Below are 72,089 nucleotides of genomic sequence, written 5' to 3'. Positions count from 1 at the left end.
TTTCCAAGATTTTATTAAACAGTCTGGTTAACAACCCCACTGCCAACTCTCCAAAGCACTTCCATGCCTCCACTGGTATATCATCTGGGCCAACCGCCTTTCCACTTTTCATCCTCTTCAGAGCTGTCCTCACTTCATCCTTACTGATCCACCCCACTTCCTGGTTCACTATCTCCACCTCTTCCAACCTTCTCTCTCTCATTTTCTTCATTCATCAGCTCCTCAAAGTACTCCATCCACCTTCTCAACACACTCTCCTCGCTCGTCAGCACATTCCCATTTGTGTCCTTTATCACCCGAACCTGCAGCACATCCTTCCCAGCTCAGTCCCTCTGTCTTGCCAATCGGTATAAATCCTTTTCCCCTTCCTTTGTGTCCAACTTCTCATACAGCTCGTCATATGCCTTTTTCTGAGCCTTTGCCAACTCTCTCTCTTTGCCTTTCGCCGCCACTCCTTGGACTCCTGCCTACTTTCTTCATCTCTCTGACTGTCCCACTGTCTTTTTCGCCAACCCCTTCTTCCTTATACTTTCCTGTACTTCCTCGTTCCACCACCAAGTCTCCTTGTCTTCCTTCCTCTGTCCAGATGTCACACCAAATACCTTCCAAGCTATCTCCCTCACCACTTCTGCTGTCGTTTCAAAATCATCCCACCCATCTTTACCACCATCCAACACCTGTCTTGCCTCCTCCCTAAATTCCACGCAACAGTCTTCCTCCTTCAGCTTCCACCATCTGGTCCTTGGTTCAGCCCTCACTCTCTTCCTCAACCTCACCTCCAGAATCATCCTACAGACCACCAATCGATGCTGTCGAGCTACACTCTCCCCTGCCACCACCTTACAGTCTCTAATCTTTCAGGTTGCATCTCCTGCTTCAGATGTAATCCACCTGTGTGCACTTTCCTCCACTCTTGTATGTCACCCTGTGTTCCTCCTTCTTCTTGAAATACGTATTTACCACTGCCATTTCCATTCTTTTTGCAAACTCTACCACCATTTGCCCTTCCACATTTCTCTTTTTGAGACCGTACATACCCATCACCTCATCATCCTCTTTATTCCCTTCCCCAACATGCCCATTGAAATCTGCTCCAATCACCACTCTTTCATCCTTGGATACACTCTCCATCACTTCATCTAACTCACTCCAGAAATCTTCTTTATACTCAATCTCACACCCCATATGTGGGGCATATGCACTGATGACATTCATCATGACCCCTTCAATTTCCAACTTCACACTCATCACTCGGTCCGACACTCTCCTCACCTCCAATACCCTCTTGACATAATCTTCCTTCAGGATTACCCCGACACCATTTCTCCTCCCATCCACACCATGGTAGAACAGTTTGAAACCACCTCCAATCCTCCTAGCCTTGCTCCCCATCCACTTGGTCTCTTGTACACACAGTATGTCCACCTTTCTTCTCTCCATCATATCAGCCAACTCTCGTCCTTTGCCAGTCATCGTCCCAACATTCAGAGTTCCAACTCTCACCTCCACACTTCTACTCTTCCCCCTCTCCCACTGCCTCCAGACTCACCTTCTCCGTCTCCTTCTCCTCCTTCGCCAAGCAGTAGCACAATTTCCACTGGTACCCTGCTGACCACCGGTACCGGTGGCAGTCGTTGGTAACCCGGGCCTCGACCGATCCGGTATGGAAATTCGTTTTGTTGTCCGCATAATGATTTGGCATCGGTTTTTGCGCCGGATGCCCTTCCTGACGCAACCCTGGTCGCCTCTTCCGACACACATGGATATGGTACACCTATTCCAACCGGGGTATATATATATATATATATATATATATATATATATATATATATATATATATATATATATATATATATATATATATATATATATATATATATATATATATATATTTATATGTCTGTCTATCTATCTATCTATCTTTCTATCTATCTATATATATATATATATATATATATATATATATATATATATATATATATATATATATATATATATATATATGTTGGGATTCGTACCTTTTTCTATTAGCCTTGCTTGTCCCCAAGTCATTACTGTATATGTTTTTGCAGGCTTGGTGTTAATCAAACTATACTCTTGGCTGGCTGCTTGGGAAAAAGAACATTGGAACAGTGTATGCAGAAATATGATTGTGATTAACCTTGAGTAATCCAGAGGAGCGCTGTGAGAGCAGAGCTCGGGAGTGACCCGTTACTTCCTCTTATCTCCACTTTTGTTTCACCATTCTTGTCGTTGAATGAGCCAACTGCTTGTAGCTGGTTAGGTTGAAAGGACAATTGTGAGATAAACATTTGTCCAAAGATAAAACCGAGTATATAAGGAGGTAATAAAACCGTCTGACAGTGGCGGCACCCTCCGGGCATCCTCAGTTACTTTATTGATGTTCCTGGTGTTTGCTGCGCTCCATGTGCACGTACCTTGGTGGACAATAAACAGCTTTCTCTCAAGTACATCGATGTCTTCATACCTTGGTGAAGAGTGATTGAAGTTATGACATGTATATATATATATATATATATATATATATATATATATATATATATATATATATATATATATATATATATATATATATATATATATATATATATATATATATATATATATATAATTCCAGCAGTGTGTGTGTGTGACCGCTGTTTCTCGACAACCACTGGTCCGATCTAATTGAAACTTGCCATACATAATGCTGGGGCCCTGAGGATGTGCCTTTTCAAGGTTTGATATTAATCGGACAAGTGCTTCCCAAGTTATGGCCATTTATTTACGAAACCAATGACAAGACACGTTGTTGCTTGGGCGTGGCCGATGGGGAAGGGGAGCTCAGCCGCGTTCCCCATTACAGGTTACAACGTACGGGCTTCCGGAGAGTGATGACTTCGTGTATTCTAATAATTTATCGATTTCTTATGCGCATTTATAGATAAACACAATGCCGCAAGTTATGATCGTTTTCATATGAGACGGTGCATAAATTTCGGTACCATCTGAGTGCTGGTATGCTCCGAACCAGGAAGTAATTTTTTTCTCTCTTCTCTTCTCTTTTTGTTTTTCCTTGCGATGACGTTGCGAAAAGGTAAAATACGTTGGCGCTAATTGAATAATTGGCCATTAAAACCTAAATTGCGAATCATCGTCACTGTGATATGCGAACTTCCGCACCACGCACGTACGGGCACACGAGAGCGAAGAAACGATCTGTGTGGTTGTTGTTTGTTGCTCGCGTTTGGAATATTTATTTATTATATAAAAAAAAATATTTTTTTACGGGCACGTACTAGTGTATATACATATATATATATATATATATATATATATATATATATATATATATATGTATATATATATATATATATATATATATATATATATATATACATATAAATATACATATGTTGATACAAATAAGAGGGTGTGTGTGTGTGTGTGTGTGTGTGTGTGTGTGTGTGTGTGTGTGTGTGTGTGTGTGTGTGTGTGTGTGTGTGTGTGTTTGTGTGTGTGTGTGTGTGTGTGTGTGTGTGAGTTTGTGTGTCTCCTCCAAAACTCCAAAACCATAAAGCCGAGCAGCCTGAAACTTTGCATGCCTACTAAGAAAACTAAAGGAAGTGCAAGACTAAAATTTGGGTGTTTGGGTTAATTAAAACACCCCTTTTGAAGATAATTAACGGCCTTATTTAATTATAATCATTATCAGGCGCATCCTCGGCCACCTCGCTCTTCGGGGTCTTAAGGCGTATCCTGGATAACCTCGCTGTTGTCTGAAGCCACCATGTTTTTTGGCCTGCTATACCATGCCTTGACTTGGAACGACGATTTCTTTCCGATGAAATTTTTTTCTCACTTTTCTCACTCATACTGAATGCCTGTTCATCATGGCTATGAATCATTGTGCACATCGCTTTTGTAATAACTGTAGTTTTCAAATGAGGTGTTTGGAGCGATTTCATGCATTATGTGATGCGATTTTTCACGATCTACTCTCACGGGCTAATTAAAGTATATCATCGAAATATTATTTTGGTTTTGAGGATCGGATATCGTCCGGTCTAAATAAGTGTTGAAATGTGATAATTTAAAGAAATAATGAGTCTTATAATGAAGCCGATATACCTATTTACTTTAAGCAAGCAAGGTAATGATCCGTCCTCCATACATACACAAGAAAATGTGAAATTTCCAGAGCATTAAACTTATCTTTTTCTACTGTTTTGAGAATTATATCGAGAAAACAAAAATTTAGGTTCGTCACAAAATTAACCACCTTCATTGAGCTAAATGATTAAATGCATTCAGTGCTCATCCTCATGCCCTGTCCCCCAGAAAGAATGCTGATCCATATCGTCTGCCAGAGATGTGTGTGTATACTTTCGGATGTTTCACGAGGTGCACCAGAGGGAATTAAAGCAAATCTAGCAAAAAAGGAACGTTTTAAAATAATGTTGTAACGTTTGCGCAGACCCCTGAACAGATGCACCACGTGATGCGTGCACAGACGAGCAGGCAAAATGGCACATTTTCTGCAATCTTTATTTCACGGGCGATTGAACTTTGAAATGTCTCTAGGGTTGTTCTGCATTAAGCTCCAACTCTTTTGTGGATAGTCATTTTATTTCATTAATTCATTTTGTTTCATTCACAGCTGCGTGTGTGGTGAAGTCTGGCTTTAATGTTGAAGGGATCCTTCATTGTATGCAGCGACAGCCTGGCCAACCCTTCCTTGTCCATCATTCAATTGAAGTGCTTGCATGGGTGCTCAAGCCACTTGCTGAGGGCCCATTGTCGATATACTGCGTTATATCATTCTGAGCGATTTGTTTACTCTCTGCGGACTCTTTTAATGTGCTCCGTCATTCAGAGCGAGTGGTTCGTGCTCCCTCACCCTGAGCGAGTGTTTCATGCTCCCTCACCCTGAGCGAGTGGTTCGTTCTCCATCAACCTGAAGGATTGGTTAGTGCTCCATCACCCTAAGTGAGTGGTTTGTGCTCCATCACCCTGAGCGAGTGGTTCGTGCTCCGTCACCCTAAGCGAGTGGTTCGTGCTCCATCACCCTGAGCGAGTGGTTCGTGCTCCATCACCCTAACAGCGCGTGTGTGTGTGTGTGTGTCTGTGTGTTTGTGTGTTTCATTAAGCATGACATTCTTTCTTCTAAATCCCCTATACTATCTCTCTCTCTGTCTCTGTCTCTGTCTCTGTCTCTGTCTCTCTGTCTCCGGACAGTATTTGCCTCCAGACCTCTCCCGACGGTGTTTGTCTCCTGGTGGTGTTCGTCCCAGTGGTGCTCGGCTCCGGACGCGTCCGGGCGGTGTTCGTTTCCAGAGGCGTCCTGGCGGTGTTCAGCTCCGGACGCTTCTGGTCGGTGTTCGGCTCTGGATGCGTCCGGGTGGTGTTCGGCTCCAGACGCACCCGGGTGGTGTTCACCTCCGAACGCGTTAGGCGGTGTTCGGCTCCGGACGTGTTCGGGTGGTGTTCGGCTCCGGACGTGTCCGGGCGGTATTCGTCTCCAGACGTGTTCGGGTGGTGTTCGTCTCCAGACGTGCCCACGCGATGTTCGGCTCTGGACGTGTTCGGGCAGTGTTCGGCTCTGGACGTGTTCATCTCCGGACGCATTCGGGCGGTGTTCATCTCCTGACACGTCCAGGCGGTGTTCGTTTCTAGACAGGAGTTTGTCTCCTGGCTTTGTTTATTGAATGACCGGTAGAAAATGATTTCAGACATTATTTTGTTTCCATCTTGACTGTTATTCTTTGCAGAATCATTCTTATGAGACTGTATGAATGGTAATTAATGCTCCATCGCATGTCTGCCTTCCCTTCGTCTCACCTCACACTGTCTTCCCTTCCCCCACCCAACCTCGCCCCTCTCCCTCCTATTCCCTCTCACCTCACACAGTCTTCCCTCCCCCCACCCCTACTTGCCCCCCTCCCTCCTATTCCCTCTCACCTCACACTGTCTTCCCTCCCCCACCCTCCTCGCTCGCAATCCCTCCTCTCTCCTTTCCCATCCACCTCTTCACTCTCCTCGCTTTCTCTCCCTCACCCCTCTCTTCCTCTTCCTCCCTCTTTTACTCCCTCCCCCCTTTCGTATTTCTGACAGCGAAGTGACTTGTGGTATTTGCTCGTATCGAATAAATTTCATCGGATGTCTGTCTGTCTGTCTGTCTGTTTGTGTTTTTTGCAAAAAACGATGGGCCCTCAACCACCACATTTGGCACACAGACCAAATCCGATCTGGGGATTGTCTTAAGGGTATTTTCATCCAGAGCCTTAGCCTTTAAAGACTCCTGAAGACTCTTAAGACCCCCTATAATTGTTTTTTACATGCTTCAGAGATTAGATTACATGCTCGAGAAAAGACTTTTTACATGTTTGGGAGATAAGACCCCTTAAGATCCTGAAGGCCCCAAAAGACCCTTAAAGACCCCTAAGTCTTTTGAAAACCCTCAATACCCCAAAGACCCTTTCGAGCTGCAACACCTCAAAGACCCTTTTAAGATCCCAAAGACCCTTAAGACCCAAAATACTCTTTAAGACCTCAAAGACTCTCAATACCTCAAAGACCCAGAAGACCCTAATATAAAACCAAACCGACATCACCCGAACTTGCTTTCTAATAAATATTATTCATTGGATGTCTGTCTGTTTGTTTGTGTTTTTTACAAAAAACCGCTGGGCCGACAACCACCACATTTGGCATACAGGCCAAGGCTGACCCGGGGGTTATCGTAAGTGTATTTTCATCCACAACCTCAAACTTTAAAGACCTCAAAAAAACCAAAAGACAGTTTTTAAAAAAAAATATGCTTGAGAGATTAGAATGCATGCTTGAGAGAAGAGTTTTTACGTGCTTGACCCTGAGATAGAACCCCAGAAAAAACCTGAGAAGATAAGACCCCAAAGACCCAGAAGACTTTTAAGACCATTGAATTCCCCGAACACAATTAAGACACTTTCAAACTTTGAAAACCCCAAAGAACCTTTGGACCCCACAGATGGTTAAGATCCTTAAGACTCTTGAAGACCCTTAAGTCTTTGAAGACCCTGAATAACCCTAAGACCCTTTAGAGACAGAAGACCTCGAAGATCCTTAAGACACCAAAAACCCTTAACATTCCAAATACCTGTAGGACCCTTAAGACCGGAAAGTCCCTGTCGTGTCCATCTTGTTTAACTTGTGTACTCGCCCCATCCCTCTCCCTTCCACAGGTCTCCTCATGTCTCTGTTCCCTCCTGTGTTGTGCGTCCCTCTCCCGCCTCTCTTGGCTCCTGCTCCCTTTGTTGTATGTTCTGTATGTTAGCTCTCATATGAGTCTTGACAGTATATACCAAAAAAATGACTCTGAAGACCTCAAAGGCACTCAAGACCCAAGAGACCCCTTTACCCACTGGTGTTCACTTGAGTCCTCTTTACGGGTGTTCTGGCTCATCTGCCCCCAACACAGTTCCCCCACCCCACCCCCACCCTATCGGTTCTCTTGCCCCCGATCCGCCTACTTCATTCTCAGCCCTGCCGGCTCTCCTGCTTCTCCCACTTCTTAGAACCTCCACCCCCACCCTGGCAATGCCAGGTAACCCTGTTTGTATGTATGTATGTATGTATGTATGTATGTATATATATATATATATATATATATATATATATATATATATATATATATATATATATATATATATGTGTGTGTGTGTGTATACCAGCGTGGATCGACTCGATACACTCACATCAACACACGTCGCTGCAGTGGGACACACCTCGCAACGTTATTAAAAAGCACCTCACCGCCAGGTTATTAAAAACACTTCACTGCCACGTCATGAAAACAAAACACCTCACCGCCGCGTTATTAAAAACACCTCACCGCCACGTTATTTTAAAAAAACCTCACCACCACGTTATTTAAAACACCTCACTGCTATTTTATTAAAAACACCTCACCACCACGTTATTAAAACACCTCACTTCCACGTTATTAAAAACACCTCACCTCCATGTTATTAAAAACACCTCACCTCCACGTTATTAAAAACACCTCACCGCTACATTATTAAAAACACCTCACTCCCACTTTATTAAAAATATCTCACTGCCACGTTATTAAAAACACTAAACCTCCATGTTATTAAAAACACCTCACGTCCACTTTATTAAAAACACCTCACCTCCACGTTATTAAAAACACCTCACCTCCATGTTATTAAAAACACCTCACTTCCACGTTATTAAAAATACCTCACCTCCATGTTGTTAAAAACACCTCACCTCTACGTTATTAAAAACACCTCACCTCTACGTTATTAAAAAAACCTCACCTCTACATTATTAAAAATCCTCACCGCCAATGCATTAAAAACACCTCACATCCACGTTATTAAAAACACCTCACCTCCACGTTATTAAAAACACCTCACCTCTACGTTATTAAAAACACCTCACCGCTACATTATTAAAAACACCTCACCACCAATGCATTAAAAACACCTCACCTCCACGTTATTAAAAGCACCTCACCTCTACCTTATTAAAAACTCCTCACCACCAATGCATTAAAAACACCTCACCTCCACGTTATTAAAAGCACCTCACCTCCACGTTATTAAAAACACCTCACCGCTCATTATTAAAAACACCTCACCTCCACGTTATTAAAAATATCTCACTGCCACATTATTAAAAACACCTCACCTCCACGTTATGAAAATACCTCACTGCTACGTTATTAAAAATACCTCACCGCTACTTTGTTAAAAACACCTCACCTCCACGTTATTAAAAACACCTCACCTCCACGTTATTAAAAACACCTCACCGCTACATTATTAAAAACACCTCAACGCTCATTATTAAAAACTCCTCACTTCCACGTTATTAAAAACACCTCACCTCCACGTTATTAAAAACACATCACCGCTCATTATCAAAAACACCTCACTTCCACGTTATTAAAAATATCTCACTGCCACGTTATTAATAACCCCTCACCGCCATGTTATTAAAACTCCTCACCGCCATGTCATTAAAAACTCCTCACCGCCATGTTATAAAAACTCCTCACCGCAATGTTATTAAAAACTCCTCACCGCCATGTTATTAAAAACTCCTCATCGCCACTGTATTAAAAACACCTCACCACCACTGTATTAAAACACCTCACCAACACGTTATTAAAATACCTCACTGCTACGTTATTAAAAATATCTCACTGCCACGTTATTAAAAACACCTCACCTCCACGTTATTAAAAACACCTCACCACCACTGTATTAAAAACACCTCACCACCACTGTATTAAAAACACCTCACCTCCACTGCATTAAAAACACCTCACCACCACTGTATTAAAAACACCTCACCGCCACTGCATTAAAAACACCTCACCTCCATGTTATTAAAAACACCTCACCTCCACGTTATTAAAAACACCTCACCACCACTGTATTAAAAACACCTCACCTCCACGTTATTAAAAACTCCTCACCACCACTGCATTAAAAACACCTCACCTACACGTTATTAAAAACACCCCACCGCTACATTATTAAAAACACCTCACCTCCACGTGATGAAAAACACCTCACCGCTACATTATTAAAAACACCTCACCGCTACATCATTAAAAACACCTCACCTCCACGTTATTAAAAACACCTCACCGCTACATTATTAAAAACACCTCACCGCTCATTATTAAAAACACCTCACTTCCACGTTATTAAAAACACCTCACCTCCACGTTATTAAAAACACCTCACCGCTCATTATTAAAAACACCTCACTTCCACGTTATTAAAAACACCTCACCTCCACGTTATTAATACCCCCTCACCTCCACGTTATTACAACTCCTCAGCGCCATGTTATTAAAAACTCCTCACCGCCATGTTATAAAAACTCCTCACCGCAATGTTATTAAAAACTCCTCACCGCCATGTTATTAAAAACTCCTCACTGCCACTGTATTAAAAACACCTCACCACCACTGTATTAAAAACACCTCACCACCACTGTATTTAACACACCTCACCGCCACGTTATTAAAAAATCTCACTGTCACGTTATTAAAAAACACCTCACCTCCTCGTTATTAAAAACACCTCACCTCCACGTTATTAAAAACACCTCACTGCTACATTATTAAAAACACCTTACCTCCACGTTATTAAAAACACCTCACCTCCACGTTATTAAAAACACCTCAGGTCAGGTCAGGTATGGGAGCATGTGCCAGAACAGCACGTCGCTGCGTCCACTTTCCGCCGGTACTCCAGGGGCCTCCGTCTGGCCATCCCCCAGGCAGATGCCAGGCCCATCCCCATCTCCTTGAGATGATGGTCAACCTGTTGCAACCATGAGGCACGTGGTCGACCCACTGGCCTCCTCCACTCATGAGACTCCCTCGCTGAGAGAATCTGGTGAGTAGGATCAGAGTTAGGAAAACGAGCCACATGTCCATACAGCCGCAACTGACGCTCACGGACTATGCAGGTAACAAATCTCATCCGAGTCTCTCTCAGCAACCGCTCGTTGGACACAAAATCCGACCAGCGATAGCCAAGGATTCTCCGAAGAGACCTGGTACCAAAGGAATTAAGTCTCCGTCTCAGATCCTTGGTCAGAGTCCAAGTCTCGCACCGATAGAGCAAGACTGGAAGTACCAAGGACCTGAAGACTCGGACTTTCGTCCTCCCGCACAGGTACCGGCAGCGCCACACCCCATGATCCAGTGAATCCATGACTCCCCAGGCCCGACCCAGACGTCTATTGACCTCTGACTCGCAGCCAGCAGAGACATGAATATCACTGCCAAGGTAAGTGAATCTCTCCACGACCTCAACATCCTCACCACAAACAGACACAGACAGGATAGCAGCATCCAAGATTTCACCAAAAGCCTGGATCTTAGTTTTGACCCAAGAAACCCGTAATCCCAACGGCTCCGACTCCTCATTCAGCACCTCGAGGGCCCCCAAGAGGATGTCTAAAGTCTCCGCAAAGATGACTGCATCATCTGCAAAGTCAAGGTCCGAGATCTTGACATTCCCAAATGACGCACCGCAACTTGATCTCTCCAACATCCTCCCTAGAATCCAGTCCATACAAATGCTGAAAAGTGTGGGGGCAAGTACACATCCCTGACGAACTCCAGGAACAACTGGAAATAAGTCAGAGATGGTACCACCACACTTCACAGCACTCTCAGTATCAGAGTAGAGTTCAGACATCAGATCGATCAGTTTTGGTGGCACCCCACGAAGACCAAGAATCCTCCAGAGGACATCCCGATTCACTGAATCGAACGCTTTACAGAGATCAACATAGGCTGCAAGCAGCCCCTGCCGAAACTCTCATCTGCGTTCGGTGAGGACACGAAGTGCAAGGATACGGTCAATCGTTGACCTCTTTGGTGTAAAGCCTGACTGCTCTGGACGCTGGTGCTCAAGCAGATGGTGGCGAACCCTATCGAGAATTATCCGAGCAAAGACCTTGCCCGGCACTGAGAGCAGCGTCACCCCTCGGTAGTTGTTGCAGTCTTGGCGATCACCCTTCCCTTTCCAGAGAGGGACAACAAGGCCCCTCTTCCAGTCAGTTGGGATGATGCCTGTGTTCCAGGCAGAGCACAAAACTGCATGCAACGACACGAGTGCAGCATTTCCACCAGCCTTGAGAAGTTCGGCATGGATGCCACAGATCCCTGGAGCTTTGCCCCGTTTCAACTGGTTCACCGCAGCCCGTGTTTCCACAAGCGTAGGTGGACCACAGTTGATTCGAGGGTCAGCAACAGGGATTGTAACACCCTTGACGTCCAACTCGACAGTTGGGGGATCAGCCTGGTACAACCGCTCAAAGTAACCGGCCCAGCGGGCCTTCACTTCAGACTCCTCTGTCAAGAGCCTACCACTCTCTGCTCGAAATGTAGTGCTCCGAGGGATGGGCTTGGATGAACGTAATGCGCGAATTCCCCTGTAAGCGGGACGAGAATCACCTGTCCACAGGTGATGCTCTACCGCCTCACAGATTCCTCGCACATAGGCCTCCTTGTCCACCCTCAGTGCACGTACAGTTTTACGCCTCAGCTCCCTGAACAGCTCAGCTCTGCCATTCAGCCTGGCCCTGCGACTCTGGTCAATGGTATCCAGTGTCCCTTGAGAGACAAAATTCTTCTTTGCCCTGCGGTGAGCTCCAAGGCATCCACCGGCAACATCAAGGACGGTGGTCTTGAAGGCGCTCCACAACTCTTCAGGACCCCCCAAAGCACCCAGACCCCCCAAGTGTCCACTCAGCCTGTTCGCAAACTCCTCAGCTACTCTCTCATCCCTGAGCTTGGCAACATCCAGCCTCGGCTGGGATGGTACCATTCTCCAGGATTTAAGGTGCAGCTTTAGAGTTGCTACAACAAGCCTGTGGTCAGTATTGAGGAACTGAGCACTCCGGTAGACCCTGCAGTTCTGGATCATCCTCCAACGACTGTCAATGAGGACATGGTCAATCTCCTTTGCCACACCGCCAGCGTTGGAATACCAAGTCCAGCGATGAGCTTGTGGGCGTTAAAACCATGAACCAGCCACCCTAAGTCCATGACTTCTTGCAAAGTCAAGGAACTTAGTGCTATTCTGGTTCATAGTTCCTGACCCATGGGGACCAACACACACCTCATAACCGTCCCTATCAGTTCCAGTCGATGCATTGAAATCCCCCAAGACTAGAAGTGTATCTCGTCTGGGGCACTGATCAACCACAGACTCGAATGTGGCGTAGAATGTGTCATTCACGGTGAGATCACTCGCCTCAGTCGGAGCATAAACAGAGACCAGGGAAATGACACCTAAGGAGTGACGAATCCTTAATCTCATAATACACTCGTTGACCGGTGTTACCTCAATTATCATTGGGGTCAGCTTATTGGACACAGCTACAGCAACTCCTTGGGTATGGTAACCATCAGAGCGACCAGACCAATAGTAGGTGTAACCACCCACCATTATCTCGCCGCAATCCGGTCTCCGAACCTCAGAGAGAGCTGCAATCCCGATGTCCAAACGCTTGAGCTCAGATGATAACAGAGACAGGTGATCATCCTCTCTTAGGGATAGGACATTCCAGGCACCCACCCGAAGGGACCGCCTCAGGTTAACCCAAGGAGACCACCGTCTGGTGGACGACACCTCAGCACCACTCCGACACACTCTCCCGCAATCTGACCCAGGGATGTTACCCCGTGGTTTCCCTCCTATCAAAGATTGGGGGTCCCGAAGGCTTTTCCCCAATCCCGTCATCCGGTGAGCTGCCATGCGAAGGGAAGCTGCACAGGAGGTACTCCCACGGAGTGGGTTTTCAGATTTTTTTGCGTTTTTGCGTTTTGCGGAATGAAGGGTTTTACGGTGGCCGGAGTGCAAATCCTGCCACCAACCTCCTAATAAGAAGTGACCCAACTGCACGAGGACGTCCGCAGACACAGTTGGGCACTAGATATGGATGGCCGTTGGCTCACAAGGAGCTCCCCCGCCCTTTGACAGGTTTTGTTTTTAATCCTGCTGGGTGTCCATATCCAAACACCTCACCGCGACATTATTAAAAACACCTCACCTCCACGTTATTAAAAACACCTCACCTCCACGTTATTAAAAACTCCTCACCACCACTGTATAAAAAACACCTCACCGCCACTGTATTAAAAACACCTCACCTCCATGTTATTAAAAACACCTCACCGCTACATTATTAAAAACACCTTACCTCCACCTTATTAAAAACACCTCACCTCCACGTTATTAAAAACACCTCACCGCTACATTATTAAAAACACCTCACCTCCACGTTATTAAAAACACCTCACCTCCACGTTATTAAAAACACCTCACCGCCACTGTATAAAAAACCTTACCTCCACCTTATTAAAAACACCTCACCTCCACGTTATTAAAAACACCTCACCGCTACATTATTAAAAACACCTCACCTCCACGTTATTAAAAACTCCTCACCACCACTGTATAAAAAAACACCTCACCGCCACTGTATTAAAACACCTCACCTCCATGTTATTAAAAACACCTCACCGCTACATTATTAATAACACCTTACCTCCACGTTATTAAAAACACCTCACCTCCACGTTATTTTAAAAAACCTTACCACCACGTTATTTAAAACACCTCACTGCTATTTTATTAAAAACACCTCACCACCACGTTATTAAAAACACCTCACTTCTACGTTATTAAAAACACCTCACCTCCATGTTATTAAAAACACCTCACCTCCACGTTATTAAAACACTTCACCACTACATTATTAAAAACACCTCACCGCTACATTATTAAAAACACCTCACTCCCACGTTATTAAAAATATCTCACTGCCACGTTATTAAAAACACCTCACCGCTACATTATTAAAAACACCTCACCTCCAGGTTATTAAAAACACCTCACCTCCACGTTATTAAAAACACCTCACCTCCAGGTTATTAAAAACACCTCACCTCCACGTTATTAAAAACACCTCACCTCCACGTTATTAAAAACACCTCACCTCCATGTAATTCAATAAAACTCCTGCTGTGCATTCAATACACTGCCCCACACGTCACCATCGAGACAGGCTTGTTTTAACCAAGGACAGTTTCATGAGTTGCCGTGTTGTCATGATTTACACCAAGCAGAATTCAAACATTTATTATCACAAATTCATTTGTAATATTCTCTGGGGCAACGGATTCCATCATCCCACCAAGAATGGCGGTGGTTAGCAAAACAAAAAAACAGAACACCATTTGGAAAGTTAGTGTTTAGAAGGTGCCTGTCGACAATTTCTTGATAAACTTGTTTTTCTTTGTTTTCAGGTGATGCATGACGCTGCCCATGTTGTTTGATCTGCGGAGACTCACTCAAAGTTGGTGACGTGTCCATGTAACTCGAGGGATACAAGGATGGTTGGCAATCGAGAAAATGACTGGAAACAACTTTACTGATGTAAAACTTCGACGCAAAGACCAGGTTTTTACCTCTTGCTTCCATGAAGGACACTTATGGTCCACAATGAAGAAGTTGTTGTTTACTCTCAACAGTTCTTTAATATAATTGGTTTATACTAAGTTCAACTTCAGAATGCTGAGAGTTTTTGCAGTACATACCCGCTCCATGGCCAGTGGCCACCCTCTCTATTTGACGACGTGTCGTTGAGTAAGTCATTGAAGTTTGATTTGGCCAGTGATGGAATCTCTTGTGCTCTTTGAAGAGAGCAACAACTAAGGTACCCAGTTTGTTTTCGATGTAGGATACCTTCTTCATGCTGTACTGTGGCCATGTCGAGCAACCTGTGCTGAGGTGTATTATTGGTATGTGTAAAAGAAATGCGGCACATCTATTATGATAGTCTTTGATGGTTATGATGGGCCGACGACGACGAAATCAGAAGAGCAGAAGCGTAAGTCAGTGAAGGCATCTTCGGTTGATGTATTTTTTGAAAACAGCATGCATGTAAAAACTTCCCAGGCAAACTTTCTTGGAAATCTGAGAAATATATCCCGTCTCATCCTTGCACTCTCCACTAAACTCAGAAATGCTGGATTAAGGGTGCCGCAGCCAATTAGAGATACAGAATCACCAATGGTTTCCACCGCATTGGACTTGGTGAGGAGTGAACAGCCTGTTGCAGTAGTTGGTACTGACATGGACTTTCTCATCATGCTAGTATCAAGGGCAGGTTCTACTGACAATATATATCTTCTGAATCCTGGCACCAGTAAAACACCCATTAAATTATATAATGTTTGTAAGCTTCAGGAAGCTTTGGGCGAAATGAGAGGCTTCTCTTTCTGCATGCCATTTCAGGGTGCGATATCACATCAGCAATATTCGGGAAAAACAAAAGAAGCATTCAGTGCCCTTTGTAATAAAAGTGAGGTTGCAGAGGAGGTGGGTATTTTTTTAACAGCGGGAATGCATCACATCATAAAGTGGCCAGAGTCAACGAGCTGGGGTCAAAACCAACAACTATGGAGCTCAAAGCAGCATCAAAAAAATTACTTAATTTTATCATCTGCAACTGAACTGCAAGAAAGAGTGCAAAGCTTTGTGTGGCTTCCAAAAGGTTCGCCTGCAATGTGCAGCCAATGTAATGGGATGACATGCTTGAATGCTCAAGAAGTGGAAGCTTAGAAGACGAAAATGATGAATGATGTTGCCATCATTTCATAAGACTGTGACAACTAATATGTGAATTAATAGATGTTGAAGTTTGTCCAATATTCGTGTTGCTCTTTATGTGAATCTTCTCAATGCGTATATAATGTGAATAAACTCTCCACGGAAAATTAAAGGTGATCATCTTGGGAAGCTATCTCCATGTACACAGACTCATGGACATCTCTAAAATGAAATCCTTGCACATGAATTTGAATAACAGAGTGGAAGTAAATCCAATGCTATCCAATGGTCTTCTTGAAACGCTGAAGTTTCCAATCCCCTGGGGACCCCGAGCAGTTGGAGTTGAACCACACACCAGATATTCCATACTCATGCCATACCTAGCTTGTCTGGAAATTTTCAGCTTTATACTAATTGGTTCCGGGTTTTACTATAATTGGGCCTAAAGTTCCTGGCCGAGAGGGGTCTTTCAGTTCGAGAGTAATTACCCCACCACCCAAGGTGGATGGAGGTCATGTTTTCATCCTTGTTTGTGTTTGTTTGTCCGTCTGTCTATGAGCAGGATATCTCAAAAAGTTGTGGACGGATTCGGACGAAACTTGGTGGATGAGTTGGGTCGGTGACCAGGACGAATTGATTCAATTTTGGTGAAGGTCTGGATCCAGATCCGGCCAATAAGTGCGATATAAAACTTAGATCATTCAGCCTGGCAGAGGTATGCATGCTTCCGAGTGCTGTTCCAGTTAATTCATGCAATGGTCTCCCAAAAAGGTAGTGACAGCAGACACCGAGTACGTGATGTTAAACTTTACCCAATCACGTTATGTTGAGCTATTGTACACAAATTCAAGGCTGTGTAAGAGCTGCAGCACAGAACGGATCAGGGCGCAACAGAACAAAAGGAACAACAGAACGAGAAGAGGGAAATACCAACAGCATGGCCGAGGGAGAAAATAAAGGGAGTTGGACAAGGGATGCCAGTAACAATGAGGCATAGTATGGATGGGGATGACCTGAGGTTGTGGTGAACAGGTGTCCTGAAGTCCCGGAGGGAAGAATGGGACTGAACAGGCTGGGGAAGTTGGTTGGTGAGAGAAAACAGAAACAAATGAGTGAAGGTGAACATTGAGTCTGGATTTTGGGAGTTTAATAAGAAGACGGTTACTGTATCGTACCGGCAGACCATATGTACACTCTGCAGAAACCTGAGAAGAACAGAGCCAAGGGAGGGGAGAGGGTGCAAGACCAAAAGGAGGTGGTATATTACAGAGAGGCAACCAACCTGCCTGCGATGCAAAAGTAATAGGCCTAACCGATCGCTTTCGTCACTGGAGATCCCCATGATTTTGAGAGTTTATTTTAATGAAATGTTAATTGTGATATTTAGTAAGCTATGACATTATTTATAGGTTTTTTAAATAATATTCTGTAGTATCGTATTTATATGAATGATAAGATACAGGCAGTTATTGTTATCTCTCTGGAGGAAAAGACAACCATGACAGGCATCACTGCCCCTCCTCTTCCCCTTCCCCTCCCCCTGCCACCCCCTCCACCCCCTTGAAATCTGTAAATTGTGAAAAGGACGTTTTAAGGATCATTCGGGAATCTAAAATCTGATGTTTGTCTGACAATAGGACAAAATAACGTTTCTTTTTCTTTTTAAACTCTGCATTGAACATTTTTTTTTGATAATTCTCAAACACCTGTCTGTTGCAGGTACTTCTTCCTTCACCAATACCTGTCTGACAGGTCTTTCAGTCACGCTCTGAGTAAACACGAAAGCATGTCCAAGAGTGCTCCAACAGATGGGCGTGAAACCTTTTATTTACTTTCACTCATGCCTTTTACTCCTGTAATCCAAGGGTTGTTTAAGGCACACGTTTAGATTCGCTGTAATCTCCACAGGTGGGAACCAAAGAGTCCGTCTTCAGTTTTTTGGTTTGTTTAGTCTTAGTGGACCTGCACCAAGTATTAAAGTTTTATTCCCAAAGCTCAGGAACACGATGTGTTTCTTATCAGAGTGTCTTTACTCCAAAGGACTCCTTTGAGGGTCCTCTCCCCCATTTTACAACAAGGGCTCTTTGAAGGGCTCCCACTCCCCTCCCTTTACTCCAAGGGCTCCTTTAAAGGTTCCCACTCCCCTCTCTTTAATCCAAGGGCTCCTTTAAGGGTTTACCCTCCACTCTCTTTAATCCAAGCGCTCCTTCAAAGGTCCTCACTCCCCTTTAATGTAAGGGCTCCTTTAAGGGTTCACCCTCCCCTTTATTCCAAAGACTCCATCAGGAGTTCACTCTCCCTTGACTTTATTCACACCAATCGTTTTGACTTTATTCACACCAATCGTTTTGACTTTATTGGAACGAATAATTTTAGCTTTAGTCACACTAATCATTCTGACATCATTCACACGAATCGTTTTGACTTTATTCACACCAAACATTTTGACTTTATTCACACCAAACATTTTGACTTTATTCACACTAATCGTTTTGACTTTATTCACACCAATCGTTTTGACTTTATTCACACTAATCATTCTGACTTGATTCACACTAATCGTTTTGACTTGATTCACACTAATCGTTTTGACTTGATTCACACTAATCGTTTTGACTTTATTCACACTAATCGTTTTGACTTTATTCACACGAATCGTTTTGACTTTATTCACACGAATCGTTTTGACTTTATTCACACTAATCGTTTTGACTATATTCACACGAATCTTTTTGACTTTATTCACACTAATCGTTTTGACTATATTCACACTAATCGTTTTGACTATATTCACACTAATCGTTTTGACTTTATTCACACTAAACGTTTTCACTTTATTCACACTAATCGTTTTGACTTGATTTACACTAATCGTTTTGACTTGATTCACACTAATCGTTTTGACTTGATTCACACTAATCGTTTTGACTTGATTCACACTAATCGTTTTGACTTGATTCACACTAATCGTTTTGACTTGATTCACACTAATCGTTTTGACTTGATTCACACTAATCGTTTTGACTTGATTCACACTAATCGTTTTGACTTTATTCACACGAATCGTTTTGACTTTATTCACACGAATCGTTTTGACTTTATTCACTCTAATCGTTTTGACTTTATTCACACTAATCGTTTTGACTTGATTCACACAAATCGTTTTGACTTTATTCACACAAATCGTTTTGACTTTATTCACTCTAATCGTTTTGACTTTATTCACTCTAATCGTTTTGACTTTATTCACACTAATCGTTTTGACTTTATTCACACTAATCGTTTTGACTTTATTCACACTAATCGTTTTGACTTTATTCACACTAATCGTTTTGACTTTATTCACTCTAATCGTTTTGACTTTATTCACTCTAATCGTTTTGACTTTATTCACTCTAATCGTTTTGACTTTATTCACTCTAATCGTTTTGACTTTATTCACACTAATCGTTTTGACTTTATTCACACTAATCGTTTTGACTTTATTCACACTAATCGTTTTGACTTTATTCACACTAATCGTTTTGACTTTATTCACACTAATCGTTTTGACTTTATTCACTCTAATCGTTTTGACTTCATTCACTCGAATCGTTTTGACTTCATTCACTATAATCGTTTTGACTTCATTCACACTAATCGTTTTGACTTTATTCACACTTATCTTTTTGACTTTATTCACACTAATCATTTTGACTTTATTCAGACTAATCATTCTGACTGATGAAAAACTGAAAAAGAAATTTTAAACAACTTACCAATATGAATTACTGTGATTAAATCTGTTTCAATATACCCAATTTAAATGCAGGTTAAAACCAAAGCAAACAACACAGGTGTGTTCAGTTACCAAGCAGCTCGCTCGCGCTTGTCAAGCCAGATCTTCCAAATGAACAGTTTCAAATGGAGTGCTGGCTTGAGTGCTTAAGCCACTTCGCGAGCATTCCACTCTATCCTTAGTAACTGAACACACCCCTGAGTTTCACAGTGAAGCTGAAGTGATTTTTCTCTCACATCTCTATTATAATATCAAGCTTGCACACTAAAAACTCGGCTCGCCATCACACGATTCCTATGAAATAGCTGTGGCACTTAGCGGACATGCTGACAATGTTTGGGAAGTCTTGGCATTCCATAGTACCACTTGCATTTTGCACAATGCGTATTTTTGTCATTCCCCATGTACGGTCTGTCGTCTGCTACCAGCTATGTTGTACTGCTATCCTGTGCAAGTGCACGGGTATCGCTGGTCATATATAATGCACAAAATGCATGCACAAAATTTGTCGACGAGCTCAGCGTACTATGACGTATGCCAGCGTGCTTCAGTGTGCTCTTAATGTATACAAAACTTACCCATAACGTATTCGACGTGTGCCAGCGTATTCGCTAAATTTTTCATACATCAGCATACGCTGTCTAAAACGTCAAGGTGTGACAGCGGCTTAAGTTATCTATAAGTTATCGAAACGTTCTGTGTACGTTACTAATACGTTATGCAGACGTCCAACTCATTATGAATACACTATTATACGCCCAAAACTGAAAAAAACAATAGTTCAGCGTATGCCAGCGTTTTAGATAAATTTTGATACGTTGCCATACGCTGGCTAAATCGTCAAGGTGTGACAGGGACTTAAGCAGCTAAGTTGGCTGATGACGAGGGTTTCAGGACATCCTGGAGGTAATGCACACTTGCTGCTCAGCTGTCTTGCTTGGGTTCGGATGTCATTGCAGCTATAAACTTTAATCTCGGTGGTTCACATGCAGGGTAAGGCATCAGTGTGTGCTCCATCGTCTTTAAATGCTGATCGTCAAAAAAGGAAGCAACATGTACCATTTGGTGTGACAGCCTGGATTCACACCGACCTCCCACACTCACGGCAGAAACTCTGACCATTACTCCACCGAAGTTCTGGAACATTAATTTACTGATTTTTATTTTGTTTTAAGGAATATTTTCACTGAGCAATTGGCTTGTGCCAAGTGCTATCCCATCTTGCTGGTACAGTGCAATGGCTGCTAAAATCAGTCCAAAGGAAAAAGACAATGTTCAGGTGACCTGAACTGTACACCAAAGAACGGTACGTATGCAAGGTGAAATGTGGTTGGCAGGGTGGCTTCGAGGTAATGTACACTCACCTCAAAGCTGTATCGCCTGGGTTGGAATCTCCACCCAGCTAAAAAAATGTCATCCCGGTGTGCTGTCCCTTGAATGGACGTTAAACTCGGCATCCCGTCTCCTGACATTAGTTCATGGACAAGGATCCCACGGTGTCCTTCGTGAAGGGAAGGCAAGCTGTTTCCAGAACATTGGCCAAATTACAAATTCCTGCACTAACCTTAATAAGGTCTGGCCGGTTCATAAAATATTTGAGCCAAACTTCCCCGGCCAACCCTGCAGGAATGTGGGAATCATTGAGGTCGTTAAGAAGAAAAAGAAGTTGTTGGCTGTCGAGGGTGATGTTTGTTCACTTCCAACCAGACGGAAGATGTCCTTGGGCAAATGATAGGAGTGACGGGTAAAAATGCCAAGTGTGTTATAAAACGCAAACATCCATCAGCTCGTACAAATAAACACACAAACTAAACCCGACATCACTCGCCATAAATCATATTGTTATTATAATAAACTTCCATAGGAGCACATGATGGGATTGTTTTTTTACCACAATTCCCATACTTGCATTGCCCTTTCTTTCTTTTTTTCACTCTCACTCTATCTCTCTGTTTCTCTCTCTCTCTCTCTCTCTCTCTCTCTCTCTCTCTCTCTCTCTCTCTCTCTCTCTCTCTCTTTCTCTCTCTCTCTCTCTCTCTCTCTTTCTCTCTCACTCTCTGTTTCTCTATTTATCTATCTCTCTTCCCTCTCCCTCTCCCCTCCCCCCTCTCTCTCTGCCCCTCTGCCTTTCTCTCTCTGCCTCTCTCTGACTCTCTCTCTGTCTCCCTGTCCCTCTCTCTGACCCTCTCTCTGTCTCTGTCCCTCTCTCTCTGCCCCTCTCTCTCTCTCTCTCTGCCTCTCTCCCTCTCTCTCTCTCCCTCTTTCTCTGTCTCTCTCATCACAAGTTCTTGTGCAGTTACGTTTCGTACTTTTTACAGCAATTACACGTCAGGTGTGAAGCAAAGGTGAACTCTCTCTCCATCAATAATGGGAATGGAAAGTACGTGGGGTTGATATTGTCCGTTTACCTTGACCTAATTTTTATAGACATTTATTATCGACCTAACCTAATTTTTAACCCAATTATAGACATTTTAGCATTTTTCACCAAATCTCGACTCAGGTTTGATTGATCAGACTGAAATTGCCCTCTTTAGACAGCCAAGAGCAAGCCACATTTATGCTTAATTTACATCATACCCTCCAGGGTAAAGGTGAAATGGCGATCTGACAAAAAAGCACATTTTTGTTGTCATCACTCAATTTTGCCAATACGGAATCTCAAAGTCCACTTGGCCTTCCAAGATATTTTTACAAGATGTTCTTGCACTGAAGTTGTGCACCTGATATTTGATTCGTGCTCTTGGCCCACTTTTTCGGAATGTGACCTCATTAACAAAAAAGACTTTTTTTGATCATCACTTGAATAATATTCCTCTGATTTTCTTGACGTTGAGGTTTTTTGATAGATCGTACATGGGAACACATCAATTTCAAGTAGATGGGGATTTCTTAATCCACACTCTCTCCCTAAATGTTGAAGGTCAAGTTCATATGGCGGTCCAAAAATAATCTGGCCATTATTGGAGCCGGGGGAGGCTTACCCATGGCAATCACTTTGTGATCGCACATACCTAGTTGTCTTTCCTATGTCAGAAAACGTTCCCTTCATACGCTTCACATCATCTCTGTCAGAGTCCCGAGTGAATCTCCAGTGGGATGACCTGCCCCTGCATGATCCAGAACTTTTCCATGGGAGGATGTCATGCCTTATTTTTCTTTACATCCATCAGTGGTCAGTGCTTCCAAGGTGGGTGAATATTAATCCCAGTGTAAAAGAGGAGTCCACCCAACTTCCTTACTCACAACACTCCACAAGTTCTTGGTTCATGGAGGAGCTCATGGACTTTCATATGGTGTGCAGCACAAGGACATTCGGAGATAACAACATATTTCACACTATTTGCAAGGACATGAGGAAACAATGGACAAAGCATGATGTAGGATTTGAACCATGGGTTTAATGAGTTAAAAAATCACAAGGGGAGGAACATACTATCGGATCTTGAACTACAGACAGAACGGCATGGATGTTCTGAGATCGAGCACCCCCTGCTGCCGCTGCATCATATCAACAGTTATCACTTTGATTGCGTCGGGATTCAAATGTAGTCAAGACCACTGGTTAGGATGCTTTACATTCACTGGTCATGTTGACACCTAAAACAAGACACAACTCACTTGAAAGTAGAATGGCACTTGGTAGAGTCCATACTCCACCAGGCTGAACAGCTTACGTTTTCTATCCCATTGATAGGCCAGATCTGGATCCAGACCCTAAAAAAACTAATTGGCTCGTTCTTGTATACCTACCCAAATCATCCACCAAGTTTTGTCGTAATTCGTCCATAACTTTTTATTGTGGACGGATTATTGCTGGAGAGCCCCAATGCAGTGTTCTGGGGCCGAGTCCCAATTCTGACCTTCATCGATGAGCTCTCTGACTCGGGGAAAATCCTCTTGACTTATTGGCTGATGACTCCACCCTCTGCCGTGACATCCCTCATCCTTCAGACAGGCAGGCTGCTGCCTCTTCCCTCTCATCAGGGAAATGTTTGCTTGTGTGAGTAATTAATGATGTATATACAGTGCCTTCAGAAAGTATTGACACCCCTTGACTTTGTCACATTTTGTTGTTACAGCCTGAATTTAAAATGGATTTAGTGAAATTGTTTTGTCACCAATCTTCACAAAATACCCCATAATGACAAAGTGAAAACATGTTTTTAGATATTTTTTTACAAATAAATAAAAATGAAAAGTTGAAATTTCTTGTGGCCATAAATAATCAACCCCCTTACTACTCCAATTTGAGCTCAGGTGCATCCAATTTCCTTTGATCATCCTTGAGATGTCTCTACAAATTGATTGGAGTCCGTCTGTGGTCAATTCAATTGATTGGACATGATTTAGGAAAAAAAAACACATCTTTCAATCAAAGGTCCCACAGTTGACGGTGCACGTCAGAGCAGAAACCACCATGAAGTCCAAGGAACTGAATGTAGAACTCCGAGATAGAACTGTAAGGAGGCGTAGGTCTGGGGAAGGGTATAAAGCAATTTCTAGAGTGTTGAAAGTTCCCAAGAGCACAATGAACTCCATCATTAGGAAATGGAAAGAATATGGAACTATCCAGATTCTTCCTAGAGCTGGCCGTCCGACCAAACTGAGCAACCGGGCAAGAAGGACCTTGGTCAGGGAGGTGACCAATAACCCAATGACCACTCTGACAGAACTACAATGTTCCTTGGTTGAGATGGGAGAACCTGCCAGAAAGACAACAGTCTCTGCAGCACTTCACAAATCGAGTCTTTATGGCAGAGTGGCCAGACGGAAACCACTCCTGAGAAAAAAGCACATGACAGCACACCTGGAGTTTGCAAAAAGGGACGTGAAACACTCTGAGAGTATGAGGCAAAATATTCTGTGGTCTGATGAGATGAAAATTGAACCCTTTCGGCTGAATGAAAAGTGCTACGTCTGGTGCAAACTGAGCACAGCTCATCACCCATCTAACACCATCCCTCCCGTGAAGCATGGTGGTGGCAGCTTCCTGCTATGGGGATGTTTTTCAGTGGCAGGAACTGGGAGACTTGTAAAGAGAGAGGGAACAATGAATGGAGCCAGATACAGGCAAATCCTTCAGGAGAACCTGCTTCAGAGTGCAAAAGACATTAGAATGCAGCGAAGATTTATGTTCGAACAGGACAATGACCCCAAGCATCCAGTACAGCCAAAGCAACAATGGAATGGCTTCAGAACAAGAACGTGAAAGTCCATGAGTGGCCCAGCCAAAGCCCAGACTTGAATCCCATTGAGAATCTGTGGAAAGACTTGAAGGTTGCTGTTTACCGACACTCCCCATCCAACTTGACACTGCTTGAGCAAATATACAAGGAAGAATGTGAGAAAATCCCCAAATCCAGATGTGCAAAGCAGATACAGACATACCCAAGAAGACTCGAAGCTGTAATCGCTGCCAAAGACGCTTCTACATAGACGCAAAGTATTGACTCAGGGTGTTAAATACTTATGTAAATGAGGTATTTCTGAATATAGTTTTCACTAAATTTGTAAAAATTTCGAAAAACACGTTTTGCACTTTGTCATAATGGGATATTTTGTGTAGATCAGTGACAAAAATTTAAATCAGTCAATTTTAAATTCAGACTGCAACAATGAAATGTGACAAAAGTTGAGGGGTGTGAATATGAAGGCACTGCATGTGATTTAAGGGGGGGTTGCCCCCCTAAAATATGTATTTGCTTTCTTCTCCAAAACTATACATACAATTCCGATGAAACTTGACCACCATCTTCACCACCCATGATGTACTAAAGTTTGTTCACGACATTAAAAAAAATTGGAATCTAGGAGGGTCTATGGGGAGAGGGGTTTGCCCCCCAACATATACATTTGCTCTGTTCTCAGAAACTACACGAAATTCTGATCAAACGACCACCATCTCCACCACCCATGATGTATCAAAGTTTGTTCATGACATTATAAAAAATTGGGGTCATAGGTGTTCTTCAGGGAAGGGGGGGCTGCCCCCCCCAAATATGTATTTGCTTTATTTTCTGATTTTCTGATCCTGAATTTTTTTTTTTTTTAATCTCTGGACTCACTTGAAGGCGTTGGTCGACATGGAGAAACATTTGTGCTGAACTGAGTGCTGAACATTTGTGGGAGTGCATCATCGATGCATATAGCACAATCTCTCCTGATACCATTCGCCTTTTCATATATTTACATGCATATATATATATATATATATATATATATATATATATATATATATATATATATATATATATATATATATGGAAAGACCCACCCACATCTCTCACCTGTGAATGGAGGGAATAGCCAATCAGCTATTACCTCATCGACTACACCCAGGTGGCTATGATTATATAAATGATTGACCCCCCCTCCCACATTCCTTTTTTCTTGACGTTTGCATGTGGTACATGCTTGGGAGCCTCATTGGTATGCATTGCTGTCTACACTATCACTGATGATTCACCAATAAGTGATGAAACCGGTCTGGCAGCTGAGGGGGTGTATGGCATTGGGATTCTCATGTGTGTACTTTGCGCAAACGTCTTTATAGTTGTTAAGGAACTCTGGGAAGGGTAAAAAAAAAGAGCATAGCACTTTCCTTGAGTAAGTCTTCTTGGGTTGCTTTACGCAGCTTATTCGGCTCGAAGAGTGTGGAAGGGGTCAATCATGTATATATATATGTATATATATATATATATATATATATATATATATATATATATATATATATATATATATATATATATATATATATATGACCAAAAGGTCAAGGTCACGAACTTACAAAATGTCAAAAAATTCAAGAAAATTGGCCATCGAGCTCCTCGGGTTTTCAACTGTTTCGAATGAAAGTTGGTATGCAAGTAGTGCGCTTCGAGTACTACAACTTTCATCATTTACGTTTTTCCCGATTCCCGCCAGTTTGCCCGTGGCGTCCCCTCGAAGGTCAAAAAATAAAAAAGGCGAACCGTGTACATTGCTCGTGAACCATCGCCGTCTCCAGACTTGTCATTTATTTATATTGTCATTTGCGGATGCTTTCCAATGGTTCTGTGATTTTTTCCCCCGGTGTATCAGCTTCGATATCCATCGGCACACAAAATTACCATGATTTTGTCGGGTTGCTCACCTGCATTTTTTTTCATTTTTTTTTCATTTATTTGTTTTCATTTCTGGATGTTTTCCACTGGTTCTGTGATTTTTCCCGGTGTATCGGCTTCGATGTCCATGGGCATGTGAAATTGCAGCTTTTTACATCACCCGGAGGGAACCGATCTTGAATATCAGTCGGTGAGTCGGTGGTTCCAATGAGCTTTATATATTTGAGAGACACAGTACAAGTCTGCCTGAGATTACATCAACATGCAGGTCCGAGTTTGGGTACCCAGCGTTGCCCGGTGCTGTTCTCATCCTTTTGGCAGTTTGAAGAAATCCAATTTTGTTTTTTTTCTATTTTGTTAGGGGGGCTGGAAACACTTGCCGACACCCACTGAGGTTTGGGGTTGGGCATCATTTAATATTACCAGCACCTTTCACAAACCTACAAAGGCTTCGGCACTAAAAAAAAACGATTTTGACAAACAAAATATCCAACGTTTTAATGATTATTTTTGAAAAATTTTGTTTTTCCTAAAACCCTCGTCGACACTCACTGATGAACTTCTGAAACTCTGACGAAGATCCTTTGGCCATCTCTGAGAAATGTCACACACACACACACACACACACACACACACACACACACACACACACACACACACACACACACACACACACACACACACACACACACACACACACACACACACACACACACACACACACACACACACACTATTTATCATACTATCTGCTGGTTGCATCATAACTGAAGCTCAACTCTGCTGCTGCTGAATTTATAATTGGGTCAGGGTCTCTGATTGGGCATGCATTTTTAATTGGGTCACGACCTGGCGCACAATGACCCATTCTTTTCCAGGGGGATCTTGAAAGTCCACCACCTCGTCCCACCAGAAGGGAGCGTTCCGGCTGAAACCTCCAACACAATAAATCGCTGGCCCGACGGTGGCAATCGCATGACGTCATTGCTCCGCATTGCATCGGATGCACGGACGGACGCACGTGCACATCGAGTCAGGTGCGTGCGTACACCGGTACATCTAAACGCAGGTACACTCGGACACGTACAGAATGGGTTGGGTTGGTGCAGATACCGTGCGGATCGTAAAATCCACAGTTTGCTTCGTTTGACGTCATGGATCGTCCACCGAGCGACCAATACGCCGGTAAAGTTCTAAAATGGTGATGGTGCAAATTCCAAATGTTACCAACAACGAATCTGACCAAATGAACGTTTTGCGGTGTATTAGCACGCTTTTTCGTCACTCAACAAAATATGATTAAATGCTTTTAATAGAATTAATAAAAAAATAAGACGGGATAATTTCAAAATATTGTCGAGGAAGAAGACATTTTCCATGCACAATTAATAATAATAATAATAATAATAATAATAATAATAATAATAATCACCTCCAAAGACGAAGAGTAAGAAAGACGTTAGGTTGACGAAGACGACGAAGAAGAAGAAGAAGAGGAAGAGGAAGCAGAAGACGTATTGACGTTCTTTGCACAGTGTCCGGTAAAGGAAGAGGAAGAAGAAGTCAATGTAAGACGGCGAAAGTTGGGGTGTGTGTGCGCTCAGGCGCAAGCTCGGTTGGTTCTGTCAATCGTCGAGTGCGGTTCGGCCGAGTTGGTCCATTTGTCCTCACGACCCCACGAAGGCCAAGCTGTGAGGCCTCGAAGCGAGGCCTTGTCTTGTGTTCGCCCTCGTGAGGTAATTGGGACCCGCTTCCGGCACGGTGTCCAGGCCCAGGGAGAGCGAGTTGATCGTCGTCCTCCGTTCTTCGAGCTCGTGCTTCGTTTGACTGTTTTCATCGTTGTGCCGTTTTGAGTTCGAGCACCTGAATCGCAGAGGCTGTTGGTGACGAGGAATCTGCCGGTGGGGATGAGTATGAGCGACGTTGTTTATATATTATATGTTTTATCTGTACTAATATAACGCAGGTTCGTGTAAGAACTGAAGGGAATTATTTAAACGATCATTGTGTACAATTATCGCTGTCTGTCTATAATTCCAGCAATTTGTGTGTGTCTGCGACCGCCGTTTCTCGACAACCGCTGGTCCGATCTGATTGAAACTTGCCAGATATATTGCTGGAGCCCTGAGGATGTGCCTTTTCAAGGTTTGATATTAATCGGACAAGTGCTTCCCAAGTTATGGCCATTTATTTACCAAATCGATGACAGGACACGGTTCTATGACGTCACAATTGACATCACAATTTTTTTTTTTTTTTTTTGCACAAACGGGCACGTACTAGTCTGGTGTTAATTTCGTTCGGCATTTTGAGAAGCTTATTAATATTCAACTATTTCCCGTTCACGCTGTTTATTTATTTATCTAATTAATTGATGATGAAGGTGCTTTTTTTTTTTCATTTTGATTTGAAAAGCGTGATGTGAGAGATGTTATTAATCGATCTAATAAAGGTTTTTTTTTTTAATAAACCCTGAAATATTGTTCTCCTTTTATTAACAGATCTGTCCACCGTAACAAGTACCAAATAATGTGCGCAGTTGAATTCCAAGTTAACAAAGGTTATTGTGTAACTTTCAGATCTCAAATGGTTTGATGGACGGGTTGGGTGTGTGACCACGACAAATCGATTTGATTTTGGTGAAGACCCTGATCCGGCCTATATCTGGAGGATACAAAACGTAAAACTGTTCAGCCTGGCTGGGTTATGCGCTCTCCTAAGTGTCCGTTATCGTTTATAATATTGGTATGGTTACATGGTCTTTGAAGACAGTTGCACCCACGACGGGAAACAGTCAAAAAAGATCCCCGAGTCTGCAGGTTAGTTTTGGGTGCGAATCGGCGTCACAGACACACGTTAGCAGCAGATCTGCCTGTCAAGATTGGCCGAGCAAGCCAGCCAGCGATCCGCTCTGTCATGGCTTGAGTGTGAACCCGGGTTAATTTGGGCATGAATCGGTGTCTCGGACGCAAGTCAGCAGCAGATCTGCCAGTGATCCGCTCTTTCATGGCTTGATCCTGAACCCGGGTTAATTTGGGCACAAATCGGCGTCGCAGACACACGTTAGCAGCAGATCTGCCTGTCAAGATTGGCCGAGCAAGCCAGCCAGCGATCCGCTCTGTCATGGCTTGAGTGTGAACCCGGGTTAATTTGGGCATGAATCGGTGTCTCGGACGCAAGTCAGCAGCAGATCTGCCAGCGATCCGCTCTTTCATGGCTTGATCCTGAACCCGGGTTAATTTGGGCACAAATCGGCGTCGCAGACACACGTTAGCAGCAGATCTGCCTGACAAGATTGGCTGAGCAAGCCAGCCAGCGATCCGCTCTGTCATGGCTTGAGTGTGAACCCGGGTTAATTTGGGCATGAATCGGTGTCTCGGACGCAAGTCAGCAGCAGATCTGCCAGCGATCCGCTCTTTCATGGCTTGATCCTGAACCTGGGTTAATTTGGGCATGAATCGGTGTCTCGGACACACGTCAGCAACAGATCTGCCAGCGATCCGCTCTTTCATGGCTTGATCCTGAACCCGGGTTAATTTGGGCATGAATCGGTGTCTCGGACGCAAGTCAGCAGCAGATCTGCCAGCGATCCGCTCTTTCATGGCTTGATCCTGAACCCGGGTTAATTTGGGCACAAATCGGCGTCGCAGACACACGTTAGCAGCAGATCTGCCTGACAAGATTGGCCGAGCAAGCCAGCCAGCGATCCGCTCTGTCATGGCTTGAGTGTGAACCCGGGTTAATTTGGGCATGAATCGGTGTCTCGGACACACGTCAGCAACAGATCTGCCAGCGATCCGCTCTTTCATGGCTTGATCCTGAACCCGGGTTAATTTGGGCATGAATCGGTGTCTCGGACACAAGTCAGCAGCAGATCTGCCTGACAAGATTGGCCGAGCAAGCCTGCCAGCGATCCGCTCTTTCATGGCTTGAGTGTGAACCCGGGTTAATTTGGGCATGAATCGGTGTCTCAGACACACGTCAGCAGCAGATCTGCCTGACAAGATTGGCCGAGCAAGCCTGCCAGCGATCCGCTCTTTCATGGCCTGAGCGTGAACCCGGGTTAATTTGCCAATTCACTACGTGCTACAAAGGCTGCTCCAGATGAGCACACACAGGTTCTCATCAAACAAGAAAAGGTTTATTAACAGGGAGGAAGAAGAGCAGTCCCGCGAAGCAGCGATCACTCCTGTAACAAATTAATAAATAAATAAACCCAACAAGCTCTCGGGATCTTGAGGGCTGAAACAATTATGGCCTTAGCCACTCACTCAGGAAGATGAGACTGAGAGAAAGGGAAACCTCCGTCCACGATGCTCACGCGAGCGGTGTGGGTCTTTTCGCCGTGTGTGCAGCGGATCTGTCTGGGGTTGTCTCTGCTATGCCGTCTCTGGAGGAGAACCAGCTGCGTGGGGTGGGAGGGGAGTATGAACTTCCCTGTAATCCCCATTTAATATCTCCTTTCCTTAACTCCCCGTGTAATATGTCCTCACCTTTACTCCCCGTGCATTTGGAATCTGTTCAGGTGATGTGGGAAGAATTGTGCGAAATTGTTTTGTGAATGAATGGCGCGCGTGTGGTCACGTGTTCCAGGAGAGACGCGCCGAAATGTGACCCATTGCCATTCTATCGACATGATTCTGATGAACATTGGTTTTTATAAAATTATTTTGCAGCCTAGTAAAGGTATTTGATATTTCCTTTTGTAAAAGGCTTATTGAGACAAATTTCTCAGCTCGTTGCTAGAAAAGTATTTTGTTGTTGATGATCACTGTGAATGGATAATGTCGTTTATAAATGTGTCACCATTACTCTCCGATATTATGGTCACATGGTTTGGCAGCAAAGTTGGAAAAGAGGAAAAACTTTGTACCTCTGCATCTCCGAAACCACTCCATGGAAAAAAAATTGAAACTTGGCACGTGTCAATTACTCCCCATGGGGAGCAAGGGTGATTTAGTTATTCATTTATTTTGATGATGTCATAGGTGGCTTCACAGACCTCAAACACTTTATGCGATCAGTATGAAAAATTTTGAGGGTCATCTCGGGCTAAATTGTATTGGAGAATTTTTTTTTAAATGTCAACAGTCATGTGGTTTGGCAGCCATTATTATTATTATTATTATTATTATTATTATTATTATTATTATTATTATTATATTTTTTAATATACCATAAAAGCCTTCAAAAATATTTGTTTCTCTGAAACTGCTGAACAGATCGAGGGGGATCTTTACAGGTATGATCGCCTCCACATGAGGAATAAAAAGTTCTCTACCGATGACATCATAGGTCACATGGTTTGGCAACTTTGATTTTTTTTTTTTTTTGAAGAATAAACTTTAAAAATGTTCTCCAGAATGGCTTGACAGATCCAGGGGAAACTTCACCCACATGTTACCCAAACCTTGGGGATACTATGGTGTTCACGAATAATTAATAGGTCACACGGTCAGGCAGCCATGTTGGATTCAACGAAAATCTTAAAAAAATTATTTTTCTTGAACTGCTTCATCAATCAACATGAAACTTCACAATTATGATCCAGTAGTTATGGGGAATATAAGTTTTTATTTTTACTTCCTGTGTAATCTCCTGGTCTGGCAGCCAGAATTATTTAATATTTTGAATCTGGGTTCAGGGATTTAAATCAAATTTGGTAGAAGTATGTATAATGATGTAATAATGTGGGTGGAAGCATATCTGGCAATGTCACAATGTCAAAGAGTGCCTTTCTAGTTCTACTCTGAATTGATATCTGGCAGTATAGTTTTATCAGCTCATCGGGTGCCATTCTCTCGGGGTGAGCTGGAATGCTGGCGGCCGTTCCGATCGTGGTTCCAGCAGCAAAGGGGTGCCGTGGTCCTGGCAGATAGAATCGGCACTGATAAGTTTTCGATCGACATCTTCGTAGAACTCTGAGCTTGTCTTGGGATTGGGGTCGTCACCGTCCTTCCCCATTGGATGTCTGCTGCAGAGCGGAGGGTTAGTTCAGCTCTCGCAGTGTGGAACCTGGCTTTGCACTTACGTCTTTTTGTGTTATCTTTCCATTTTACCTCTCCGTTCCGACATTGCAACGTCCTTCCTGATAGGAGGACTCGTGGTCGGTCTGGAGCCGTAACTGTCTCTAGCTATCTGATAACCGGCAAACCTCCCACCCCATCATTTGAGAATTGTGCTTGTGCTTCACCTCTGTCACTCTTTCTCTCCCCTTTCTCTCCTCCTCTCTCTCCTATCCTCCTTTGTCTTTCAGTTTGCTTTAGAGTTTCGATAAATTAATTATTTATTTGCTTTTATTACCACCGCCATTTGCGATGGATGGAGGTTATATTTTCAGCACTGCCTGTGTGCAGGGTATCTCAAAAAGTTGTGGACAGATTCGGATGAAATTTGGTGGGCAGGTTAGGTGTGTGACAAGGACGAATTGATTCGATTTTGGTTAAGATCTGGATCCTGATCCAATATATATTTTTATTTTACAAAAACGATTCTTCACGATTGAGTGATTGCGTTAAAAATGATATACAGGGCGTTCCAAAAAGATGTTGACAACTTTGGTTGTTGATACTGTTATGGGTTTCAGAATCGGATGTGATTAATGCATTCAAACATTTAGGTCCTCAGACAGTTATTTCCCTAAATACATGTCCATGATAGACCCATTCCCATGTCTGGTGGGATTCTAACTTTGATGCGTTGAGAAGGGTATAGAATAGATTCCCTTTCTTATGGGATGGCCTTTTTCTCTTTACGACACATTCATGCACGTGAGATAGCCGTTAGCCCAACGGAGGCCCGTCTACCCCCTTTCCATCAGGAGACATTGGCTTGGAGGTGGATGATTTATTTACTCCTTGGACTTGCAGGACATTTGATTAAGCACACACTGCGGGCTTTTCCTGAGCAGTTATTCTGATGGTCAAATATGGCTGTGGATCATTTACCTCACCCTTATCTTTCATTGACGCTCGACACCCACATCTTTCACTGATGTTGACGTCCACCTTTTCCATCGACTTTTGACACCCCGTTTGGCAGCTCTATAGATGCTGGCTGGCTCTTGTTCGTGTCGGGCTGAACGAGGAAGGGATGATCGTGAGGTTGACGGTTGGTCACGTGCAACGATGCGCCAATAGGCAAGGTGGATTTGGCTGAAGTCTGCTTGAGGCTCCGCCCAGACTGGTCGCTGATAAAAATGACGGGAGGACCGTTTCTCTTGAGTTTTGTGACAGCTGGGTGACGGTTATTTTCAGCTCCAGTCGGTTGGTTACAGCCTTACAGCTCTGACCACTGGTGACAGTTGGTGAGTTGGTTACAGCCTTAGTCTTGATCGCTGGTGAGCTGGTGAGTTGGTTACAGCCTTACAGTCTTGACCGCTGGTGACAGTTGGTGAGCTGCTCCTGACGGTGGGTGGCGGTTGGACCATTCCTGCTGGTTCTGCTCGGTACCTGCTCTTGGCGTCCCTGGTATCTGGGGGTGACGATGTGACGTCGATTGGTGTTCGAGCCTGTTTGCGAGTGGGTGTGCGGGCGAGGCAGGGCGCTGGCAACGGACCAAGGCACGCTCACACATTTTGGGACATTTTATTTGATGTACGACGACTTCTACCTTGGAAAGCTGAGACCGGATTTCTCTCCCCCCTGAATGATCTGTTGGGTACCCTTGTCTCGTATTTAATCGTTAACTATGGCAGAGTGATAAGCATCTGCTCTTTGTTTGTTTTTTCTTTCAATGCCTGTTTAATTCCTTATTTGCTTGAGATTATTTTGATTGATTTGAATTTCCCTATTTTAACCACAAAGAAATAAATTCTTCAGTTCATTTATTTCTTCCTTATTAATAAATTCCTTGTTGACGTTTCAACCTGTCTGGGAGGTATTTCCCAAACAAATTAAACTGTCATAGTCGGCACGCACCAGCAGTAAACGCTCGGCCGCCCGACTTAAGATCTAATCAGGATAAGATTGGTGCATTGCCAAGGGTGCGCTCCCTGTTCAGGAAGCCATGTGACCTCGAGTTAAATGGCAAAATTAGACGGTGGACACTGGAACTCGTGGTTAACTGATTGGCATTCGTGGTTGTAAAGCAACCTACCGTACCATGAAGTTAATTGTGAGCGGTGGCCCCAGGTCCGGCTCTTATGAGGAGAAACGGGGATTGACCTCCTCATGATACACTCGGTGCCAGTGGCCGTAACAATATTGTTGCAGCCACGGGTACCGAGACACCAGCTTGTCACTCAGGCAGATTAATCTCCGGTTGTCCTCGGTATTGCCGGACCTGGGGCCACCACTCACAATTAACGTTGTGGTATGGTGGATTGTTTTAGAACCACGAACACCACCCAGTCAACCATGAGTTCCCGCGTCCACCATCTCATTATTCCGTTTAACTCGAGGTCACGTGGTTACCTGAGCGGGGAGCGCACCCTCTGCAAAACACCAATGTTATCTCGATTAGATTTTAATTAGGGCGGCCGAGCGTTTTAACCGCTGGTGCGTGCCGACTATTTTTGGTCAAATCTGTGGTAATTACCTCCCAGTCTGTCTCTGTTCGAACAATGCTCGACTAATGGAAGAAAAGAACAAACAGGGACAGGTTGGAAATCGACAAATGATTTAGTAAAAATAAAATAAATAAATAAATAAACTTTTTATTGTCTGAGGTAAATAAATGAATTAATTTCAAAGCAAAATCGATCAAAATTCCAGGAAAGAGACAAATAGCAGATGCTTATCGGTGGTTGACTTACAGCTAAACACAGACATGGGTACTCAACAGGTCATTCAGGGCGGTGGGGGGGAGGGGGGGGGAGAATAATCGTGTCGCTCACCAGAAAGTAGTCGTCCATGAAGTGAAAACGTCCTGAAATGTGTGCGTGCATGTCACGTCCGTCGCCAGCACCCAGCCTTGCCGTGCACCCTTTCGCGAACAGCCCCAAACGCCAGTCGACGTCTGGAGGGCACCGAGACCGTCCGTCATGGGTTTAGACCCTGGTGTTGTTGGTGACCGACCCATGCCTCACTTGTTGGGGCGCTGCTCACACCCACACGTGCACCACACGCTCACTTTCTTCTCCTCTTTTGTGCGCTTACACCCGCTTCTTGCTTGCTTCTCAAGCTTACTTCTCGTTCTCTTCTCCCTCCCTGGCTTTCTTTCGCCCCGCTTTCTTTCGCCCCCGCTTTCCTCTCCTCTTGCCTCAGAACGGACCTCTATTCGTTTTGTATCTCCGGGCCGTCTCCGCGGGTGCAGTCCGACCCAATCTACCTACCTTGAGGGGATCTACCCTTCTCAACGCATCACATTTAAGATCCCATTGGACATGGCGATGGGGCTAATCTGAACATGCATTTAAGGAAATAACTGTCTGAAGACCTGGATGTGTGGATGCATTCATCAGACTGGATTCTGAAATCCGTACTACTATAGTGTGTGTCATTGTGTAATTTGGTCAACTTTTCATATAGAATCCTGAATCTTGTAATTTTTCACTTCCTATGTTTACAGTGAACACAAAAACAGCTGTTTCCAATTTTTTTTATTCATAAGCAGTCACAAAAGTCCAAAATTTGCGAAATCGCCATATTTTACCCATTATAGCACATTCAGAGATAAAAAATATCTGTTCAGCTAAATTTAACCCAGTTGGGCATTATTTATGAACCCCCCAAATATGACAGCCAAATGTGCACAAAAAGGACGTTCTGTAGTACTGAGAACATACAATTTGAATGGATGTGCAAATACAAAACACAAAGATGTTTTGGCATATATAATTATTTAGTCATCCAAGTCCTCATTTTCCTCGTCATCGCTTGAATTCTCATCAATTGCGACATTGTTGCATGTGTCCTCAGCTCCTTCACACTTGCAGAGCTCTGTGTAAGCACTTACTTTTTCGTAAAAAGCACTTGCTTCACACTTGCAGAGCTCGATGTGCTTGCAGTATTTGCTGAAAGATGACCGTTGCTGACTGATTCAAATCATGTGTTCGGGCTTCAGTTTTTACTGTGTACATGCCCTTCAATATATCCATAGAATCATGCTATGTTGTTCATGTGGAACTACATCTTCTGCTGAGTTTTCCAGCGTTCCATTGAAAACCCATGGGTCCTTTTTCACCTGCTCAATCGATTTACGTAGGTAGCACCATGGAAGCTTCGAAGATCTTCTTCGTGTTATCATGTGGGTCAGGTCTGTGTACTGCTTCGACAACTGCTGCGTTTTGTTTGGCTTTGGAATGTATCAGCGTAGGCTTATTTGGCAATAGTGCGAACTCAACGAGTTTGACATTCTTCTCGATTTTCTGTCTCAACCATCTCCGTGCTGTTTGGGCATTTGAAAATCTTGACCAATATTCAATATCGTGTTGTTTCATCTTCGATACATAGTCCTTTTCTGCTTCATCGATGGGTATGATTTCACCTTGTTCGATACGCTCCTGTATTTTAGCAAAGAACTCTATTTCGGCTGCTATATCGTGAACAGTTGTTTCACTATCATTGGTATTGCCACCGGTAGGGGTATTTGAGGAGGGTAGACTGTCTGGATCACACTCGAGTTCACGCTTCAGGAGTTGCCACTGTTCAGTTATACACAGCTTGTGATACACAATGTCCTGTGACAGTGCATCATTGTCAGATATGACATTAGCATAGTTCACTTTCCAATCTGGGTTGTTGGAGTGTTGCACTATATCATGTATCAGAGTTCCAATATTTCCTGACCGGCATTTGTGCAAAACATCTTGAACTTTGCCTTGGCAGAAAAAGCACTTACTTTTATTGTAGTTCATGGATTTTGAACAAGTAAAGTGTGCCTTCCTGATACTGACAGTTCTTCAGGTTCTCCATGGTGCGATGAGGTAGCTGGTCTCCCTATGGTTCGTTGAAGAAGACTAACATTGGATGTTGCACAGGCTTGTTTATATCGCTTTTCATCACGTTTTATATGTTCTTTATTGGTGCTTGCCGCGTAGCATGTTCTGTGCCACACAACATGCTTGTCACTTCGATCACCTGCTGTCAAGTCCCGATTTTTTTTTTCACTGAGTGTAATGAACTCGCTGTTCCCAAAACTCGCTCTCAAATGAACCGCTGTCAAGAATTTGTCATACGTTGAATGTTCCTCAGATTGTGGTGGTTCTTTCAATTGCTCTTGTTTGGAGCTCTGGCACTTCATGCATAGTTGATAGTTTATTTCTGTGTGCGCCCTTTTCTCCGGGGGTTCTTTGCTCTGTGCCATGACTTATCTGCAAATAGAGAAAAAACACATAATTGATAATTTTTATGTAAAAGACACTACACGTATATTGTCTAAATATGCAGGATCAGGCAAAGATATCAGAGTGGTCATATTGATGAGTGTTAGGGATTATGATTATGATGAGTGTTAGGGATTATGATTATGATGTCTATTATTGATCTTCTACTGCATACACTGTCTGAAAATACGAAACGAAATTTGTCATCAAAATTTTTATCGATTTTCATCACTCGCTGGCCGCCATCTTTGATTTTTGTCCTTAGCAATGTTTGGAAAGATTGGAAACAGCTGATTTGTAGTCGGGCCCGTCGCTAGGGGGGCATTTGGGTGCAATGCCCCCCCCATGGCGCATCTGGTGCCCCCCCACTTGTACGCCACCCATTTATGCCCTGTTGCACCCTGTGAACAACTTGGTGTTTAAGGATGAGCGCCAACTGTGAACTTGCTGTTTAAGAGTTCACCTGTGTGAACTAAAACCCTTATTCCAGATGTTCAACATGGTGAATAATAAGGCCTTCTTGGATAAACTGTTCTTTAATAATATCCTTCTTTGAATAACAGTCAAGAGATAAGTGTGCGCTTCCCAGCGCATCTCCAAAAGCAATTGGCAAGACAATACAGTCCAAGACCACAAGATAAAAGATAATAACGCCAAGACCTCGTGTCAAATGTCGATGTTGTGGGTTGTTTTTTATATATATATATATATCTATCGTGGATCATTTAGTTTTAAGGAATAGCCAATCAGCGTATTCGATTATGGAGACCTGTTGAGCAGGTTACCTGAATGGTTGTAAGTTAGTTATAAATGTAATAGTCATAATATGATAATATGATTCAGGAAAAGACATAAATTTACATTATTAAAGATGAATTGCACGTGCACCACGTGACCTTCACAACCCGTCAACCCTCCATCTTACAAAAGTAATTTTATAATAAAAATTTAAAATATGTGTGTTTGCAATCGTGCTTACATTTGAAAGTATGCAGATAAAACCTGTTTTTCATGCATGCATCATTTAATAAATAAAACCGTCAACCGTCAAATCTCGCGAGTCGCGAGATTAGTGACGCGAGTCGCGAGGGAAGAATCACAGAGCACGAGCTCGCAGCAGGAGAAAAAGACGTGGATGATGGATATTTGAAAATGGCTCAGAAAAGGAAAAAATGCAAGCGACAAAAATGAAGAAGATGATGAAAGACATGTTGTGGGAGGAGTTGGAGGAGGAGGAGGAAAAGACGATCATGTCGATGAAATACCGACAGAAGCTGGCCAACCTGGCCAAGCCAGCAATGTCAGCCCTGCGGCTGGAGCCCCAGCGCAGGCAGCGGAGTTTCCACGCTCGGCGGCGCCTTCGGGGTCGGGTGTGACTGTCAAGCCGCTTCCCGATGATCTTGGAAGTGAGAGACCGAATCAAGTTGTTCTACAGCGGCACCCTGGCCATCTGTTGCAGAATAAGAGTCGCTCATTTGTGTCCTCGTGGTACAAAACAAATGAATGGCTGGAATACAGTGTGCAGACAGATGCAGCATTCTGCTATCCATGTAGGAAGTTTAACACCGCACATGGCCCAGTGGACTCTACTTTCACAGTGCGAGGCTACCGGAATTGGAAACATGCCGTTGAGAAAGGCAGGGGGTTTCACAAACACGCAACTTCAAAGGAACATTTAACTTGTGTTTTGAGGTGGAAGGAGAATGAGAGGCGCATCGATTGTGGTGAGATTTCCACACTCCTCAATGCTGACCAGCTAAATAGAAACTGGTACTATGTGTCTGCTCTTATAGATGTTGTGGGATTTCTCGCCGAAAATCAGATACCTTTTAGAGGGAGCCTTGATATTTTTAAAGATATGTCAGATGGGCGCAGTGGGCTCTTTCTCTCGCTTTTAAACTACACACTCAAAAAAGACACCGAGCTTGCCAAAATAATCAAGCATATCCCACGAAACGCAAGCTATACCAGTCCGGAAATGCAGAATGAACTGATCTGCACATTGAGTAATGTTGTGACGGATGTCATCGTGGAAGAAGTAGGCACATCGTGGTTTACCATCAAGGTGGATGGGACGAGGGACCCCACTGAATGTGAGAACGTATCAATCATCATTCGCTTTGTATCCGCATCAAATGAAGCAATAGAGCGTCTACTCACAATAGCTACAGCCAACGCTGGAGATGCAAAAACATTGACAGACCTAATAATTGCAGAGCTGATAAAAACAGGACTTGACACATCAAAAATATTAAGTCAGGTGTACGACGGGGCTTCGGTAATGGCTGGGAAGCACGGAGGGGTGCAAAAGTTGTTGCAAGAGATATTGGAAAGAGAAATCCCCGATGTGCACTGCTTAAATCACCAACTCCATCTGGTAGTTATCCACGCACTGGCAGCAGAGAAAGCTGTCACTGATTTTCCTCGAGGTTTGTTGTTGCCTGTACATATTCTTCAGAAAGCCCACTGTTGCTGCACAGTATAAAGGTGAGCGGTTAAAACGACTTCTTGATCAAAGGTGGATGGGACATTTAGCCACCGTGTCTGTGATCATAGGATCTTTTAAGGATATCACATCCTTACTGTCGGAGATTGATGCAGAGCGCGCCTACGGTGCAGAGATGAGGATGGAGGCTATTGGGCTTTTGCGGGAAGTCTCTGGGCCTGCCTTCATGTTCATTGCTATCTTTGTACAAAACCTGCTGATGTTGTTAGATGGCCCAAACAGACTCTTGCAGGCAGAGGACATGGACTTGCTAACGGGGTTGGAACTGGTGGCGAGTGCTACAGAGTGCGTGAAGAAACTCCGCTCTGAGGATGAGTTCACTGATCTGTGGAACAAGGCCAACGATGCTTGCACTTCTACACCTGCACCACCAAAACGGAGACGCACAATGCATAATAACTTGGAACAGTTTGTAGTTTTGGAGACGACAGGACAAAACGATGACAAGACAGAACTGCAGAGGGTTTTTTTACAGCGCAATTGACACTGTGCTTGGCGAGATCGCTCATCGCTTCAGTGAGCGCAACTCGCCTGTTCACTCGCTGCTTTGAATCCCGAAAATTGCACGTTTTTGGATCCCCACTTGCTCCAGCACATCATGACATTAACAAAGTCAACCATCAGTGAAACAGAGTGTGTGGTTGCAAAGCAGTTTATTCGCTCACAGACAGAAAAGCAGCCAAACGAGAGATGGACAACACAAAACTCCTCTCAACATCCCACAAAACGCTGGAAGCCATGCCAAGTGCAGTGACTGCTATGAGACTTGGACTAACATTTGGTGCATCCACTGCCATGTGTGAAAACTCATTCTCAACATTGAGGAATGTCTCCACTGACCACCGACGGTCCATGCACCATGCATGCAAGGCACAACTGGTACAGCTGGCCTTCGAGAGAGACCTCACACGTAAATGCCTGAATGAATGGAAGGAGAAGGTCCTCGGAAGATTCCACACCGAGACGCGTCGTCTGCAGCTCTTCTGACAGCGAGTACAGCAGTATAAAAACTATACGAGGAGTTCAGATTGTGTGTGTGACTGCTGGTGATGCGTGTGTGGTTGTGGTTGTGGTCAGCACCTGCCGTGGTCGGCTGCTTTGTACTTCTGATGTTTAAGTTAAATGTTGTGTTTGGTGCTTTGCATATCCCATATCTAGTGCTTTGTGCATAACCTTACCTCTGTGTAATTGACTGCTTTAAATGCGGACCTTGTGGTATCTTCAGGCTGGTCGTATTTGCTGTTGATAGTTTAACGTGATGATCGCAGGTCATCGCCGACTGTATCTTATTTCAAAGTGCACTGATTCTGGTGCCAACCTCCCCCGTTTAGTCATTGTATCTCTGGTATATTGATTTTCTAATGCCAATTCTTCACAACACCTTGTATAAGTGCACCTGAATTGGTGCCAATTGTCTAATCATTGAATATTTGCATTGTGAATGTGCCAGTTTGTTGCGGCTCTTCTGCATTGGAATAATTTTAGGCCAAAAACATCGGAACATATTAAATCTAGCTGAGATCAATTTGGTTAGTATGCGACGGCAACCTCAGTATAGATGTGTCAATGCTGCATGAATACAATAGTATTCCGGGTTATCAAAAATATTAAATATAATAATTGTGCCCCCCCCCCCATCCAGTTCATATGCCCTCCTTTATACTGAGTCCTGGCTACGGGCCTGTTTGTAGTCCTATGTGATCTTCGGAAGTGAAAAAACACGTTTCCAGATTCTATATGAAAAGTTGACCATTGTATGAATTGCTACATAACAACATACACTACTACCCCTTTCACTTTCCCAGACTCGTCCCGAGTCGTCCAACAGCTGGTGACGTCAGTTTAAAAAAAAATAAAAAATATATATATAGAAATGTATATATCTTCTTTTTCTTCTTTCGGCTGCTCCCTTTTAGGGGTCGCCACAGCGGATCATCCGTATGATCCGCATACTGATTTGGCACATGTTTTATGCCGGATGCCCTTCCTGACGCAACCCTGGTCGCCTCTTATGACACAGGGACAATATATATATATATATATATATATATATATATATATATATATATATATATATATATATATATATATATATATATATATATATATATATAATCAGTATCCGGATGATCCGCTGTGGCAACCCCTAAAAGGGAGCAGCCGAAAGAAGAGATATATATATATATATATATATATATAATATTACAACATTGCAATTAGCACTACCGTGTGACATGCAGGTGAAGTTACCCCCTCCCTAGTACGTTTTAAATCTACCCTTCGGTGTGTGCGACAATTTAAACGAGATATGTCCCACCTGATACATTGGTAACCACCTAACTGACTCACACAGACAACCTTATGCAACACCGAAATTGCCGGAATTTTTGAAAGTACAACACATAACCGGTGGGTTTCAATAATTAATTGACACAACTATATACAATTTCTGACCCAGGACCTGGAGAAATTCAAAAGAAAAATTGTGGAGATGGGGAAGAACACCTGCTGATTCTTGCCACTTTCATGCTCTTCACCAGCATACCTAACAAAATAAACCGGCAGGCCAGTGACCGGCATTCAGGCCATAAACGTTGTGGTCTTCTGAACAAAAATGATCAAGAAGCAGCACCAACAAGAACAGAGCCACTTCTTCCACAGAGCTGCATTTGTGCAGTTCATGGTCACGGGGATACGTGGCAAAGGTGACGCAAAGTGGCATGAGCCTAGTATGTGGCTGGTATGAAGCTGCTATGAACTGGTATGGACCTGGTAGGAAACTGGTATGAGCTGGAATGAGCTGGTATAAAGGGGCAGCCCATAAGTGTGGTGGCATGCTACTAGAGTAAATGCAGTTCAAACAAAAGAAAAACAATCACCATGATAACTGGAACGGTGTCACCTGGCATGAGGCTGCAGCAAGTAGCAGTCCACAGAACAGGTGTGGGTGGAACACAAGTCATAGAGCAAATGGTGAAGTGAGGTGAGTGATGCCTTGATGTAGACAGGTGATCCACCAAGGCGAGCGATGCCTTACTGCAGAACAGGTGATCCAGCAAGGTGAGCGATGCCTTGATGCAGAACAGCCTTAATGGTCCTGGGGCAGTGGCGAGACAAAGCGAAACAGCACGAAAAGAAAAAAAGGTAATCCAGGTAATGCCAAACACCAGGTCCGACCGACATGGTCAGCCAGTCCCTGGTGTGCACATACTTGGGACAGTGGCGGTGGTGCCAGGAGAGAGAGAGCTCGAGATTGGACCTACTCCTCCGCACTCATCCGTCTTTCCCATATACACTACCCTCGCCCCCCTCTTTTCCAATTCGTCGCTTCGTCTCGTCTCTTTTATCCCACTATCCCCATTCCCAAATTCGTACCCAATCCCCCCAAGGTTCCTTGGAAACGAAGAGCAGATCTACATGCAATCTTACACCTACATCGTGACATGACTCATTCTCAAGTCCGACAGGAGGGCAAGTCCAGCAGCCAGCGATCATCCCGACAGTGGATGGTGTGAAGGGGTCTTCATCAATCCCAACTACTCTAATATTGTGACACTTTTAAACTTTCCCCGCGGTTATACCCTGCCAAAAGGCCTTTGTTAAACTATGAGGTTCTAAAAACCCAAATTCCCATCGCCGACGTGTTGGTGTTCTTTCAATTTTGGGCCTTGCCCACCAAATTTTCTTTCTGTGCCATTGCACAATTTCGTGGCTGGGTCGTGTGGCTCCACTAGCATGTCTGCTCACCTGCATACTCACCATTAGCACATCCGGGATGCTGGAGCTGCCTCCGAGCTTGCCTGCTCCTCACCCTAACATGGGGGATGCCCTCACTGGCACTCCCACCCTCACGATGCCCACTTGGCATTTTAGTGCCCCGGGTCCCGATGCTCGGGCACCCGGTCCCATTGCACACTACACTGGCACGCCAGGCCCCTCTCCTCGGGTACCTGCGTCCACTAATAAACTACTGGCCCCCTGGACCTACCGACTGCCTCACCTGGCCAACGGGCTCCCAGCGTCCAGGGTGCCTGCTTCGTCAGAACACTACACTCACAAGCCACACCCCAGCTGGTCCATTATCTCTTGCACCCGACAAAAATTAAAAAAAAATTTCCACAATCAGTACCAACCGCGTAACGACATCCATGTGTAAATTTACCTCATCCCTCGACCTAACTTTAAACTAACCCCGGGTTTCATTGGGTGGGATCCACTCCCCCCATTCAATCCTTCACACCATGCATTTAGTGAGGTTTGTTCACAGCAAAAAGGATGGTACCGTTACAAGCCGGATAATAGCACCAAATTTGGCATGCAGCTACCTATTATAATTACAGAAATTTCTGTCCGAGGAGCCACCAAAAAAATCACCTCTGAAGGTCAAGGTCATGATACAAGGGTAAGAAATCCGCTATATCTCTGCAGCCGTTCATTTTAGGCCATAGAAATAAATTACCAACAGATAGGAATGTGACCCTAATCTATCAGGAAAATACATTTAGAAGCCGCTCTGATTATGCATATGGTACTTATGACGTCATCACAGCCAATAATTGAAGCAAATAGTTGAAGAATCTCCTGAGTTTGCTTCAACTATCATCAAACTATAAGAAATTATTGTAAATATAGTTCAAACAGATGGAAATCGTGTCCAAAAATCCACTTTTGAGTACGTTGTGAAGCTCCTGAAGGATATGACGTCAGTGTAATGACGCTACGTACACTGGGTATTACGATGTTCTCATGATGCATCACAGAAGCTGGAGACTACCATTTCTGGGCTACATCTACCTATTGCAGATGAAGGTCAGAACTGGTTGACTACAGCTTCTGCGATGCTGCACAACAGAACATGCTCTGTAGCCCTACTTCTACGGAAAATGTCGCTATCCATGGCGTCATTTGGAAAATGATATCATCAGTGACAAACAAGAGTTGAGAAATGATATTTGCTTCAAATGGAAATCAAGTCAGGTGATTAGTATTCGGTACTCAGAATTACTTTCCACACTGACACCGGCAAAGTGGCGTACACGTCAAGGAGGCACCGACACACTTGCAAACACGACACTGCTTCTTGCAGCTGCACTTTATCAGCAGTCTACAGGCGGCGGAAACTGCAGGTTGCGTGATCCAGACGGGCTGCCAAGAACTATCTTCTGCGGTCCAACCAAACCCATTCGGCATGACATCACATCGTTTTGGTTCATCACTGGTAACCGAGATACTCGACTGATACGATGCCCTCTTGAAATGTTGATACAGCACATCCTGAAGTAATATGGAGGAAATACACAGGAATGTTTTCTGGAGTAATGGTAAATGTGCAATAATTTTCGTGAATATAGCAGAGGTAGAATTCGTTTTCCTTGAATTCATCTTCAATGGAGTGCGGCAGTGAATACATATCACTTGTGTGGACTGGCAGCCACCGAGCGTAATTTACATGGTCCATTGGCATAGAAAAGGGGAACCAGTTCCAGAAGAACTTCTCGATACAGGGTGAAGTTCTGTTCCCTGTGTGCTCGAACAAATATCAATACCAGGATTTCATAATGCAGAATAAGGTCCCAAAAGAAGAATGTTGGATACCGATCAAGCATGCCCTCCTTCCAAAGATTGCGACCCTGGTCCTCGTCACCATCGTCGGCCATCAGGAATGCATCATTCTGCAATTTTGATAATACAACGGCTGTTATCTAGTGGACATATCGTGTCCTCTTCAAATGAGATGCCTTCAGATACGAGTCTGCTGTTCCACATGTCGTAATGCCTGAGCAGGCGAGCATATCGGTCCAACCTGAATTGACAAGATCTCCCAACGTCCTCCACAGAGCCATTTCTATATGGAGAACGCCGAGCATAATAACATAAACTGATTCTCCATACAGATCTGGCCATTTCCACTGAATGCTTTTGGCGATCGCGTAAATGGGCTGGTCAACAAATGATAGGGAGTTGTCCCAGATTCAGCTTATCTACGGCATTTTGGACTACATCCAGTCCATGTTTAACCATTGCCGGTTCAGCAGATTTTTCGGTTATCAATGGCATCATCGCTGTCACAGCTTTAGCGTTTGATGGGCAGGGCTGCTTTGAAGCATGGTACGCACACCAGGCTATCAACTCATCGCTGTCGTCATAAAGATCGAGTGTGGATGATGCGTGCTGAACCCATTGCTCCTCTTCCTTTCTCGCCACATCCAAAAACTTTGTCGTCATACTGCTTCGGGTAGGATTCACCGATTTAAGATTCAACGATATAGGTGGCACAATTGCGTAATGATCGGGTAACTGCCGTTTCTGGTTTGACAGGGGTGGTATCCGGATTGGTTCTCTCATCTCTCCTTGGTGCGATTCATCAACATGCTGGAATAAGCTGATGCTGGTTCCATGAAATGAAGTCTCTGCAGTATTGGAAGAGGGGTTATGATCCAAGTTGTCCAAGGCCCCGGAAGTGAATAATCCCCGGCGTAAATGTGCTGGACAGACCACACCGTCCTCGTTGAAGCGCTCGATTACGAATGTCGCTAGCCACTCCTCAATATCTAGCACTTGCCGGTAAGATACGCTCAGGCCCAACTGATTGAGTTCACTGATCAGCGCCTTGCTCCTGGTTCGAGAGTGAACATCCAGCCCGCTGTAAATGGGAAGAGGAGGCTCGCGATCCGGATTGTGTCTCGATTTCATAGTCTCAACGCATGTTTTCTTCGCATTGAAATCGATTAACTGAGTAATCGTCAAGCAGGCCTGGGATTCCTGACCCCGTCTCTCGATGTCTGGGCTGTTAAGTATCAACGAAACCATTGACAGCAAGCTGGATGGGACTGATTCGCTTTGACAGTCGGAAGGAAAGGTACCAGTGAATTTGAACTGTCGGTGAGCAAATATATCCTTACGAATTATCTTCGCTGCTTTGGCCAGGATGAGGGCATCATCACTGCAGTCACGGTCTTTTACAGCATCTCGCAGCATGATCCTCAAACATTGATAAAAGATCAAAAGTGTTTCGTCCATCATTTTCTCATCGCTATCGACGATTGTATTCTTATTTCTTAGATGAGAACGATAACAGTTGTTCAAATTGACGAGGCAGGACGTGTGATATTCCGCTTCAATGGCGATCAAATCACCGCCGGCCACCCGTGACATCTGTGTTCCGTCTTCCAATTCTGTCACCATCTTCCTCACCTTGCGGCCTGCATCAAAGGTGCAGAAGCTATGAAGATTGCCACTGGTGAGGCAACATATGCACATTTCGGGTCCGACGCAATGGCGTTTCGACCTGTCTACTGCCGAAGGAACTGCATTCACATTGTCTCGTTCCATGGAACGTTTCCATGCCCGTTGTAGTTTTGTGTTGTTGAACTTGAGATAACACAATTTGTGCGAGGACGCACTGTTGTCACAGAAACCGGCGAGATCGTTTTTACCAAATGGAACATTGCAGGGCATGCTTCCGATCTCCCTGAACTGCGTCACATTTTCCAGGAATTTCCGATACGTCTCCTCAACACTTTCAGCACCTGCAGCTGGGCAGTTGGCAGGGCATTTCAGTGGATCCGACGTCGAGATTTGGCATATGACGCATATACTGCAGTCCAGCTCTGTTTCAACTGCATCCTGCTCCTGGGTCTGAAATTGATAAAAATGCATAGTAAGTATCCCCAGAATATTCTGAATAGTGTTCAGTGATGATGGTAAAATATGGCAGATTAGCTTATCCGAATCAGCTAGCACGTTAGGCACTGCCATCATGGTACCTATTGGCATAATGGCACCAGTTTGCGTGGTTTCTTTTCGATTGTTTACAGCATCAATAATTCATGGCCCTCACGTTAATGCTCGGGAACATTGTTTGTTTACTTTTTTTTTTTTACGATGGAATGAAGTTGAAAATTTGCTGAAAGAGTCCAATAAACCCGGGCTGCCCGTCAATATACAAGATTCATATTCTTTACGATGTTCGGCTGCCAAGGCCTGTTGGTCGAAGCTCTGTCCAAGATGCACTCTGCTTATATCTGAACATCAACTTATCCTAGTTAAGGGTTTTACTTGAAGAATCCAGATGCAGGCATACATATGTTATATTTTTACCTTGCTCTTCATCGAAAATGATTCAGAAGCTTCATTTAAAAAAAAAAAAATTCCTTAATGCAGTTTCAATGTGAGACATCCAAAATATTTACTGTGGAACTTCTGAAGCCGTTTCTCCAAAAGGGAAATTTTTTTTTAAGGAAATTGGTACATTTCTACATCACATCAGTAAGGTTCGAAGCGAGGTATCCTTAATCCTACTCCCATCATCGACATCGATATGCCACGTCACCTGGTATGGTGGTGCATCTTGGATTGGACAACCAACCACCTATCTACGTACCTCCCTGTTAAGATAGCCAAACTATTTTTTTTTTTTTTTTGTATACCTTGGTCGAGGCTCGTATGAGAGCTAACACACAACTCACAGCAAGGAGGCATGAGACAAGAGGGGCGGGAGTGGAAGGGACAAAACAGTGGGGAACAGACACATTAGGTGAACTGTGGAAGGGAGAGGGATGGGGATGGGACGGGGAACATGGCGAAGAGAAGATGGACATTTCAGGGACTTTCAGGAAGGAAAGCAGGAGAAATGAAGGAAGTGGGCTTGGGTGGATTATCGGGGGTAGAAAAGATCGAGGATTTGGATGGGGGAAGATAAGAGGTGGTGGTGAACAGCTGTTTTGAAAGCCTGGAGGGAAGAATGGGAAAGAATAGAGTGAGGAAGTTTATTCCAAAGGCGGGAAAAAAGAGGAATGAAAGGGTGAAGATGAGCAGTGATTCGTGATTTTGGTAGTTTTACCAGAAGGGGGTTGTTGGCGGACCTTGAGCGCCCTGTGGAAATGTGGTGGGGACAAATCGCAGAGAGAGCAAGGGGGGGCAAGGCTGGAGAGGAGTCGGTAGAAGACAGAAAGACCACCGACCAACCTGCGGTGATTGAGTGAGAGGCCCAAAGACTCAGCTTCATTGCGGGAGATGCCGATGATCTTAAATGCCCTGGTTATCATTTATCAAGGAATGCAGATTTGATTCCTTCACCATGCAAACTAGTCCAAAATAGAACTACTAGGTAGGCCGAGTAGCCTTAGTAGGTCTTGCGTTCTATTGATTTTTTTTTTTTGTCCATTACCACGCATTTTTTTCAATAATGGAACCGACTTTAACAACATATTTTTATCCCAGTCTATGAGTACATCCTGGGTTTTCCATCATAAACTTGCCTTTTAGCTTACCTGATCTGTCCTCACACTTATAATTCATCAATCACACACAAACACATTTCCACTCACCGACACATCACCACCTAACTAATTTCCCCGAACTAACTCGTGCACCCTCGTCTTCCCTTGTACTAATGCATGTTCCATTAAACTCTATCGCAAAGCTACGTCCCCACGACACGTTCATGTCTCTACCTAAACAGTCCCTATTGTCGCTCTTGGTCCCTAAATTTATCCTAGCCCTCCCTCGTGGTCGCTGCTTCGGTACCCACATAGAGGCTGCCATCGCTGGCACCCCCATGTGAACCTAACAATGCCATCCCCCTTAGGCTAGTGCTCCTGGGTCCCTGGCCAGGATGTAGCGAACATCCTGGCCGGGCTTCGTGTACTCCTGGCAAGGCTCGGCGGCCCTTGCACCTCCAGCACGATGGTTGACCGCGCACTTGCCCCTTCGGTTTGGCCGATACATGAGGGCGTAACGTCACCCCGTCACTGTCACTTACCCCTATGACAATGACCCCTCTGCATCCGCGGAGGTGCTCAGTCACATGTCTGTTGCGAGCCAATTTGTGTTTGAATTCTTGCCACGGGGAACCAAACTGTGCTCGCCAGGCCCATTGCTCATGCCGAGGGTACCGTGCATATTGCACACCTGGTCCCCGTGGGGAAAAATTGCAGCCAAATCCATTCTGTTTCGCCGTCTGTGCTCCAGTGATTTATCTGTCACGGAGCGTTTACACGCCGGCCCCTCTGAAACCATTAACACATCGCACCACCGTCCGTGCTTGGGCGGTTGGCAAAGTACGGACCGCGCACACTCCCGTACCTCGTACGTAAAGTCCCGTGGAGCCGGCGTGGTTTCCAATACAACTCTGTCCCGCTCAGGAGGCTCGCCACTCCGGTCCGCTACCCCAACCACGACTCCCGTCCGGGTCGATCCGTGTCCCCCTCTTTCGTGTGCACTCATCCATGTTACGTCACATGCACTCCGCACACACTCCGGCACATTGGGCACTCCAAGAAACCCCGGGTCCTTCATTCCCCCCAAGCTCGACACACACCCGATCACATCATGCACGCTCCCGGTCTCGCCACGACTCACCTTCGTTATACTCACCTCCTCTCGTTCTTCGGGCACTCTGTCACGCTGCAAATACAACACGTCCATGCATTCAACAATCTCTTCCTTTACTCTACTTCCTGTTTCTACCTGTTTTGCTTTAATTTCAATAATCTCGATTTTACCTCATCCACCTCCTCTTTAACCATCGTCAATTCCCGATGCGCCCCTTGTATTTCCCCCTCTAACGTCACCTTCGTTGTTTCTGTTTGTGTTTCCATTTCCCGTTCCTTCGTTCCCATCGTCTGAGTCACTTCCTCGACTCTCTTCGTCAGTTTCTCGTGTGCCATTTTACATTCGTTTTTAATTGCCGTCATCTCTCTTGTCTCCTTCTCGGCGGCTCTTAACTCCTTTATCGCCCCCTGTGTTCTTCTCCATTTGTTCCTTCAACTCGTTCTGTTCTATCGTCAGTCCTTCGACCTCCTTCGTTATGTTTCCAATCTCTCCCATCAGTCTGGCCTCGCTCTCCCTCATCTCTTCCCGGACACCGATCCGGCACTCCCTTACCTCCTCTCGTACCGCCGCCATTTCTCTGCCCATCGCTTCACTCATCTCCCTTTTTATTTCATCGCCCATCACGTCCATTTTTCTGCTCATCGCTTCCATTCTGCTGTTTTCTTCACCCATCACGTCCATTTTCTGTTTTCGTCCATTTTTATGCTCATCGCTTCACTCATCCTGTCCATTTTTCTGTTGTTTTCTTCGCTCGACATTTTAATTTGTGCCATAAATTGGCTCATGTACAACATCATGTCATTCTCGGGCTGCACTGGTGGCGATAACCTGGCGTTCTGCGCTATCGGCGCTGCATTTTCCAGAGGCCAAAGGTGGGGGTTATTTTCCATCTCTCCCATTGCTTCCTCTTCACCCTCCATTGCGACTTCATGCGGGTCCTGGGTCCATTCCGTATCCATATTTACATCATCTACATGGCCCACCGGCACCTTCCCGTGTTGGTGCCATTGTTCGTCGCAATAAATTTAACTAAAATTTGGTCTAACTACCCTGAATTTTGAGGTGCGTGAAGCGCACCACAGGTTGATGACCTGACACCAATTTATTGATCACGGGGTTCGAAAAATCTCCCACTCCCGGACACCAGTTGTTGCGGCCGTGGGTACCGAGACACCAGCTTGCCACTCAGGGGGATTAATCTCTGGTTGTCCTCGGTATCGCCGGACCTGGGGCCACCGGTCACAATTAACGTTGTGGTACGGTGGATTGTTTTAGAACCACGAACACCACCCAGTCAACCACGAGTTCCCGCGTCCACCATCTCATTATTCCGTTTAACTCGAGGTCACATGGTTACCTGAGCGGGGAGCGCACCCTCTGCAAAGCACCAATGTTATCTCGATTAGATTTTAATTAGGGCGGCCGAGCGTTTTAACCGCTGGTGCGTGCTGACTATTTTTGGTCAAATCTGTGGTAATTACCTCCCAGTCTATTTCAATTCGAACAATGCTAGACCAATGGAAGGAAAGGACAAACACGGACAGGTTGGAAATCGACAAATGATTTATTAATAATAAAATAAATAAATAATAAGAACTTTATTTTCTGAGGTCAATAAACGAATGAATTCCAAAGCAAAATCAATCGAAATGCCAGGAAAGAGACAAAGAGCAGATGCTTATCGGTGGTTGACTAACAGCTAAACACAGACATGGGTACCCAACAGATCATATCATTCGGGGGAGGGGGGGGTGGAGAATAATCGTCTCGCTCACCAGAAAGTCGTCCGTGAAGTGAAAACGTCCTGAAATGTGTGCGTGCGTGTCACGTCCGTCGCCAGCACCCAGCCATGCTGTGCACCCTCTCGCGAACAGCCCCGAATGCCAGTCGACGTCTGGAGGCCACCGAGACCGTCTGTCGCGGGTTTAGACCCTGGTGTTGTTGGTGACCGACCCGTGCCTCACTTGTTGGCGGCGCTGCTCACATCCACACGTGCACCACATGCTCGCTTCCTTCTCTTCTTTTGCGTGCTTACACCCGCTTCTTGCTCACTTCTCAAGCTTACTTCTCGTTCTCTTCTCCTCCCTGGCTTGTTTTTGCCCCACTTTCTTTCACCCTGCTTTCTTACGCCCCCACTTTCCTCTCCTCTCGCCTCAGAACGGACCTCCATTCGTTTTATATCTCCGGGCCGTCTCCGCGGGTGCAGTCCTCCCCAAGCTCACCCCGCCCCCTTGTGCACGGTTACCACGATGACCCGTGTGCTCTCAAAAAAGGCGGGCGTCGGAGCTCGCGAAAGAATGTTGCTGAGGAAATATAAGGGCGGGCTTCAGAGCTCGCGAAAGAAATGTGTGTGAACGTGTCTGTCGTGAAGAAAATACCTTCCCATAAGAGAGGGGATCTATTCTTTACCCTTCTCAACGCATCACATTTAAGATCGCATTGGACATGGGGATGGGGCTAATCTGAACATGCATTTAAGGAAATAACTGTCTGAGGACCTGGATGTGTGGATGCATTCACCAGACCGGATTCTGAAATCCGTAACACTATATTTAGAACCACAAATGATAAACCCTTTGGTTTATATGATACAGAAACTCATAAAGTTTTGTGACACCATCGGTACACTTCGATGTGAGCTCAGCATGTTTGTGTCAACCAGTGTGCACGCAGCTGTGATCCGAGAACGAAGATCCTGCAGGTTTGCCACGTCGGTGCTGTGGACAACATATTTGACAAACCCACACATAAAAATATCAAGGGAGGTTATGTCTGGCGATTGTGTGGGGCAGGCGATTGGTCCATCTCAGGCAATCCAGCGACCTGGAAATTTTTCATCAGGACGGCTCGAAGGACTAAGGCCCAATGAAGGGGGAGCACCATGGGGTTGCAGGTCTTCAATTTGTGGGAAGGCAGGTCCTTCCAACATGTTCATGTAAATTGTTGAGGTCACTGTTTCCCTCCGCAAAGAAAAACTGACCCACCAAGCGGTCATGAAGAAGGCCACACCAGGATTTGACCTCTGGCCTGTCGCGTATGTGTTCAATGACCACGTGGGGGTTTTCAGAGCCCCATATCCTCACATTTTGCCGGTTAACCTTCCCCGATACTTGAAAGCAAGGTTCGTCCGTGAACATGACCTTTTTCAGGTAATCTTCGTCATCCTTTATGCGATTAAGCATTAACAATGCAAACGTCTTGCGTTTGGGTCTATCATTTGGTTTGAGTTCCTGCACAATCTGCACCTTCTCGGCACAAAGCTTCAGGCTTTCACGTCAAATTCTGTGTATAGTGCTGGATGTGTGTCAAATTGATTTTCTGGGAATTTGTTGAAATGATTCACGTACTCGTTCAACGTCTGCTGCACTTGTGTTTGGTCGACCGGTACTTTTCTGTTTCTGACAGCTTCCAGTCTCCTTAAACCTCCTGCACCACTCTCTGATAATAGTCCACGATGGTGGATTCCTTCCATGCCTTGGACGGAAATTATGCTGAAATTGCATGTTGGATCTCATCTCGATGAACCATTTGACATTCTGAGCTTTCTCCTGTGGAGTCCCCATTCTCTTTTACATTAAACCATGAGACCTGAAAATAAATAAAACTTTATGAGCTTCTTTATCATTTAAAACAAAAGGTATTGTTGTATCATTTGTGTTTCAAAATATATTCACAACCAAAGTTGTCCAGGTCTTTTTGGAACACCCTGAATAACACGATATCTCAAAAACTTGGTGGACAGATTTTTGACGAAACTTGGTGGGCAGGTTGTGTGTTTGACAAGGACCAACTGATTTTGATTTTGGTGAAGATCGGGATCCGGATACGAGAATTGTTCAATTTTTAGCTCACCTGGACTTTAGTCCGATGAGCTTATGCGATCGACTCGTGTCCATAGGTCAGTCAGTCAGTGAGTTCGAAACACTGAAGTCATTGTCGCTTGAACCTTGTGTGAACAGGTGTTCAATGGGATTTAGATCTGGACTCATTGCTGGCCACTTCAGAACAGTCCAGCATTTTGTCTTGAACCATTCCTGGGTGCTTTTTGAAGTGTGTTTGGGTTCAATGTCCTGCTGCACGACCCATGACCTTTGACGGAGACCCAGCTTTTTGACACTGTGTTGAACATTGCACTCCAAAATGCCTCCTTGGTAATCTCCTGATTTCATGATGCCATGCACACATTCAAGGCATTTAGTGCCAGAGGCAGCACAGCAACCCCAAAACATCACTGAAGCTCCTCCATGTTTGACTGCAGGGAAGATGTTCTTTTCTTTGAAGGCTTCATTTTGTTTTCTGTAAACATAGAGATGATGTGCTTTCCAAAAAAGCTCTAATCTGGTCTCATCTGTCCACAGGACATTCTTCCAGAATGATTTTTGCTTGTTCAGGTGTGTTTTTGATAAATTCCAGTCAGGCTTTCTTGTGTCTGTCTCAGCAGTGAGGTCCTCCTGGGTCTCCTACCATAGAACCACCTTTCATTGAGTTGGCGACGGATGGTGCGAGTTGAAACTGTCGTACCTTGTGTCTGAAGGTCAGCTTGAATCTGCTTGGCAGTTGATCGAGGTGTTTTCTCCACCATTCGAACAATCCTTCGCTGCAATCTTCGATCAAGTTTTCTCTTGCGGTCACGTCCAAGGAGGTTATTTACAGTGCCATGGTCCTTAAACTTCCTGATAACATTGCGTACGGTGGACACGGGAACATCAAGGTCTCTGGAGATGGACTTGTGGCCTTGAGATTGTCCATGCTTGGCTACAATCTTGTCTGACCTCCTCGGACAATTCTCTGGTTTTTCTTTCTTTTCTCCATGCTCATTGCGGTTCACACAGTGACACAAAAGAGCAGAATGACTCCTTTTCTCTCTTCAAACTGGTTGAATGAGTGACTTCTACATTGCAGGTTCCTGCAACTCACCGCAGGTGAGTTCAATTCGAAAGTAGAAGAGAATCACCTGCTTGAAATCTAATTATTTCAAACAACTTCTAAAAGGTGCTAACAATATTGCCAGGGCCATTTTAGGATTTCTGTGGAATAAGCGAAGATTTAGTAATTTTTTTCAGTTTTTTATTTTTATTTTTTGTTCCACTGAAAACCAAAGAAATACATGTATGGAGACCAAAATATGTTTTAATTTCAACAATTTTGTGAAAGAAATGGTGCATTATTTGAAAATAGTGCATGGGTGCCAATATTTTTGGCCACAACTGTGGTGTGCGTGCGTGCGTATGTGTTCCTACTTTTTCATACATATATATTATATTATAGCATCGGTGATGTTATGAATGTTATGTCCACTGTTATAACTACATTTTCCTCCTTTGTTTTTATTTAATTTTTTTTTTAATTTCAGCATTTTCCTCCTCAACCATCACTCGAACCCGCTCCACTCCCCGACCACCTTGCATTTCCTGTATCCCCACTCAAAGCTGCCATGGGAGCATCGTGTTGCGGCCTGTTGGAAGATGTCATTGACACTCGCCTCCCAACAGTTAACATGCGCTCACGCTCCACTGTCCACACTCAGGGTTCTTCATCCTCCCGTCGAACAACCTTCGGTAGTTCTATTCCCAGTCGGCCAAGGTGTCGCCGCTGTGGCCAGTTTGGCGTTCAGGTACTGTGTTGTTCGTTTGACGGGGAGATGTTCATTTTATTACCACGTCACCCATTCGTCTGCTTGTACCTTTTGTCACCTCCGATGTGGAGTTGTTGAGTGTGGTTTCCCGTTCTTCTCTTCATCCTCTCATCAGCACACGTGCAGTGATTGTCGACATACGTTTTGCCAATCGTGTTGTGCCTTACACTCCAATGCGATGTGGCTCTGCGTCACGTGCCTGTGTCTCGATTCCACCGGCTTCACCAAGGATCTGCTAATGAGGGTGAAGGTGAGAGAGCACTGACCAATTTGTTTGGGTGATTCGAATAATTAAAGGGAAAGGTCTGGAGGAATTTTTTGGAAGAAACGCCTAATTAATTTTTTTTTTTCCAACTTTGCCAGACTCCTCGTTTTCGGTTTGTACAAAATGATGAGACTCTCTCTCCCTTTGCATAGGTTAAGGAGCTTCGTGATTATCTCGCACAGCACGGCATCTGCACGGACACCTGTCGTGAGAAGGAAGACCTCGTCGACCTTGTAATGAATCACAGACGAATTCCGACGGCTCCTATGCCGTCAGGATACTCACAGGCCACGGTCGAACCTTTTGTCGAGGCCTCTATCTCAAGGCCTCCAACTCCACCATCGGTGACTACCTCGTCCCCAACCTCCACGGTTCCTCCTCTTCAAGAACCAGAGGTACTCGATGAAGGGACAGACAGAGGATCTGATGCAGAAGGAGAAGAAGATCCTCAGGTATACTTCGTGACTGGAGATAGACTTCACCTTGTACACCCTTTATTTATTATTTTTTTGTTCCCCCCCCCCACCTTTGGTGCAATATTTGAAATGATGTACCTGACAGATAGCAAACGGTTCAGAGTACAAATATCCAAAGTTTGTTCAATATCAAAAACAAGTTCATTATGCTGGATGTTTTGTTGATACCTGTAATGCCTGTTTAATAGTTTGACACAGGTAATACTTGGTAAATGTTAACCATGCTTAACATTACCATGTAGCCATGGTCAGTTTTATTTCCAATCAATTCAATTTTCAATGATGTTGTAAAACTTTTAAATTTTGAGCGTTGGTGTGTCAGAAGTTATTTTCAAATGTTCATGAAATGTTGTGTATTGTTGCGGGCCGGGGGTCGGTGGCGAGAACGACCGTGAGGTGGGGGAGGTTACGCCGTCTCCCACCAGACTCCCCAGAATTGTAGGCCGTCGCTCCGGATAATTCCGTGAGCCGGCGGGTCGCTGAACCGACCGCGGAAGCCAATATCTCAACCGTGTAGCATAGGCTCTTTTTGTCTCGAACCAATTTACCTAATTAACTACGTGATTTCGACTACCGGGATTCAACGCCCTCAGCACGTCTTGCTCGAACCGGGTCACTCTACCGACTGCGGTAGAGTTCCAACTACCGACTACCAACTTTGGTTCGGGTGCAGCTGAGCGGAAACTGCCAAAGCTGTGCCGGCTGGGGATGAACAGATTATCAGGTATAAAAACCCGGCTAAACTCAGATCCGAACCATGCTGGCCAATGCAAGAAAGGACGGAAACGAACTGGGGACATTTCTACAATTGTTTATTTGAAATAAAACAGGACACAGAGCAAGACTGATTGCGGAAATACAAGGCAGGAAAAACTTACAAGGATTCAAGCACTTACACAGTTTCTACTTACAAGACGGGCCCATACACTCAGGCACACACACACACACAGATATTTTATTGAAGAACCCCGCAGCCAGAGAAGGAGAGATGAGCTGGGGGTCGCAGTTCGGTGAGGTACCTGCACGCTGGAGGTAGGGGTGCTCCACGGTGCGGCACCTGTCAATTGTGGTGCGGCTCGGCACAGTCACACGCGCGTGGCTTGTGCCCGTGGAGGAACCCGCGTGGAGCAGTCCGAGTCCCCGGGCGGAGATCAGGGTCGCGGACGGGACCCACGAAGGCTCCACGAATGCCAGCAAAAGGACCAGCCAACTCCACGAACGAACCACGACGCACCCAACCAACATGCTCCTCTCTTCTCCTATCTCCTCAGACGCGCTCCTCTCTTCTATCTCCTCAGACGCGCTCCTCTCCTAAGAACCAACGAAAGGCAACAACAGAGCCTCCGTCCGGGGCGGGGCTCTGTGAAGCACACGTCACTGTCCACCTTGATTGGATAGGGTTCCCACGGGCCCACCCTTTCTGGGCGGGATTTCGGCCATACCCGGAGAAAGCCGCCCCCCCCCCCTCGATGCGTGTTTGAGGAAGGTGGACGTGGTGCAATTTCCTCGACCATCGTCGGAATTCCACCTCGGGCAATGGTGCGCTGTGGCCCGTGAACCGAGGGCTGCAAGCGCGATGGTACCGTTGGATGTTTCTTCGGAGGATATGTGGTTTGTTAAATGTTCGTTGGATGTAAAGATTTAATAACTTACCTCAAAGCACATCGCAACGCACACCTTTCATTCTCCCACGAGACAAAAGGAAGGGACCTGTCTCGCATGTACTTAACGGCATAACTAACTTTTGGGACATCTGTATGTTGAATGCACATTGTTTCCAGATCCGTAACAATATAATAACTTTGTGTATAAAACCATGATTTCCTTTTGAAGGGTGTTGCGGACGAGCAGAAGTCATGGAAAGTTCAGTTGCATAAATGGCATTATCACCTGCTTTTGTCTTGCCAGTTATGTTCAGTGAAATGTTTGTGACTCCTTTCTCACCATCATATCTTTTAATGTGTAATAAAAAACAGCCAAGGCACTGTGACGGTACCTTCTCAATTGGTGCTGAAATTTCGCATTGAACGTGCTTAACAAATGTTAATGTTAACCCACCCCCTTGGTTTTGTGTTTTTTTTTTTTTGTTTGTTTGTGCGTTTGTTTGTTTTTTCCTTGTTGCTTCCACTAAATGAGATTGTGTCAGATTTGGCAATGTGTTTATGAGCTTGTTGCACTGTTATGACTCAATGGCTCAAGCCTTATCCCCTTCTCCCCCACCACATCATCCTCTCCTCTGTAGGTAGCAGCAGGCCCATTACGAATATCACTGTCAGATCTGACAAGTGTGGAGGAGGTGGCCTCTTTGTCTGTGCGTGAGATGAAGACGCTGCTGCGGAGAAATTTTGTCGATTATAAAGGCTGCTGTGAACGCTGGGAGCTGGAGGAGCGCGTCCGCCGTCTCTATGAGGACACTCAGCGACTGCAGGCCGGTGCGTGTGCGTCCGTCCGCATTGTATGGCATTGGTGTGTAGTCTTTTTGCCTTACTCGTCATGTCTGCTTTTTATAATCCTGAATGAGCAACACAGTACAAATCACTAATAGAAAACAGGATCACAAAGTATCTCATCCCTCAGATCGATGTAAAGCTGTCGGTCCCATTTCCTGGCATTAGCTGGTGGATGTTATCGGTTCTAAGGTATTTTTTCTGGAAGAACAAGCAAGTTATTGTTGGTATCCTGAACAACAAACGACTTTCTGTCCAAATCACCTTCAGTCGAACAGCGCGCCTGGCCATCTGGTTCGTGAAAGACTGGCTTTTGAAGTAGGAGTAGTTTTAGTTTGTTGTTTGGCTTTCCATTTCTGAACTGAAGATTTATTGTTCTGGCTATTTGTTGGCCGAGGCCAAACAAAGCAAGGTCAAGACTATTTATTCCTGCAATGTGAAATCCTCTGCAACCTATACCTTCAGAAAACACATTCATTCATTCATTCATATATATATATATATATATATATATATATATATATATATATATATATATATATATATATATATATATATATATATATATAAACAAGCTGCATTTTCCATCCAATCATCTTGGAACTTTGTTTCTCCATGGGTAGGCACTCCTATATTGACAGCTTTGTGTCAATTGCTGAATCGGTTACAGAGAAAACATTTAAAAGTGAATAAAGGTGAAAGAGTCGGCGTAAGAAAAAATAAAAAGTGAGGGCCTCCGCCGACGTTCTATAACATTGTCAAGGATGGTTGTGGACGCTCATTACTAGTTATAATGATTATTTTATTATATACTAGCAAGTACAACCCGTCGCTTCGTTGACAGGGACAATAAAGGGGGAGGGGGGGTAGTAAGAGGGAGGGAGGGAGAGAGAGAGAGAGAGAGAGAGAGAAAGGAGGGAGGTGTTGGGTGAGAGGGGGGAGGGGAGGCAGAGAGGATGAAAAAGGTGGAGCTAGGGGGGAGGTGGGGAGAGTGACACCTCACCAAACGTTGCTATTCACTTCAGGAGGGAGGGGTGCGTGAGAGAGACAGAGACAGAGCTGCATTTAATGAAGAGGGGGAAGTGAGGAGGGGACAGAGTGAGAGAGAAGGGTGGTGGAGAGGTGGAAAAAAAAAGACAGGTGAGGGGTGGAGGTGAGGTGAGTCAAGAGAATGATATGATGCTTCATGACCGAACACAAAAAGAAAAAGTATCAGAACAGCTGTACACATAACCACACAACAGAGTTTGTAAAGTAATCCGCTGGCACATCCACAAAAGCTTTGATATTCCAGCTCCAGAAAATTTGTGGGGAAAAAAACCAAAAGCAATCACTGAAACCATGAAGTACCGCTCACGGACAACCTAACGATCACATTGGGCGTGAACATCGAAAACAAAGCATTGCTACCAGATATCGTACTTGGGTGCAAAAAAAAAAGAAGAAAGCATTGTTAATTAAGGTGTTGATAGTGGTGATTTTGGACCAACGATGCAGAAATCAAGAAAGTGACCAAATACCAAGACTTCAAGCATGACGTGAAAAGATCCTGGAAGCTGAAGAATGCCAAAGTTGAACCAGCGATAAAGAAGAACCTCGCAGAGATATTACTACAAACGAACCACAGTTGGAAGCCGTCCGGGGCTCAGTGATGATCTTGAAGAGAACCCTCGGCACAAAACTTTGAAAACTTCACAAATTGGTCCATGAATCGTGACCCCTTACTGAAATGAAGGTGGATACTTTAAGCCCACCCTGGGAGGACTCCATTCCACATTCTGAAACACCTTATATGGAGATAACACACACACACACACACACACACACACACACACACACACACACACACACACACACACACACACACACACACACACACACACACACACACACACACACACACACACACACACACACACACACACACACACACACACACACACACACACACACACTTTTATTTGTGTAGATACTTGTGACGAGCCTATCCTCATGTTAATTCCCATGGGATAATTCCCCCAGAACTTTATTCTTTTTTGCACATGATCATGTCGACACTCTTAACTGTTGGTCGAGTGATGAGAGCCACTTCATTGTGAAATCAGTGGCTTCATACATTTCTGCAAAGGACCCGATGAATCTCCTCTTTGCACAGTCTTGCACTATGTGTATATATTTCTGGTCTTGATGATCATAAGAAGCGTTCAGTTAGCTTCTACTTGTGGATATGATGAGCAGGCAGTCCGTGTAGAGTTTGCAGTCGGTTCAGAGCTCTCCACTGGTGTCTGTGTAGATCAAGGCCCGGGGCCTGTGGAAAGTCTGAGACTAGCCGGTCATTTCAAGCCGTTACCTTTTTCCCATTGCTGGTGCCACAACTCCTTGCTGTTTGTGTTAGCTGCTCTCATTCCCCTAATTCAGAAAGGCTTTCGTGACTTTCGTCGAGGTCTTGGAGGATTGACTTGAATAGCTCTTCGTGGATGGGAAGGTCAACATTGGTCTCTCTCCGGAGGTATTCTCGAGATGATTCGGTTTGCTTGCAAATAAATGTCTAGGGAGGCAAAAAAATGTAAAATTGTCAAGGATAGCACCGCAATCAATATAGTAATCACCAGGAAGAGTCACGAGGTCACTTTCCTCACGAGGTGAAGAAAGCGTGGGATAGACACTGCACCGTAAGCACCTATTTGTAATCACCGCTGTGAGAGGTGAGAACATGAGGTTTCCGCACCAGAAGATAGACCATTGTTTGCCGACAAGGATAGATGCAATAATGATGCTGGGAAAAATGGTCCACACCCAATTGGTCAGTGCCATGATCAATCAGTGAATTAATATTGGTGACACAGCTGCAGCCACACAACCTCTATTTATTATCGTAGATTTCCACTAATTGATAACCAAGACCAAATATTTGACTTCTTTTTATTACCTCTGCCACCAAAGGTGAAGGAGGTTACATTTTCACCCCATTCTGTCTTTGTTTGTCTGTCTGTCTGTCTTTTTTTTGAATGCAGGATATCTCATAAAGTTGTGGATGAAATTTTGTGGACAGGTTGGGTGTGTGACAAGGACGAACTGATTAGGTTTTGGTGAAGATCTGGATCCGGATCCAACGACGAGAATTTTTAAAGTGATTCTTCACCATTGAGGGATAGGGCTAAAAATAATATATATGGCACGATATCTCAAAAAGTTGTCGACGGATTCGGACGAAACCTGGTGGACGCATTGGGTGTGGGACAAGGACGAATAAATTCAATTTTATTGAAGATCCGGTAATTTTTAAAGTGATTCTTCACGAGAGAGAGAGACAGAGACAGAGACAGAGACAGACACACACAAAAACGATATAGTACTTACTGTACAGCATGCTATTTCAAACATGTATTGGGCCCGATATGTTCTCGTGGATCAGGCATTACGGGGCGGAGGTATGCACTCCACCGAGTGCCGTTGTACTTCCTTTTCTTTCCTTTGAACATGCTGATGCACTTTGGTTGTCCTTGAAGCCTTTTGTGGAAACGGTCATGCTGACAAATTTTTGTATGTCGACCTAATTTAAGGTTATGACACAATTATTGACATTTTAACATTTTTTTTTTTTCACCAAAACTCGACTTAGATTGATTTGTCCAATCAGAACGAAATTGCCCTTTCTAGATAGCCTTGAGCAAGGCACATTTCAGCCTAATTTACTTCATCCTCTCTGGGTTAAAGGTCAAGGTCAAACATTGGTCTGAAAAAAAAATGACGTGTTATTTGTCATCGTTCAATTTTGCCGATGCGAATCTCAGAGTGCCTGGCCTTCCAAGATGCTCTTGCATCATAATGGTGTACCTGCTCTGAAGTTGTGTTCCTGATGTTTTGTTTGTGTCCTTGACCTATGTTTTTCGGATTGTGACCTCATTAACAAAAACACTCATTTTTGATCATCACTTGAATAATTTTCCTCCGATTTTTCACGATGTGAGTTTTATGGATAGATTTTAGATGGGCACACATTTTCTTAATTTACACCCTATCCCCAAATGTTGAAGGCCAAGGTCCAATGGTGGTCCGAACAAAGTATGGCCATCATTGGATTGCAGGCCGAGGGTAAGTCGCGAGCTATCACCGATATCCAGTGAAGTAGTAATGTTTTATTAGCAATGTGAAGTACCCATGTTTGATGACATCATTTATCTTTCATTTTGATCTTGAGCGTAGATGTGAGCACTCGCTGTATCATTCCAAATGCCTCCCTGTTTTTTTTCCAGGCACTGGAGAGGTGACAAGAGTTGACATCGCATCAGGTAATAGAGTGAAGTGGGGGTGGGGCACAGTGACCCATGACCATGGCTATTCCACAGTATTTGCTAGCTTGCTCTCTTCCATCCTGAAATTCCTTTTTGTTTAATTCCTTTCCACATAATGACAGCTGGGCTGTCTGCAAGTGAGGATCATCTGTGTAAGGTGTGTATGGACTCGCCTATCGACTGCGTGCTGCTGGAGTGCGGCCACATGGTCACCTGCACCAAGTGCGGCAAGAGGATGAGCGAGTGTCCCATCTGTCGCCAATACGTCGTGCGTGCCGTGCACGTATTCCGCACCTGAGGAGCGCCCTCGAGAACACCTGCCCGGAATGACCTCCGAAACCCGGTCTTAATCCCATGGGAAGTTTGGCGACCGTAAGTGTTGCTTTGAACGTTCCAGTGTAAAAATTGGGCAAGTAAGTGGACTTGAACACCAATCTAAACGACACCCGTAATATAAAATATTGCATTTTGTCATTCTGAGAACGTCATTTTACTTCCTTGTGACTTCCCCCCCCCCCCCGAGTTCCCACCTCCCCCACATACAATCCCAAGTTTCTTTTCGGTGCTTTTTTTTATTTTTTAATCCCCCCCCCCAATTTTGTTTACACAACCACCGCCACCATCTGAGCCATAAAACAGCCATTTGCCGTACGGACCGTTGGGGATGCCGCTGACCTCATCCGCTGGTTACGAACGACATCACTGGTTCCGATTCCTTCGCCCACATTGACACAAGCTGATGATAATCCCATGAGGACTTGGTCACATAACATTGTCAATTTTTATTCTTCATTCCCTCCTGATATGACTGCTTTGTCATAAACTCCAATGTGGATATTCCACACACATGTTTACGTGGCAGTTGGTACTGGTGTAACTATACTCTGGATTGTGGGTAAAAGGGATGGAATGGCGGGATCACACACACACACACACACACACACACACACACACACACACACACACACACACACACACACACACACACACACACACACACACACACACACACACACACACACACACACACACACACACACACACACACACACACACACACACACACACACACTTCTGAATGACCAGAAATATATAGCCTGAACAGGTTAGCTTTGCTAATACGTATCTTGGGGGCAGGGAGGAAAGGGGTGGGGTGGGGTGGGGATGGGAAGAGGGGGCAATGGGGGTAATGAGAGGGGGTGTGAGGCTTGGATAAGACATCATTAGATCATAAAACGTATCTTGTGCACACAGCGCAGATTATATTATGGATTAAACGATAATAAAGCACTCGTCTGAGATTTATATATTTTTAAAAGTTGTATAAATAAAATGTCCCTTTCTAGCGCTTTATCATTGCTTTCGGTGTGTCACATGGTTTATAATGACAATGATTGTAAGGTGAAGATCATTTTGGTTCTGGGTCTACATTGTCGATCCACATTGTCACGGACCAAAAAGCCGTTCTTTTTTGTTCCCTTTGTTTGGTTGTTCTCATTGGTGTTGCACTTTATTTTGTTGTTGCGTTTGAGCCCATGTCGTAGAGACACTACTGTGAGTGTGTGTTTGACGGGAGGAAACCATTTCCCCCATCGGTGTATTCCTGGTCTTTCCCTCGGTCACTGCCTGGACGTTTCCTGTTCTAACCATTCGGGCCTGCAGGTTTATTTGTGGTGTTGCGAGTACTGCATGACGCAACGGCATCACGTGGTCGATGGCCTTTATTTAACAATTACTTTGTACTCCTTTCTAAAGATGGGTTTGATTTGAGAAATAACCCGGATAATTGCCATTACATCGTGGTATATAGCCAAACGGAGGCTCTGACGTTGGGTGACTGGCCTTAACTTTTCCAATGGGAGATTTATGGAGCAAGCAGTCATTCTTGGAGCATCAAACGTCGCAGAGCGAACACATTTGTCCCTTTCTTGAGTATTGTGGAACATCCATTTTGTTTGTTTTTATTTTCCGCGTTTACGGATCGTGCACTTAAGCAGCTCCCCATCAGACAGCTCATCGTAATCCTCCATTTTGCGGGTTTGTCCATCCGTCGTTTGTTCTCCCCGCACCAAAAACCCCCCGATGACGTCTCAAAGTACTTCGGGCAAAATCCCCCTTTTTTTTACGCACGTTGCTTGTTCCCACCGAAATGACCGCAAAAAATTGACTTTAAGTGTGTTTGGCTGGTCGGGTGATCCCAGCAAAGTGCACCTTGCGGTGATCCAGACGGTCCGAGCGTGTGTTGTTCAAACGTTTTCCGTTGAAGTGTCCCCCATCGGATGGAACGATTACGTTTGACACTTCGTCAGTCAGCTATGGATTTTGAGGTACCGTTCCCACATTACCAATGTCCTCCGTTGATGGACATTTCTTTGTGAGACTAAATTGCCGGTCCCACGAGTGGCTTGGAGCTGTTGTACTAACATCGATATTATCGATGTTTCGACTGCTTTTATGAGATTCCTTTTGCCATAAACAGTTTTGAATTGCTTCCCTGAAAAAAACAAAAAACGTTGTTCCTGGCATTACCAAGTGACCTTAAATGAACAGAAGTTCCGAGTTCTTTTGAAGCCTTTTGTCCTTTTTGTAAAATATTTTGTATTGTTGCAAAAATAGCTTTGATTTAATAAAGATCACATCCGAATTTATTGGCTTCTGTCATGTGCTCCATCGTCATTTTTGCGCATCCGTCCCTCTCCGTCGACACGTCCAATGGGAATCTATTTGATGTCCTTTACACACATGGAGCTCAACATAGTAACAGGCATTTTAGCAGAAATATTTGGTCAACCTCCCACAAATTGCAACAAAAGCAAACTCAACAGATTTGGATTCCTGGATATGTCCTCAGTGACAGAAAAAAAGTCCAAAGGTATCCTCCGGGGGTGGGGGGGGGGGGTCGTGAAATCATGGAAATCCAATATGGCCACCACCCGGCTTCGGGGAAAATGAGAAAATTGTAAAGATTGATATTTTAATATGTAAATATATGTTTTTCTGCATTCTAATTGTTTTTAGTTATGGTCAATATATTGATATACAAGAATAATTATAAAAAAGTGAAATGTATTGAGGGTAAAATAAAAAATTATAGCTTTTTTGTCCAAAAATGTCTTTATGTCCCGAAAAAATATATATTTACCTGATACTGATTTTGGCTCCTGGACCAAAAAAAATAAGAAACGTTGAAGACACAAGATGAAATCAAGTCTATGGCAATACAATATAATTATGTAAATCATTGAAACATGCCAAAATTCACAATTCCACTCGGGGCAATCACATCTGCCTGACGAAGGTTTCGAAATGAAAATGAAAATTCGCATTAAACTCAGAAACTACATCCATTATAAACGGGGGGGGGGCGCACTGTATCAGCCAATTATGCTTCTTTACAGCCTTGTGCTGCAAACAAAATAAGCACACTCCATTGGACAAGAGTTCACTCCAGTTTTTGAATCTAAACCTCACCAACCAGGCTGTTGTTTACAGATTTAACTGGAAGGGTACTTGGTAGAGCGCATACCTCCACCACAACGCCTGATCCGCGTGAACATATCAGGCCCAATCAATATATTTTTGAAATATCGTTTTTGGTCCGATCTCTCAATGGTGAAGAATCACTCACTTAAAAAATTATCAGATCCGGATCTGGATTTCGATCTTCACCAAAATTAAATCAATTCTACCTTGTCGCACACCCAATGTCTTGTCCACCAAGTTTCATCTGAATCCGTTCACAACTTTTTGAGATATCCTGTACACAGAGAACAGATGGAGAGGGATGAAAACGTGTACCTCCTTCACGTCCCGGGGTGGAGGTAATAAATCACGGCAATTTCAAATAATTTTTACATTTTAGGTGTCATGATGTTGGTGTGATAACATCGCCACACACCAGCACCAGGACTAACCCCACGGTCAAGAACAGGTGAGGATTGCTCAACTGCGTGGATTTCCTCATGGTCATACCAAGTTTCTCCCACCGTCCAGAACAGGGCAGGCGTTCCAGATAAATAAATAAAAAAATTAAAAAGGGGCAATACCTCTGCGTGCTCACCTGGTAGAATAATGATACTGAGGAGGAATTTAACGTGGGTCGGGATCAGCAAAATGTACCAATGAACCAATGTGATCGAAAATACCTTTTTTTGGGAGCAAACCCCGCCCCCACCCCCGAAAAGCACCTTGGACCCTTTTGTGTTTTTACATGGTGAGCAAACTTTGGTACATCATGGATGAGGAAGGTTGTGGTCAAGTTTCATCTAAATTGTGTGTGTAGTTTCAGAGATGATGGCAAATGCCTATTTTGGGGGACTACCCCCCCCACCCCATGTTTACCCCCTTGGATCCCGATCCTTTTTAAAAATTATTATTATTTTTCAATATCATGAACAAACTTTGGTACATCATGGGTGAAGAAGGTTGTGGTCAAGTTGAATCGGAATTGTGGGTGTAGTTTCTGAGAAGAAAGCAAATGCCTATTTTGGGGGGCAACCCCCCACCCCCCGTAGTCCCCCTCAGGACACATTATGTATTTTTAACGCTGTGAACAAACTTTGGTACATACCGGGTGATGAAGGTTGTGTGTGTCGTTTCTGAGAAGAAATTGTCAGTGCTTGTGGATGACGGATGACGCGCCATCCCACAAGCTTCCCAGAACCTCGTTTGATGTGAGCTCAATAGGAAAACATTTGGAATAGGATCTGACTTCGAATGGATCTTACCATGTGGGGATTGTGTTCTGTTTTGTGCAAACCTACCTGATTGTTGTGTGTTGTTGGCTTGAAATAAAGTTTGGTGGAAAATTGCTGGTTGCGTCGCTTATAGATGGGCACACAGGGTCTGGGGTGTCGATTGGAGCCATTTAAACGGGCCAATCAACACACGATGCCTGCCTGCTCTTTTAAAAAGGTACACTGGGATTGTTGTCTACAAGTGCGTAGATAGGACACCTACCTTGATGTCTTTCTGAAGGGTGCGTACCCGATAACGCAAAGCACCAATACGAGGGTTTTTAGTCGGGTCGGGAATCGACCCCAGACCAGAGAACTCGAAGGCCAGTATACTTCCCCTGCACCATCCCGTCTCCTCATATACAGTACCAGCTCCAAAAAAGATCTTGAGTTTTAAACGGGTTCTTGGTGCATCAGAGCTATTCCAGGCTCCATTTGGTGCAGTTTGGATGAACAGCGGATCGTCCTACCTGTGATTGTGAGTCACCGATCTTCAGCTGGTCATGGGACACCTACCTGTGGCCATATGAGTCACTGACCTTCAGCTAGTAATATGATACCTTCCCTGTGACCAGGTGAGTCACTGATCTTCAGCTAGTCATGGGACACCTACCTGTGGCCATATGAGTCACAGACCTTCAGCTGGTCATATGACACCTTACCTGTGGCCAAATGAGTCACTGATCTTCAGCTAGTCATGGGACACCTACCTGCGGTCATATGAGACTGATTTTCAGCTCGTCATATGATACCTTACCTGTGACCAGGCGAGTCACTGATATTCAGCTCGTCATGGGACACCAACCTGTGGCCATGAGTCACTGATCTTCAGCTAGTCATGGGACACCGAGCTGTGGCCAAATGAGTCGCTGATCTTCAACTAGTCATATTATACCTTACCTGTGACCAGGGGAGTAACTGATCTTCAGCTCGCTATGGGACACCTACCTGCGGTCATATGAGACTGATTTTCAGCTCGTCATATGACACCTTACCTGTGACCAGGCGAGTCACTGATATTCAGCTCGTCATGGGACACCAACCTGTGGCCATGAGTCACTGATCTTCAGCTAGTCATGGGACACCTAGCTGTGGCCAAATGAGTCACTGATCTTCAACTAGTCATATTATACCTTACCTGTGACCAGGGGAGTAACTGATCTTCAGCTCGCTATGGGACACCTACCTGCGGTCATATGAGACTGATTTTCAGCTCGTCATATGACACCTTACCTGTGACCAGGCGAGTCACTGATATTCAGCTCGTCATGGGACACCAACCTGTGGCCATGAGTCACTGATCTTCAGCTAGTCATGGGACACCTAGCTGTGGCCAAATGAGTCACTGATCTTCAACTAGTCATATTACACCTTACCTGTGACCAGGGGAGTCACTGATCTTCAGCTAGTTATATGATGATACCTTACCTGTGACCAGGCGAGTCACTGATATTCAACTTGTCATGGGACACTTACCTGCGGCCATATGAGTCACTGATCTTCAGGTAGTCATGTGATACCTTACCTCTGACCAGGCGAGTCACTGATATTCAACTTGAGGACAGATCCCATGGATACCTGCTCAACAACTGAATTCAATAAACGATCCTGTTGTCCCGTCACACCAACCGTCCTCACAATTTCTTCACTTGGTTCTCTTACAAATCATATTATAGATTTCTCTCTCTCGGAAATCTGATCAGTTACTCTTGCTGTATTTTGTTTTCGAAGTCTGACTCATGGAACCTGTGACCTATTTATTGCCTTCCTTGGGTTTGACGTGAGTGCCGTGTGCGGATGGGAGCAGCAAGCGAGCTGACTGTCGTCAACAAAACATTCGTGAAGTTGAATGCGTCATGATTGATCTGATTGTTTGGACATCACGACGTCACAGAACCCAACACAGGGTTTTCAGAGCTATCCCATAACGCCGGGCACGTTGCCATGTTGGTTGTATTCACTTCCCTGGCAACACAAGCATCGAAAGGAGCTGAACAATCCGTCACGTTTATCTCGTCACTGTGACTTTCTGCAATGGAAGGTTACACTGTTTATTTGGCCTTGTTCGGTCTTTGCCTTTTCTCTGCAAGCAACCAATATGGCGCCCAAGCCTGACATCGTGTGTATTGAAACCCCGCCAACCAAAATGGCGCCCAAGCCCGACATCGTGGGCATTGAAATCCCGCCAACCAATATGGCGCCCAAGCCCGACATCGTGGGTATTGAAACCCCGCCAACCAAAATGGCGCCCAAGCCCGACATCGTGGGCATTGAAATCCCGCCAACCAATATGGCGCCCAAGCCCGACATCGTGGGTATTGAAACCCCGCCAACCAAAATGGCGCCCAAGCCCGACATCGTGGGCATTGAAATCCCGCCAACCAATATGGCGCCCAAGCCCGACATCGTGAGTATTGAAACCCCGCCAACCAAAATGGCGCCCAAGCCCGACATCGTGGGTATTGAAATCCCGCCAACCAAAATGGCGCCCAAGCCCGACATCGTGGGTTTTGAAACCCCGCCAACCAATATGGCGCTCAAGCCCGACATCGTGGGCATTGAAACCCCGCCAACCAATATGGCGCCCAAGCCCGACATCGTGGGTATTGAAACCCCGCCAACCAATATGGCGCCCAAGCCCGACATCGTGGGTATTGAAATCCCGCCAACCAATATGGCGCCCAAGCCCGACATCGTGAGTATTGAAACCCCGCCAACCAAAATGGCGCCCAAGCCCGACATCGTGGGTATTGAAACCCCGCCAACCAAAATGGCGCCCAAGCCCGACATCGTGGGTTTTGAAACCCCGCCAACCAATATGGCGCTCAAGCCCGACATCGTGGGCATTGAAACCCCGCCAACCAATATGGCGCCCAAGCCCGACATCGTGGGTATTGAAACCCCGCCAACCAATATGGCGCCCAAGCCCGACATCATGTGCATTGAAATCCCGCCAACCAATATGGCGTCCAAGCCCGAAATCGTGGACATTGAAACCCCGCCAACCAATATGGCGCCCAAGCCCGACATCATGGGCATTGAAACCCCGCCAACCAATATGGCGCCCAAGCCCGACATCGTGGG

General features: G+C 44.6%; 1 protein-coding gene across 2 annotated transcripts; it reads left to right on the top strand.

Annotated features, from left to right (window-relative positions):
• Nucleotides 1-28,557: 28,557 nt before the first annotated feature.
• Nucleotides 28,558-65,156, top strand: LOC147027417 (E3 ubiquitin-protein ligase RNF34-like). 2 transcript variants are annotated; one of them, XM_085876786.1, is made up of 7 exons: nucleotides 28,558-28,945; nucleotides 56,581-56,765; nucleotides 56,902-57,036; nucleotides 57,204-57,503; nucleotides 59,770-59,959; nucleotides 64,231-64,266; nucleotides 64,392-65,156. In XM_085876786.1, exons 2-7 carry the CDS (start codon nucleotides 56,586-56,588, stop codon nucleotides 64,565-64,567), a joined length of 1,017 nt encoding a protein of 338 aa, XP_085732912.1. In that variant the 5' UTR covers nucleotides 28,558-28,945; nucleotides 56,581-56,585; the 3' UTR covers nucleotides 64,568-65,156. The 2 variants fall into 2 exon arrangements, with proteins under 2 accessions (XP_085732912.1, XP_085732910.1); XM_085876784.1 differs by having other exon boundaries at nucleotides 28,559-28,945; nucleotides 56,505-56,765.
• The last annotated feature ends 6,933 nt before the right edge of the window (nucleotides 65,157-72,089 follow it).

Source organism: Eptatretus burgeri, chromosome 4 (assembly GCF_056783735.1).
Source record: "Eptatretus burgeri isolate ZD-2024b chromosome 4, Ebu_testis_v1, whole genome shotgun sequence".
NCBI lineage: Eukaryota > Metazoa > Chordata > Myxini > Myxiniformes > Myxinidae > Eptatretus > Eptatretus burgeri.
Note: the sequence above shows the minus strand (reverse complement) of the source record. Positions and strands in the feature narration are given on the sequence as shown.

Coding starts and splice junctions, on each gene's coding strand:
- LOC147027417 (XM_085876786.1), top strand. CDS start 56,586: ATGGGAGCATCGTGTTGCGGCCTGTTGGAAGATGTCATTGACACTCGC. Junction 56,766..56,901: donor GTGGCCAGTTTGGCGTTCAG/GTACTGTGTTGT, acceptor TCCTCTCATCAG/CACACGTGCAGTGATTGTCG. Junction 57,037..57,203: donor ATCTGCTAATGAGGGTGAAG/GTGAGAGAGCAC, acceptor CCCTTTGCATAG/GTTAAGGAGCTTCGTGATTA.